The following is a 72089-nucleotide window of genomic DNA, read 5'->3' as shown; positions in this document are numbered from 1 at the left end:
GCTGGCCCATTTTGTTCCAGGTTCTTCCTAGTTAGGATGGGATAGCTCTGTGTCCCCAAATTTCTGAATCCGTTATCCCATGCTTTTCCATGTCTCTCATCTCTTCTTTGGCCCCACCTTTTCTTCCATCCTTCAGTGTGGTAACTAAGGCAATGGGAACTGCGGCATCAAACCCAGAATTTTCAGTGGCTTAGCACAATATAAGTTTTTTTCCTGCTCATGTAAGAATCTTCCCAGGTGAGCCAGTGGCTTTCCTCCACATACAGATTCAGAAAGCAGGCCCCGTTCTGTTGTACAACTTGGCCATTCCCTAGGGCCCTGTGTTCTCAGCATCCTGTTTAGTAGAAGGAGAAAGCGTGAAGAACGTAACCTTGCTGCATAGAACCTCATCTGCACATCCATTAGTGAGAGCTCCTTGCGTGGCCATACCTGGTTGCGTAGTTTATACCTACACACCTACATGAGGAAGGGAGGGAGCATGGAGGTTTGCTAGACAACCACCTCTGTCATACCCAGCAGGCCCGGGTATTAACTCATTTTTTTCCTTATTTTTATTTAGCTGCTTCTCCTACTAGGTGTCCGTTGCTGATCACAGGAATGACACATTTCATTCCTCTGGTTTAGATATTGAAGGAGGATGACACTCTTCTAATGTGCATGCGCGCACACACACACACGCACACGCAGAGAAAGGACAGTTCACGAGCTGTGCATCACAGGCAAACCACGACTGTTGTGCTGCCACTGAGCGAAGCTCACCTGGGAAATGGGAGATGTGGGTTCAAGTTCTGGCTCCACCGATAACTCACTGTGTGACAAGTCACTTTGCCTCTCTGGGCCCCAACTTGCTCATCAGTAAAAGGAATGGGCTGGGCTACACCGGTGTTTCCCTAAGTGTGTCTTACAGAACATTAGTTCCATGAGATAGTCTGTGAAAATCTCTTTTCTAGCCAAATAAGTTTGGGAAATACTGTGAATTTTATTTTTTTATTTTTATTTTTTTTAATTTTTTTAAGCTCTTTATTGGAATATAATTACTTTACACTCTTGTACCAGTTTATGAGGTACACCAAAGTGAATCAGCTGTATTTATACACATATCCTCATATCCCCTCCCTCCCGCGACTCCCCCCCCCCCCCATCACAGCCACTATGGAAAACAGTTTGGAGGTTCCTTAAAAAACTGAAAATAGAACTACCATATGATCCAGTAATCCCACTACTGGGCATATACCCAGAGAAAACCATAATCCAAAAAGAAACATGCACCATAATGTTCATAGCAGCACTATTTACAATAGCCAGGACATGGAAGCAACCTAAATGCCCATCAACAAATGAATAGATAAAGAAGATGTGGCATATATATACAATGGAGTATTACTCAGCCATAAAAAAGAATGAAATGGAGCTATATGTAATGAGGTGGATAGACCTAGAGTCTGTCATACAGAGTGAAGTAAGCCAGAAAGAGAAAAACAAATATTGTATGCTAACTCATATATACGGAATCTTAAAAAAAAAAAATGGTACTGATGAACCCAGTGACAGGACAAGAATAAGGATGAAGATGCAGAGAATGGACTGGAGGACACAGGGTTGGGGGGGCGAGGGGCGAAGGGGAAGCTGAGATGAAGTGAGAGAGTAGCATAGACATATATACACTACCAACTATAAAATAGATAGCTAGTGGAAGTTGCTGTATAACAAAGGAAGATCAACCCGATGATGGGTCATGCCTCACTGTGAATTTTAAACCTCTCCTTGAGGATACTCAGGGCTCACACTCGTATGGAAGGTTCTGAGAAACCCTATGCCCAGGAATCTTGTTTTGCTTTCTCGAAGTTGGCATTTCCCAATCTTGAGAGGTGGAATTTACATATCCAAGTATTACCAATCTGTGTGATTAATGTTTTACCACGAGCAGTGTGTTGATGATACAGAGAGATTTGGATTCAAGTTAGCAGAATGAGTTCTCGCAGTAACTACGATTCAACAAGGTGCAAAGGAGAAGCTGAGAGCTGTGGGAGGGAAGCAGTGAGGAAGTAGAATGGGAACTCTGCACCGCGCCACACTGTCCCTCCTTCATCATTAGGGCTGTCCCACAGGCTACCAGGGACCGACCCATGGACAGCTGAACATCTGGATGGACGTGAGGTTTGTTTTTATCCCTGAGACTCCGCCGAGACCCCTCCTGTGTTCCACATGGATCCATCTCCTGTAGACAAGCCACGAGTGAAAATGTTAGATGTTCATAAGCCCCACAGATCAAAAAACAACTTTGTCATTTTGCAGGGTAACGATGAAGGGAAAGTTGCCTCCCGATCAGAGTGGGGCAGAAAGAGCCATTTGGAAATTCCTTTCCGTGCGAGGGCAGTGGTGGAGATCCCATCCCTATCACGTTTCTTTAATCACAGGAGACTTGGTTGATATTGTTTCCCTACCCTGTAACCCCACAACCCACCAAAAGCTTGCTTGCAGGGGTAGGACCAGTCCGCGAACGCTGACAGCTTCCCCCTCAAGCATCTGCATCTCTTTTTCTAACCCTGAAGGATGTCTTCAGCGGAAGCTTGCTCCGTAGCAGGCAGACAAGGCCTCCAGACCGGTCTCCAACTGCGGGGAGACGTGAGCTGGTAGATGTGTGCCTCAGTCTCCCTGCACTCCTGAGGGGCAATTTGGAGACATGTTCTACTTGTCTTTTCAGAGTATTGCCAGTGGGATTGAGCCCTAATTGTCCACATGGACGACCCATGCTTTATGACACGTTTTATTGGCTTGTCTTCCTTCTGTGTCTTACTTTCTGCACTTACTTGTTCCTCCTGGGACGACCACCTAAGTAAGCCACCTGAACCCAAGTCCTTATTTCAGAGTTTGCTTTGGGAGAAACAAACCAAGACAAATGCTTTTTCATGTGATACATGTTAGGTGATCTCTGGAGTCCCCTCTTGCTCTAAACTTCGGTGCTCACTTATTTGGCCACTTGCAGAAGCCAAGCGCTGAGCCTGTCCCCGTTTCACCAGAAACAGAGAGAATGGAAAGGGGTTTTACCACATTCTGACTTTAGTTCTTCCTCTAATTACTTAAGTCTAAAAATAGTCTGTACTGCCCTGAACAATGTTTCCAGAGAAGCCCAGAGCAATAGGGAATTGTGAACTGGTTTCTGGGACATTGAAATATGTTCATTCCTATTTTGAGGTTATTACATACAAATTAAACATGTTATAATTATCTTTTATTTTTATATTTTATATATACAGCTTTATTGAAACATAATTCATATGCCAGGTGGTTCACCTAAAATATAAAATTAAATCATTTTTAGTATATTATTACTTCCAAAAGAAACCTGATACCCATTAGTGATCTCCCCATTTCTCCCCAAACCCTCAGCCCTAGTCAATCACAAAACTACTTTCTGTCTCTATAGATTTACCTAAATTGGACATTTCGTATGAATGGAATCATACAATATGTGGTCCTTTGTGATTGGCTTCCTTTACTTAGCATGATGTTTTCAAAGTCCATCCATGCTGAGGTATGTAGGGTACTTCATTCTTGTTTATGGTTGAATAGTGTTCCATTGTATAAATACACCACATTTTATTCATCAGTTGATGGACATTTGGGTTGCATCCAATTTTTGGCTATTACGAATAATGTCACTAGGAATATTCACGTACAAGTTATCGTGTGGAAGTTTGATTTCATTTTTCCTGAATATATACCTAGAAGGTGAATTGCTGGGCAATAGGATAACCCTATGTTTAACCTTTTCAGAAACTGCCTGACTGCTTTTCAAAATGACTGCACCATGTTACATTCCTATGAGCAGTATATGAGGGCTCCAATTTCACCAACATTTGTTTTTATCTGTCTTTTTTATTATAGCCATCCTAGTGGGTGTAAAGTGGTATCTCACTGTAGTTTTGATTTCCATTTACCTAATAAGTCATGATGTCAAGAATCTTTTCATTTGTAGATCTTCTTAGGAAAAAATGTCTATTCAGATCCTTCACCCATTTTTTAAAATTGGGTCGTTTTTCTCTTGTTATTGCATTGTAAGAGCTCTTTATCCTTTATCAGATATATGATTTGCAAATATTTTCTCCTCTTCTGTGGACTGTATTTTAACTTTCTTAATGGTAATCTTTGTAGTGCAACAGCTTTTGATTTTGATGATGTCCAATTTATTTTTCCTTTCGATACTTGGGCTTTTAGTGTTATATCTAAGAAACCATTCTCATCCAAGGTCATGAAAATTTATGCTTATGATTTTTTTAAAGTATTTTCTAACTTTAGCTTTTACGTTTAGGTGGTTATATTCAGTATGTGGGGGTCCAACTTCATTCTTTGACTTGTGGAAATCCAGTTGCCCTAGTACCATTTGTTGAAAAGACTGTTCTTTCCTCTGTTGGATTTTCTTGTAATTCTTGTTGAAAATCAGTGGATCACAAATGTCAGAATAAAATATGGACTCTTGATTCTGTTTACTTGATCTGTATGTCTAGACTTAGGCTGGTGTCACTCAGTCTTTTTTTCTTAAATAAATTTATTTTATTTATTTATTTATTTATTTTATTGGCTGTGTAGGGTCTTTTTTTTTTTTTTTCTTTTTTTTGCTGCGCGTGGGCTTTCTTTAGTTGCAGTGAGTGGGCGGCTACTCTTCATTGTGGTGTGCGGGCTCCTCATTGCCATGGCTTTTCTTGTTGTGGAGCATGGGCTCTAGGCGCGTGGGCTTCAGTAGTTGCAGTACATGGGCTCAATAGCTGTGGCTCAGGGGCTCTAGAGCTCAGGCTTAGTAGTTGTGACACACTGGCCTAGTTGCTCTGCGGCACGTGGGATCCTCCTGGAGCAGGGATCGAACTGTGTCCCCTGCATTGGCAGGCGGATTCTCAACCATTGCACCAGCTAGGAAGCCCCAGTGTCACTCAGTCTTGATTGTTGTAACTTTGTAGTAAATTTTAAAGTTGGAAACTAAGTCCTCCAATTTTGTTCTTTTTTTTTTTTTTCAAGATTGTTTTGGCTACTCTGGGTCCTTTAAATTTCCATATAAATTTTAAGGTCAACTTGTCAATTTCTACAAAGAAGTCTGTTTGGATTTAATAGGGGTTGTGTTGAATCTATAGATCAGTTCGAGGCATTTTGCCATCTCAACAATATTGTCTTGCAATGCATGAATACAGGATGCTTTCCATTTAATTAGGTCTTTAATTTCTTGCAGCAGTATTTTGTAGTTTTCAGAATGTAAGTTTTGCACTTCTTTTGTGAAACTTATGTCTAAGTATTATATTCTTTTTGAAGTTATTATAAATTGTTATTTTCTTAATTGCATTTTTGGATTATCCACTGCTCTTGTGTAGACATACAATTGATTTTTGTATATTGCTCTTACAGCCTGCAACCTAGCTGGATTCACTTACTAGTTCTAACAGTTTTTGGTGGACTCCTTGGTATTTTCTATATACATCATCCGATGCTTTTTTTTTTTTTTTGTCTAACTTGCCCTGGTTAGAACCTCCTGTATAATGTTGAACAGAAGTGGTAAGGGCAGTCATCCCTGATTTTAGAGGGAAACATTGAGATTTTCCCCCTTAAGGATGTTGAAACATGGACCAAAAGGTGGCTCACAGTGAGCAAATTGGAAATGCCAGACACACCTTGATTTAACATAGAGGAGAAAGGATTCAAAGACTTAGGGAGATTGGAGTGCTAACGTGGATTTTTCATTTAAGACTTGCTTACCCACAACGGGAGAGTCCAAAAGATATACCTTTCACCAATACTTTGAGAAATAAATTTGTGAGAGGAGCCCTGTGAGCTCTCTTCTCTGTAGCTTAGACCTCACAGTGGGAACTGCGGTCACTGAATTGGGAAATCTAAATGCAGTGGAAGCAACTGGATCCCAAGGTGGCAGGGGCCAAGTGGAGACACTCAGCCACCAAAGACAATGACATGGTTACCAAAGTGAACAGCAGTCAAAGCAGCAATCAGAATAATCTGACTTGCACAAAACTTTGGTGCTGGCTAACTAATCACATTGTTCCTAGAAGTCAAAGAGATAGAAAGGCTACTTATTTTTGATTTTTTTTTTAATTTTTTTTATTTTTTTGGGGGTACACCAGGTTCAATCATCTGTTTTTATACACATATCCCCGTATTCCCTCCCTTCCTTGACTCCCCCCCCTCGAGTCCCCCCCACCCTCCCTGCCCCAGTCCTCTAAGGCATCTTCCATCCTCGAGTTATTTTTGATTTATATAAGCAGAGAATTTCGAAGTCAAGTGAACAAAAAGTCTAACCTGAATCATAAACCAGAGTCATGGTGCTTCACTCAGTTCCCAGACTTGAGCCAGTTTATAGATCCAGAACTCCTTGAATGAAGGGGAAGCCAAGTCCCTTTGAAGAAAAATCTCAGTACTGTAAAGCAGCGGTCCCCAACCTTTTTTGGCACCAGGGACCGGTTTTGTGGAAGACAATTTTTCCACGAACTGGGGTGGGGAAAGATGGTTTCAAGATGATTCAAGTGCATTACAGTTATTGTGCACTTTATTTCTATTATTATAATTATTTATTATTTATTAATGGTAATATATAATGAAATAATTATACAACTCACTGTAACGCTGACAGGAGGCAGACCTCAGGCAATAATGTGAGCGATGGAGAGTGGTTGTAAGTACAGATGAAGCTTTGCTCGCTCCCCACAGCTCACCGCCTGCTAGTGACCGTGGACCGCTACTGGTCCAGGGGTTGGGGACCCCTGCTATAAAGTACTTGTATCTTGTAGCTACCAAAAACTTATAGAGCTAACCCTTAAACAATGTGGAGGTTAGGGGTGCTGACCCTCCATGCAGTCAAAGATCCAAGTCTAAGTTTACAGTTAACCCTCCATATCTACAGTTCCACATCCAGGGATTCAGTGGACCTCAGATCGTGTAGTACCACAGTATGTACTTATTGAAAGAAATCCATGTATAAGTGGAAGCCATGCAGTTCAATCTCATGTCATTCAAGGGTCAACTGTATTGTTAATCTTTCTCCCAGACTTCCCCTAAAGGAACCTATGGTCTTTCACGAGGGTAAATACATATTGGGGAAAAGTAAATAATCAGACTTTTCGGGTCAGAACACTGGCTCTGAGCTGACACTAATTCCAAGTGACCCAACCAACATCAGCTGTAGTGTGCTAGAGCAGGGGGTTTATGGCTGTCTGGTGATCAATGGAGTTTTGGCTTAGGTCTCTCTCACAGTAGTTCCAGGGGGTTCCTGAACCCATCTGTGGTTATTTCCCCAGTCTGAGGATGCGTAATTGAAATAGACATAAATAGCAGCTGGCAGAATGTTCACACTAGTTCCTGTTAGCTCTGGGTTTTTCATAGGTGTCCTTTTTCAGATCGAGATTGTTCCTTTCTATTCCTAGTTAGTTGTGTTTGTATTACGAAGGGGTGTTCTATTGTGTTAAATGCTTTTTCAACAACCACTGAGATGATTATGTGCTTTGTTATTTTTTTTATTGGTATAACATTGATCGATTTTTTAATGTTGAACCAATGTTGCATTCCTGTGATAAATTCCACTTGGTCATGATGTACAGTCTTTTTATTGCTTGATCATGATTGATAATCTTTTAAAATGTAGCTCAGTTTGATTTGCTAGTATTTTGTTGGTTTTTGTGTCTATATTCATGAGAGATAATGGTCTATAGTTTCTTTTCTCTTGTGATGTCTTCATATGGTTTTGGTATCCAGGTAATACTGACCTCATAAAATGAGTTGTTTCTTTCTCCTCTATTTTTTGAAAGAGTTTATGAAGTATTGGTACTAATTCTTTAAATACTTGGTAGAACTGACCAGTGAAGCTATCTGGTTCTGGGCTTTTCTTTGCGTGTAATCTCTTTTTAAATTTTTACTGATTAATCTACTATATATCTATTCAGATTGCCTTTTCTTCTTGAATTACTTTCAGTTGTTTATACCTTTCTAGAAATTTGTCTCATCTAGATTATTTAATTTATTGGCATACAATTGTTCATAGTGTAGCCTTATAATTTTTTCATTTCCATAAGTTTGGTAGTTCTGTTCTCTCTTTCATTCTGATTTTAGAAATGTGACACTTCTCTCTTTTTTTGTTAGTTTAACTAAAGGTTTGTTGATTATTTTTTCAAAGAACGTTTTGGATTTGTTTTTTTCTCTATTGTTTTTCTCTTACCATTTCATTAATTTCTACTGTAATCTTTATCATGTGTTTGCTTTTGCTTGCTTTAGAGTTAGTGTGCTCCTCTGTTTTCTAGTGTCTTCACGTGGAATAGTAGGTTACTGATGTAAGATTTTTCTTTTTTAATACAAGCTATAAATTTCCCTTTAAGCTTTATTTGCAAACCATAAGTTTTGCTACATTTTAATTTTAGTTTCATTTCAAGATATTTTCTAATTCCTTTGTGGTTCCTTCTCTAACCTATTGGGTGTTTAGAAGTGTGTTTTTCAATATGAACATGTTTATTAATTCTACAAATTTCTTTCTGTTATTGACTTCTAAGTTCCTTCTATTGTGGAGATCATCATTTGTACGATTTAAACCCTTTTAAATTTCTTGAGGCTTGTTTTATTGCCTAACATATGGTAGATCGTGGAGAATCTATATGCATGTGTAAAGAATGCATATTCTACAGTTGTTAGGTAGAGGCTCTATTAGGTCTAATTGGTTTATTGTTCAACTCTTCTATTTGTTCATCTTCTGCCTTGTTGTTCTATCCATTATTGAAATTGGAGTATGAAAGTCTTCAACTCTTGTTGAATTGTGTATTTCTTCCTTTATTTCTGTGAGTTTTTGTTTCATATATTTTAGGCTGTTTTTGGGGAATATATGTTTATAAATGTTATATCTTCCAGATGGATTGACCCTTTTGTCATAAGAAAATGTCTCTCTTTATCTTTTCAACATTTTTTTCTAAAATCTATTTTGCCTGGTATAAGTATAGTCAATACAGCTTTCTTACGTTTACTGTTTGCAAGATATGTCTTATTCTATTCTTTTACTCAAAATTATTTGTATTTTTGAATCTAAACTGGGTTTCCTGTAGACAGCATATAGTTGGATATTGTCTTTTTATTCTGTCTGACAATCTCTGCCTTTCAGTTGAAATGTATAGTCCATTCACACTCCATGTTATTTTTGAAGTAGATTTACATATGACATGTTCCTTTGTTTTCTATAGGCATATTAGTTTTATAGGGCTGCCATAACAAAGTACAACAAAGTGGGTGGCTTAAACAACAGAAATTTGTTGTTACGCAGTTCTAGAGGTTAGACGTCTAAGACCAAGTTGTCAGCAGGGTTGGTTCCTTCTGAGGACTGGGAGAAGGATCTGTGGCAGGCCCCTCTTCTCTGCTTGAGGATAGCTGTCTTCTCCCTGTGTCTCTATTCACATTATCTCGCCTCTGTGTTTGTGTCCAAATTTTCCATTCTTAAAAGGACACTAGTCATATTGGATTAGGGCTCACCCTGATCTCGTTTTTAATTGATTACCTGTGTAAAGACCCTGTCTCCAAATAAAGTCACATTCTGAAGTACTGGGGGTTATGACTTCAACATGTAAGTTTTAGAGAGAAACAACTCAACCCATAATAATATTTTGTTCCTCTAGTCTTCTTTTACTATTTGCTTTTGTCTTCATGAGTATTTTCTAGTGTAACATTTCACTATACAGTTGACCTTTGAACAACATGGGTTTGAACTGCAGAGGTCCAGTTAAACAGATTTTTTTTTCCACTATCGAATACTACAGTACTACACAATCCACAGTTGGATGAATTTGCAGACTCAGACTTGCAGATACAGAGAAACTACAGATACGCAGGGACAGCTGTAAATTATATGCAGATTTTCAACTTGTAGCGGGTTGGAGTCACAAACACTTGTGTTGTTAAAGAGTCAACTGTATATTCTTTGAATTATTCTCTTAGTGTTTACTCTATGAATTACCATACACATCTTAATTTTCAGATTCTACTCAGATTTACCAACTTTATTCCAGTGAAATATAGAAAAGTTGCTCCTTTTAGTTCTATAATCTCTTCCCCCATTTTGTACTATTATTGTGTGCGTGTGTATCTCACAAACCCAATGACACATTATTGTAATTATTACTTTATATAATTTTATGTGTTTTAAGGAGGTAAGAGAAAAGAGCAAACATATACTTACAGAGTTTGTTATATTAACTGTCTTATTTGCCATTTCTTGTTCTCTTCATTTGTTCCTGTGTTTTTTAGTTAGCATATGATATTACTTCCTTCCTACAATATAGCCTTGCTCCTACCCACCTCCTTTTTGCTGTTATGATAAAGTATAATACATTTCCATTATATTGTCCCCCAAATACATTTTAATACATATTGCTTTACGCAACTGCTTTTTAAATAAGAGAATGGAGATGAAATATGCATTTATACTGTCTTCTATAACTGCATAATTACCTGTATCAGTGCTCTTTGGTTTTTTTTACATAGCTTTAAATTACTGTTTACAACCTCTTGATTTTATCTTGCAGAACTTTCTTTAGTATTTCTTGTAACATACTCTGAGAGCAATAAACTCAATTTTATTTATCTGGGCATGCCTTGATTTTTGTCTTGATTTTTGAAAGATTGTTTTGCTGGATATAAATTTCTTGTCCATTTTTAAAAACTTTCAGCACTTTGAATATGTCATCCCACTGCCTTCCTGTCTCATTGTTTCTAGGTAGAAGTCAGTTGTTAATATTCTTGGGGTTTCCTTGTACATGGTGAATCCATTTTCTTACTGCTTTCAAGATTTTCTGTCTTTGTTTTTCAACACTTCAATTATGAAGTGTCTGGCTGTGGATCTTATTGCCTGTATTCTCCTTGGATATGTTGAGCTTCTTCAATGTATAGATTAGTGTTTTTCGTCAAATTTGGAGAATTTTCAGCTATTATTTATTGAACATTTTTTTCTACTTCCTTCTCTTTTCTCTCATTCTTGCAGCCACATTCTGTGTCTTCTGGTGCTTTTAATGGTGTCTCACATTTCTCTGAGCCACTGTTAATTTTTCATCATTCTTTCATCTCTCTGTTATTTGGATTGTGCAACCTGAATCAACCTATCTGTAAGATCATTGATTCTTTCTTCTGCCAGTTCAAAACCACTGTCGAGTCCCTTTAGTGGATTTTTCATTTCAGTTATTGTATTTTCAACTCTAGAATTTCCATTTCATTCATTTTTTTATAGTTTCTGTCTCTTTGTTGTTATTCTTTATTTGATGAGACATTGTCATCATACCTTCCTTTACTTTTTAACGCATGGTTTCCTTTAGTTCTTTGAACATATTATGATGGATATTATGAAATCTATCAAGTCAGACATCGGGGCCACCTCAGAGGTGGTTTCTGCCTCTTCTTCTCCCCCAGCTACCAAATATTGGCCATGCTATCCTGCTTCTTTATATTTCTCCTTTTTTTTTCCCCTGAAAACAGAACATTTTTTATAATATGTTGTAGGAACTCTGCATCTGATTTCTCTTCCCCCAGGCTTCTTTTTGCTATTTGTTTGATTTGTTTGCTTATTTGTTTAGTCACTTGCCTGGAGTATTTTAGTGATATCTATTTTCCATGCATTGTGAAGCCTCTGATGTCATTTTTAAGATGGTGCAGGCTTAGCCATGGGCACAGTTGCCCTAGGATGACTGGTCTTAGTAGGGCTCTCTCTATTTTTCTGATCTCTCTGTTAAGCTGTTTGTCTCTGTTGGTATCACACCCAGCTGTTAGGCTCCACTAATTGCTGATTAATTATTGTCATTGATAATGCCCTAGTACATATATTGCTCCACAATCTGATACAATTAAATTTGGACCTTTTCATAGGGCCAGTATTTCAGGTGTTTTTTGACTCCAGGAGGACTCATCTTAGCAGCTCTCTCTTTACCTGGTTTTCTCTGGTAATCTAGCTGGCCTATAGTTTTTCTTCTTGCTTTCATGGAGCTACCAACCTCCTCTGTATTGCTTGCCACCAAAATCTCCATCGTTCTTTGAGAATGCCCTTAGGATTGAACTTCTGCACTTTCTGTTCCAAATAAATTCAGTTTCTTTGGGAAAAAGCTTCTACATCATATTCTCTTGGCCTGCCTCTCCTTCTAAGTAAAATATCAGAGCCACTGCTTTGGATCTGAGAGCAGAGACCATGGCCCACTTCTCTTAGAGCACTATTCCTGCTCTGAGGAGGGCAATGGACAGGGGCAGTAGCCTCTGGTCCTCTCGGCTTTCCTGTCCCAGTGTGAAATATTCTCTCTGTGAGCAAACCGTGGTGAGGGTTATTGGCCGCAGTATTATCGGCCCTCTTTGCCTGGGATACAACCAGTGGGGCTGCAAAAGGAGCTGGATGGAGGAAGGGAGCCCCTGACCTTGTGACCACACTTGTCTAAAAATTAGCCTTTGCAGCAGGTGGCTAGGGAAGGATGAGAAATGTTGGCAGCCGGTCAGTCCCAGAGATATGCTAATGCTTGACTGGTAGCTTGGTAAAGAGGGAGCCCCCTCTGAAGTGGAGTTTCCATTGTGCTGAGCTGTGGGGGAGGGGCAAGGAAGGGAATAGATCCTGACTCAAGTGACATAGGTTCTGACTGTGCTTTCCAAGATTTATTAGATTTTCTTAAATAAATGTTTCCTCAATTTCTGTGTTCCCTTGGGCAATTTACAGAGATTTTAAAATTGTTATTGTATTTTAAAATAATTTTGACCAGTTAAGGTTGTTTTGTTGGGGAGTGAGTTTGCAGTGCTCCTCATACTGCCATTCCAGAAGTCATCTCTTTCCAGTTATCTTTAGATGGAACTTAACTGATTAGGGTAAAGGAAACAAACTGGTGTAAATACAAAGAATTAGAACAAACCTGAAGTCTACTAATTTGGCTATTAGCGGTAACTATTATTTACAGATAGACTGTTTGTAGCTCATTAACTACAAACTTGCTTCATTTGTGTTGTAGCTCATTAATCAAAAAAATATGTTGAGTGATGAGATTCTAATGTGGTTTGACTTTTTAAATAAATTCCAAGATTTGAATATCAAATTCCAGTGGAGCATTAAATAAGCGCTTTAGAGGATTGAAGAATTGGTGATTATATGCATTTTCTATAATGCAAATACTTTAGTATCTTAAAAGTCAGTGTGCTTATCTACCCAGTTTCTGGGTAGGTTTTAATATGTCTGCCCTACATCATATCTCATGTTTGCAGAACTGGCACAGTAAGAAATTATTTTATCTTATAGAACACATAGTCTCTGATTTAATTAACCAAGAAATATTTATAGAGTATCCACTGGCTCAAAAGTCACTGTGCTAGAAGATACAGAAAACTCCACAAATGTAGTATAAGATACCTGTCTCCAAGAAGCTAATTGCTGAGCTGGTAATATCTCTAAACACAAGAAAAAATAACGTCTAACTCAAGATAGCAGAATTCGATCAGATGAGTGGTACTGAGGGATTCAGAGGACTTACAGGCCCTTTAGGGTTAAAATTATATAGTTAAAACAGTGGGTTAAAACAATAGCATTTTCCCCTCTTTCTCATAAATCTTCAGTTTGGGCAAGACTCCTGGGAAAGGCTTGTCTCTACTCCGTGCAGTGTTAGCTGGGGAGTAGCTGGTGGGTAATGATGATTAGCTGAGGGCTGGAGGATTTGCCTGCAAGATGACTCCTTCGTGTGAGTAGTAAGATGGTGCTGGCTTTTCAAGGAGCTCACCTGCAGATGAGCCAGACATCTTGGTTTCTCTCATGGAAAATTCTAGAGAGGGAGCAATGAAAATGAGGACTTAAAGAAATTGTTGGAATTACCTACATTAGAATCCAAGAATATTAGAGTTTGGGGGAAAGAAATCAAATTGCAAAAAGATGAGGAAATAGGAGAATTGAAGCAGGTTCATCTCTAGTCTGGAATGTAAACACTAAAAGGCAAGAGAGAGATTGATTGGTAGCCAGAGAGACAGTTCAATCAAATAAAGGCTTTCTTTTAAGCTAAGAGAGATCAATTATCATAGAAAGCTGAACAGAAAGAAAAATGTTCAGTTTGTGGCCTGCATTAGATTGGGTTTCTAATAGTATTGCATTTGACTACTACCTGGAATTACTAAGGAATTTCTTGGACTCTTTGGAGGTCTTGATTTGTTTAGATACTTCTGTGCCTCTAAGAAGAGACAGTCTGAGCTTTTTACAGCATCCCATCTTTATATAACCTGAATCAGAAGAGAGTAAGTGGTTCTCTGTTCCTTTCTTCTTGGGGAATAGTTCCCTTTGGAGATTAAGAGAAGGCTGAGTACTTCTTGGCCTCAAGCAAAATAGAACAGGGCTGAAGGGGCAACCAAAAGTATAGCACTGAGTGGAAATTTGCATGAAATTGCAATAATTTTCTCCAAAGAGCTGTGTGACCTTATTCATAATTGCTTATTGCGTAGCCAGAGCTACCTGCGACCAGAAAGCCCGTGGAGGACCCTGCTGTTAATTCGCCTATTTACTGCCAAGAGGTCTCATTGCTAGGAGAGATGGCTAGGAGGCAGCTTAGGTGAGCTACAGTGGGGAGCCACCACTTACTTCTAAGAGCAACTGCTGCTGCTGAGCGTTCCCGCTACAGAAAGCTCCAGGGCATACTCTTCATTGGGAACCAGCTTCAGCTCCTGACCGTCAGCACGGATGGGAATAGGCTCAGCTGGGCTTTTCCTAAAGATGCCACCATTTGGCTGGTGCTGTCGATAGATGCTGCTGTGAGCCACTGAGAGGAAACTCTCCAGGGAGCTGAATTTAGGTTAAAAAATAGGGAGCATTCTTTGGAGGCCAGTGGCAAGCATTGCGCTTAACATTGGTGGGAAGAACAGATAGTGTAGTTGAAAGAGCATGAGCTTGGAGCCTATTAGAGATGGGTTTGTATCCAAGCTCTCGTACTTACTGTTTGTGCCCATTGATGACTTGTCTCAGTTTCCTTGTCACCAACGTTTAGAAAAATCACGTCAGGATGTTATGGAGAGGGCTGACTGAGATGAGATAATGCACGCCATAGCACTGGTGTACGATAGGTACTCAGACTGTGACAGCCAGCAGTGTTCTTTTCCATCCGAAATCCCATGTGAAGTGGAAAGCATGAAACTCTAAGGCACCCAACCAGTTTTTGAACCCTTGAATAATTATAACTTGCTTCTTATATTCCTATGGAAATAATCTAGGAGAGTGTTGTTTGGGAAGTTTGTTAAATAAAGTATGAGAAGCAGGCCCTTTGCCTGTGAAAGCTATCATTCTGTTATAAGGAGATGGACTTGGGATTGATTCTAGAAAGTTCATGTGCTTTAGAAGCCAGCATACCCATTCTGTGTATTTCTAATGATGACTCTAGGACACATTATCATCAAACCGTTGAAAGAATTATAGTCACAAAGGATTTTGTTTCTGGAAAATGTTTTCAACATAAGTCTCCTTCACCTCATGTATAAAAGATGCAAGCCAAATTTCTCTTTTAAAAATCTACTGCTTGATTAATTTCCCCTTGCCCCAGCTGTTTAATAGCTAGACGATTTGGGTATCACTTTGCAATTCAAAATCTGAGGCTTCCATAGATGCTTCTTGATTTGATGTTCCAGGTGGCTGAGAAGAAATGGACATTAAGTGATTACTCGTGGCTTTGAAAGGTCACGCTCTTCTTCCTTCAGCAGGCTGGAGTATGTCAATGTGCACCTGAACTTTAAGACTCATATTTTTCTGATTATAGATACAAATCATGTGACAGTGGCAAGTAACTCATTCTCACACATATCCAATGCTCGATTAAGTCAGGGCTCAAAGCTGATGGGCACTTCTGGGACTGGCATTTCAGAGGTGTATTAATTTTAGTCCTATATTGCCTTTCTCTCAACTCCAGCCTCAAAGGAATTTAAATAACTTTGCTGGTGGGTAAAGGGGAAAGTAATTCCTCACTTTATGTATAATCATTTACACATTCAGAACCCCTCAAATGTGCTATTTTTTCACAACTCGAATTTCGCACATAATTCATTTACTAAAGATAAAATGACACATTTCAAAAAATATTGCAAAAATTATGGATGTGAGCATTTGAAACACTGTTACATAATAAAAATCCATAAAGTTCATACAAGTACCGCTATTTTTGGTATAGCATCAAATTGATCCACCAAGGCACAGTTTTGAACACTATGAAATATTTTCATCTAGTGTTTGGCACAGATAAAATACTTTACAATTAAAATGTTTTTCACATATATTGCACTGTTAATACACTCAAGCTCAGTGAAGTAGATTCAGATATTTGTTTTGCAAATATTTATTGAGTCCATTTTGTGCCAAGCCTTGAAGTAGCACTGCATTTTAAAAAGTCTCATTATATCTGGATGTACAAACGATAAATTTTATACACATACATAAATAAAATAATTACAGTGTTATACATGTTATAAAAGAAATAGTGTGTAGGGATGGTGAATTTTATGAGGTTTTAGATTGAACAGTCAAGGAAGGACTCCCTAGGATTTAAGTGAAGTGACATTTAAGGTAAGTACGCTGTGTAACATCACAGTTACTAAGCATCTCACCTGAGGCCAGGTGGGATGGAATACTGGCATTTGCAAACTTGCTAATACTTGAAAGATAAGGTCCAATGGTAACTATAAGGGCTGTGGCGTTGGCAGGCTCAGCCAAACCAACCACTTATTCAGGGCATAATGTGCAACTCAAAAGGCCTCTCTCAAAAGATCTCTTAAAGAGATCCTCCACCACCACAGGCAGAAGGCAGAATGGGCTAAAAACCAGGCCCAGGACCTGATTGTGAAAAACAAATTACAGAGAATGCCTAATATACAGCCCCACCAAGTCTCAGATGCTAAGGTCAAGGTTTGAGAGGGAAAGAATGGGATACTGGGGCGTAGGATGGGGACATCTAGATGGAAGAATTGAGAACTCCGAGTCCTCAGAATCCCTTGAACCCTCTGGGCCTTCAGAAGTGGCCCATTATTCCTTGCCTAAAAATATTGGGTTTTTCTGTAACATCTTATGGAAAAACCCAGACGAACTTTTTGGCCAACCCAACACTACCAAGGCTTCCCTTGAGGCAGATGCCTTGCAAGATGGAAACATTTCTTCTTCAAGATTTGTCCCCACCTCCCCCATGACATCCAGGTCAATAACCAGGATCAACTCCCAACATTGCCCAACTGTAAAATAATGTTGTGACAGTTTAAAGAAAACATATATGTTTTAGTTTTATATTGCTGCAGTAACCAATTACCGCACACTGTAAACATTAAATAATACAAATTTACTATTTTACATTTCTACAGATCAGAAGTCTGGCAGAGTCTCAAGGGGCTAAAATCAAGTTGTCAGCAGGGCTGCATTCCTTTCTAGCGGCTTTAGGGTAGGATCCATTTCCTTGCCTTTTCTAGCTTCTAAAGGCCACCCACATTCCTTGACTCAGGGCCCCTTCCTCCTTCTTCAAAGCTGGCAATGGCAGGTTGAGTCCTTCTCACTTCCCATCACTCTGATCTTCTCTTGCACTTCCTTCTTCTACTTATAGGACCCTTATCACATTGCGCCCACATAACCTATATAATCCAGGATGATCTCCTTATTTCACAGTTGGCTGATCAGCAACTTTAATTCCCCTTTGCCATATAAAGTAGCAAATTCACAGATTCCAGAGGTTAGGATGTGAACACTATTAGAAGGTCATCATTCTCCCTACCACAATATGTAGAGATGCTAAGATCAGTTTCTGGTACATAGTAAATACTCAATAAGTGTTTGCTATTACTTTCTTCTTCTATTTCTGGGCTTCTGCTTGCAGGTAGAAAAAAATCACAACCATGTGAACCAGAGGCACCTGAAACCCAATGCTCTCCCCTGCCATCAGTGATACTCCTCCTTCCACTAACTTCTCTGATGTCCCCAAGCTACCATTTCCGCCAGCCCTTTCTCCAGTCTCTATGTCCTTACTAACAGCCGATGACTTTGTAGCCTACTTCAACAAAAAACTGAAGCTATCTTGCTTGAACTATACCATCCTGTGATATAGTTCAAGCCACTTACCAACTATACCTCCAAGTTTACCTACTACTGCTCCCATACTTGAATCTTTCCCTATCGTCTTGGAGGATTAGAGGTACTCATGGTCAACTCTTCCAACCCATACACTTGGTCTCCCATCAGCTTGAGGACATTGTTGATATACAATGTTGTGTTAATTTCTGCTGTACAGCAAAGTGACTCAATTGTACATATATATTCTTTCTCATGTTCTTTTCCAGTATGGCTTATTATAGTATATTGAATATAGTTCCCTGTGCCATACAGTAGGACCTTGTTGTTTATCCATCCTATGTATAATAGTTTGCATCTGCTAATCCCAATCCTTCCCTCCTCCATCCCCCTCCCTTGACAACCACAACTCTGTTCTCTATATCTGTGAGTCTGTTTCTGTTTCATAGAGATGTTGATTTGTGTCATATTTTAGATTCCACATATATCATATGGTATTTGTCTTTTTCTTTCTGACTTACTTCACTTAGTATGATAATCTGTAGGTCCATCCATGTTGCTGCAAATGGCATTATTTCATTATTTTCTTTTTAATTTCACTCTTTTTAATGGCTGAGTAATATTCCATCATATATATATATATATATATATGATGGAATGTGTGTGTGTGTACACACACACACACACCACATCTTTATCCATTCATCTGTCAATAGACATTTAGGCTGTTTCCATGTCTTGGCTATTGTAGTAGTGCTGCTATGAACATAGAGTACATGTATCTATTTGAATTATAGTTTGTGTATATCCCCAGGAGCGAGAATGCTGGATCATATGACAACTCTATTTTTAGTTTTTTGAGTTTTCCATAGTGGCTGCAACAGTTTACGTTCCCACCAATAGTGCAGGAGGGTTCCCTTTTCTCCACACCCTCTCCAGCATTTATTGTAGACTCTTTTAATGATGGCCATTCTGACTGGTGTGAGGTGGTACCTAATTGTAGTTTTGATTTGCATTTCTCTAATAATTAGTAATGTTGTCTTCTCTCTACTTTTTTTCTTTACTTTACTGTTGAATACTAGCTTCTCCTTGCATTGCTGTCTATAATTTCTTGCTTCACAACAGGCTTCTCTGGCACTATTTTCTCCTGGTTCTATTGCTTCCTCTCTCACCACTTCTTGATCCTCTTCAAAGTCTCCTCTTCCTCCACCTACCCCTTAATCTATGGGATATCCCAGATCTTGTCTTTGGTCCCTACTGCTCTTATTTCACTGTCATTTTTTTCTCCATCTGAAAATGGTCCTCACTTTGTTCATTCTTCTAAGACTCAGCATCTTCAGGAAGCCTTTCTTTGACCTTTCCTCAGTGCCTTTCCTCTGAGTTTCCATCGTGCTCATGAGTATCTGTATCTTAGAATTTATATAATATAATGTTGAAATTGTATCTTTCCTGGTCTGTCTTCCCAATTGTACTATAAGCTCCAACGGGAAAGAATATTTTAGTCATCTTTCTTTCTCTGGTACCAGCTACAGGGGCTGACACACAATTAACTCTCAATATAAATTTGGTGAGGTTTTGAATCTAAAAATAATCTGCCCTCTAAGCGCAGTAGGCAGCGGGTCAGCCTCATAATCTGAATCTAAAAATAGAAAAATAATGGTGAATTTATAATGTCCTGGACGTAATCCTTTTTGTCCACTAGATCTACTTTCTACTGAAAGATGTATGTTCTGTTATGTTGAACATCCTCTATAAAGTAAAATATCATTTTCTAACAAATATTAGTGTCATTCTACGTTGCATATATACTTAAAGCAAAAGAAACTTTGTTAGGCTAGTTAGTGTATAAATATAAACAATTTGATGTAAAGTAACTTCCAATACCCATTCTAATTTCTGTATCTAAAACTGCTTCCATTGCTTACTCAGCACATTTTGGACCCCTGTTTATGGAAACATGCTCATATTTGCAGTGTTTATGTGGCTCTGAATGGCCACAATATGGCTTTTTGTAATGGATGGCTGATTAAAAACTCTATAAGTCCAGAAATAAGGTTAGATTTGCACAATACTACAGTCGCCATTCAATAGGTTGTTTCATTGACAATGAAATTTGGTAACTTAGTTCTTAAATTTCCTATTCATGTCAGGAGATCATGGAGGGGTAGACAGCTTTTTAAAATTCCCGACCCTCCTCTTAGCTCTGCTGTAAAATTATTAAGGTCTCCTGGGATGGTTGGTCTGTTTTACTTGTAAGGGGCATATGTTTTATAGGTGGGTGAAGTGCTGCATTCGTATGCCAAATGTGATACAAACAAAGGAAGGCACTTGGAATAAACAGCAACGTACAAGTGCAGCTTCCTTTGGAGATTTTCAAATCTGGCAAATACTGAGTCAGGAAAAAAGAGTTCAGTAGAATCAGTTTGTGGTTCAACCTATTTACTGGGTCATCCTTTTCTAAATCAAGCCATGTTGAGCAATCCATCTACACAATACTGGATGGCTTCAGAGAATAGTGGAAATATATTTGGGTCACCGTGGAGTAACTCATGTTTTTTTATTTAGCATCGCAGGATGGACATTGTCCCAGCTTGCTTTGTCAGTACAGGAAGCACTCAATACGTATTGGGCGAAATAAATCCAGGTCAGACTATGTCCCTAGTGCTGGGATTAAAAAGATAAGCAAGACACATTCCACCCTGGAGGAGTTCATAGTTTGGCAGAAAAATCAAAGAAGCTAACAAAAGGGGATAATAAAATGTGATATAAGCAAAGTGCTACCGGAGACCAGTGAAGAGTAAGACTAATTGTTAGGGGGAATCAGAAAAGGTGACATCCTCAAGACCCAGTAGGCAGAGAAGCCAGGGGCTGAGGGAGAGAAGAGAGGCTGTTTTAGGAAGCATCTATGAGGTCTCAATGGGTGAGAGCATGGAGTATATTCGTGGAACTCCATATAGCTTGAGCGAAATATAAAAATGCCGAAAGGTGAGAGGTGGCAATAAATTAGATCTGGAACAGCAGGGTGAAGTTGGGTTGTGAAAAGCATCATAAATCACGCAAAGGAGTTTGAATTTCCCTTTCCCCACCGAAACCTCAATTTTTAAAGCACCATGCTGCCTGTAAGGCTGGGTTTTCCAAAAGTTGTTCCTGGGCATGCTAGTTTTAGCGTTACTAGGTGTTAGAGCAAAACCCCTATTCAGCTTTTAGTGGAAAGTGGAAAGGTAAGTGTCTGGAGCAGGTAGTACGGAGCCCAGTTGAGAGAGAATTTCCTGAAATATGTACAGTCTATGAACGTCTTAAACCAAACTAGACCCTATAGTTCTGTCTCTTCCTCGAATGGCTTTTACCATTCTGTCCTTCAGCAAAATGAGACTGGCCCGCACTGAGTACTGTAACCGGAAATTACTTGATATGACATTTATGTGTCCTTCATCTGAATACCTGGTTTGTCTTCATCTTAAAGGTAGTGAATGCTGTAATTGATTGTGTGTCCTTTTTTGTCATAAACACTAAGAAGCCTGGAGCCAAATTTGTGGCTCACCTCCAAAGCAGGGTCCTCAGGGCATGCATTCTTGGGTAATAACTGAACCCAGGATTCTGTTTGATTTCCTACATTCGTATTCCTTTTGCTAAAACGGCTTCATCTACTTACTTGATCATTTTGCAATCATTCTGCAACCTCTCTCTGATCTTTGGGGGGAAAAGCAGAGATTAAGAAAGAGAGGGAACATATATCACTTACCACAGTGCCTGGCATACAGTACATATGAAATGAGGTCTTTTGTCTTTTATTAAGATTTTTTTTTTATCAATTCTACCTACTCCACTGTACCATTTCCCATGTTGACAGAAACGGAAAGGTAGCATATATGACTGACAGAAACGATTTTCAAATGCGATTTTCATGATCTCATGTCCCTTAAGCACAGAATTAAATGGACAAGTATGAGGTGAACAATTACCAATTGCCAAGTCCCTGAGCCTTGTGCTGAGAAAGAGACGTCAGTAAGTCAAAGAGATGGTAACTGGAGCTCCCTCCTAATCTGATAAGGGAGTTATGACACCACTAGGGTCCCTAGGATCTCATCTGTAAAATGGGAATAATAATGCAGCCTCTCTTATGGAGTCATTGTAGGGATTCTGACTTCATCTCAGTAAAGTGCCAAGAATGGTGCCTGGCACGTAGGTACTCAGTTAATATTTATTATTGCTGTAAATTATCTTTTATGGGGGCATCCCCAGAATGTACAGTCATCAAGGGGCTCTAAAAATTCAGACAAGAGGGAAATGACCTCTAGCTGAAGTCATCTAGGAAGGCTTCCCAGAGGAGGTGAGATTTGAACAAGACCTTAAAGGATGGAGATGATTCAACTACACAGAGAGGAGCAAGGGGAGTTGATCCCTCTGGGTACCCAATTTTAAAAGGTAGAAAGGAAGGGTATATCCCCTCAGGAAGAGACCTCAGGAGAGCAGAGGACTTGTGAGGGTGGCAGGGCCGGCACAGGCTCCTGTCCTCGTATATCCTCGTTGTCCACGGGGTCAGCACTAACACCCTGCCTCAAGATGGGCTCCTCCCCAACTGCCCCGAAAGAAAATCCACGCTATTCTCCAAGACACTCAGAGGCACCCTTCTGAGTCCTTTATCTACCTGGTAGCCAGTAGAAAATTACCTTAGTGTGTGATAATGACAGGGAGCTCCAGAGACCCTTGTCCATTCTCCTAGTAAATTCCTACACATAGACTTAAAAAAGCTGGATTCTATTTTGGGCAGTAGAGTGCTTACGAAGAAAAGTGCAGGAAATGTGAAATGAGAAGGTGGCAGCAGAATTCCCATCTGTGCAGACACTGAAAGCCCTTTATTACAGAACGTGAGAGAGAAACTCGGTGAGATCCTGCAGTGATGGCTTGGATGGGCTCCAGCATGGAGGCTGCAGAAGGCCGCAGCCAACGTGGTGCAACAATTGCAGACACAAGGGTTCCCAGGCTCTTCTCCCACACTGATCTGTTTAAAGAGAAGAGAACGTATTTTTGAAGATGTCCCGTAGTCTGGGGTTTCTAGAGCCCTTAAATTTGGAAGGGAGGGAAAAAAAAGCCCTATTGGCTCAAAGATGTTAATTTCGATAATTAAGCATAATCCTTACACCAAGAGGAAGAAAACCAATTTTAAACTGCAGCAGTGAACTGTGACTCAATAAAGCACAAGGAAGGTTTGATAGATGTGTGCAGGCCAATAAGCTTATGCCTATGGGTGACAGAAGACTTAAAAGTAAAAGGATGAAGACAGAAGCAAAGAGTGAAATTTCAATTATAGCTGTTTATTTATATACCCTGACTCATTCTAAAATTATTTGAGCTTGCCGAAATTCAAGTGGCGAAGTCAAACTATCCAAATTAACACCTGCTGACACCACTGAGTATCACATTTCTTCAAGCAAATGCTAAACTCTGTATGGGGGAGTTTTTCCCTCTTTTTTTTTTTTTTTTTTTTTTTTTTAATTTTCCTTTCTGCCATGAAACACTGTTCTGAGTGGGAAAAGAGCATCCGTCAAGCTGGCAATTCATTTGAGTCAAACCTACAATCCCCGTTTCTGTTACTTTCCTCCATGCCACAGAGAAACATGTTTCACAAAGGGAACTTTTCTAAATTAACATTTTTATTAAAATGTGAGAGAGAGAGACATGCACAAATCATAAATATTCAGCCGGATGAACATTCCACAGCCAGCACCCAGATCAAGAAGTAGAACGTGACTAGGGTCCCAGATGCCCCCTCTATCAGCTACCCTGTGCATTTGAGAGTAACTAGTCTCATGATTTCAATACCATATATAACTTTTGCCTGCTTTTTGAGCTTATATAAATGGAATTATACATCATTTCTTTCTGGCTTCTTTCACTCAATATTGCATTTGTGAAATTCATTCACAATATTCAGTCATTTAATCTCACCATTGTATAGGATTTATTTATTTAACATGCCATGATTTACTCACCCATTCTATGGTTGAGACATTTGGGTTATTTACAGTTTGGGACTCATCCAGAAAATGCTGCATTGAACATTCTTGTACATGTCTTGCATATGTTGGGATTATACCCGAGTGAAATTTTTACTGGATATGTTTGAGTGCTTGCTATTGACTGGAAACTATGAAAGTAGGCTAGGCACTGGGACACAATCATGAGAAAAACCCAGCCGGACCTCAAGATCCAATGAAGGACGGAGATGGGCCAGCAAATACTCTTAGCTCTTTGTAGGGGTCATGCGTGGACCAAAGGGAGGTGAGAGGGAGGGAGAGAGAGGCAGGAAAGTCTTCTCAATAGAGATGACACTCAAATTGGGTTTTGAAAGAAGAGGAGGCATTGATGTGGAGACCAAGTGGAGAAGGTTAAGAAACATCTTGTGGAAAAGCAGAGGCAAGTGAGCATGCAGGTCAAGTCCAAATACAGCGTGTGAGAGCAGTAGAGGAAGGGGGGAAGTCTGTGGTGACAGTGAGGGCTGACTAGGTAAATCGGGGGCATATCATGAAGGACCCCGCTAGCCATTCAAGAAATACACATATTATCCTGAATGTGATGGCAAGCCACAAAAGATTCGAGGGCCACAAAGCGACAAGTTAGTTCATCCTGGTGGCTCTGCAGAGGCAGGACTGGAGAGGGAGAACAAGAAGTTGGAAAGGGACCAGAGAGCATGCTTTATCTGGAAAGGGGAGAAGAAACATGGTATCTTAGTATATGGAAACTAGGTGATTCTTTGAAGAAGTTCTGGTGTTGGCCCAATATTGTGGCCAAATGGAACCAGCTTCTAACGGAATACAGAGCATATGGAATATGGGGTGGGGGCGGGGGGGTGCCATGTTTCCATGTGCAGAAACCTCACACAGTAATTCATGCAGGAAGCTTTGCGGGCCAGCAGGCCACCTGCTGACATCCAGACTGGTGCAGGCAAGGAGCCCTCTGCTTCATCGCAGGAAGGCAAAGCATATGCGTGAGGAGTTCCAGCCAAAAAGCCAGTGCACTACAACTTGGGTCTGGAACAGTGGTGCCAAGATCTCTTCACGCCCCGTCTTCTCCGGAGACTGAGAAGGAAGGGTGAGTGGAAACCAGCCAGTTCTAATCCCACCCAGCTCCCTGCTAGACTCCTGAGAGGATTCTAGAAAAGTTTCCAAGATTCAAATCATAAATTCAGTAGCAATATTTGTATGTAAACTTACCTAACGTCGTGCCCTGGTTGGAGCCCAGAAACTTGGCGTTAGGACTCAGTATGGACATTTGGCACACCAGAGAGGTGTATAAAATATGATGAAAAGCTGTTGATTACTTTATTAAGTTCAGTTTCATACTTAACAAATAAATTTCCTTCTCTTCTAAGAATAAAATTGGTAAGATATTAGAAAGTATGAAAAAGTTATAAAAGTAGAAAACATTTGCCCCATGTTCCACTGGCCAAAGAAAACCTCTGTTAGGAGAGATTTTTCATTCCTTCCTCCTTTTTTCCTTTATTTATATCCTTTATTCTTTCAGTTTATACAGAGTTGTAATCTTTTTTCCATATTTGGAAAATTTTTTATGAACAAAGCATTCTCTTATTTTTATTGCAAAATAAAATTTCATAGCAAAATTTATGAGCAATACTATGCAAAAAAGAAAACTACCCATAAGTTCCAACCACCCAGAGATAATCATTACCAATTCTTAGTACATCTCTTTCTTGGCATTTTATATGTTCTGATCTATAATTTAACAAAATTATATTATTTCACCTATTTTTCATGTTTTATTATTACCTATATATTAATATCTTTCCTAACTGTATTCCATTGTATAGCACTATATTTTATTTAAACAGTTCCTATTTGGGGATATTAAAGATGTTCTCAGTTTTTTCATAATTTTGACAATGTTAAGCTTGTTCAATTTTTTAAAAAAGTATTCTTTATAAAGATTTGCTGAACAATAAAGAAAATTTTTAAGACTTTGATTACACATGATCAACTTTCTGTCTAGAAACTATGTACCAACTTATACTACCCACAGCAAAGTTATGCCCATTTCTCCACAACTTCACCAACACTGGGTATTATCAATCTTTTCTTGTAAAAAACTAATTTTTATCAGATGAGTGGAAAGGAAATTTTATTAGTTCCTTTAATACTAATAAGGTTAAATATTTATGTGCCTGTGGTACTTTTTTATTTCTTTTGTAAACCACCTGTTCAAACATAATTTTGAAATTAGCACAATTCTGTCATGTAGATATAGCATTATTTAAGTATTTTCTATCAAAAAGGGAAAAACAAGTATAGGTGTGAGGAACTCAAGCCAAACAGCAAATGCATTTCTACATGTGTCTGAAACAATATGCCAAGATCTTAGTGCCCTCTGTCCCTTCTGGAGACTTGCAGGTTTCCACATATGTGTATATAATGCTGATATGAGTATCTCTGAATATATAGGCTTTTTAAATTTAATTTTTATTTTATATTGGAATACAGTTGATTTACATTGTGTTAGTTTTGGGTGTACAGCAAAGTGATTGTTATACATATACATCTATCCATTCTTTTTCAGATTCTTTTCCCATATAGGTTATTACAGAATATTGAGTAGAGCCCCTGCGCTGTAAAGTAGGTCCTTGTTGATTATCCATTTTATAGATAATAGTGTGTATATGTTAACCCCAAAGTGCTAATTTATCCTTCCCACCCACATGTCCCCTTTGGTAATCATAAGCTTGTTTTCAAAGTCTGTGAATCTGTTTCTGTTTTGTAAATAATTTCATTTGTATCATTGCTTTTTGTAGATTTCACACTTAAGTGAGATCATATATTTGTCTTTCTGACTGACTTCACTTAGTACGATAATCTCTAGGTCCATCCATGTTGCTGCAAATGGCATTATTTCGTTCTCTTTTAAGGCTAAGTAATATTCCATTGTATATATGTACCACATCTTCTTTATCCATTCACCTGTTGATGGACATTTAGGTTGCTTCCATGTCTTGGCTATCGTAAGTAGTGCTGCAATGAACATTGGGGTGCATGTATCTTTTCAAGTTATAATTTTCTCTGGGTATGTGATCAGGAGTGGGATTGCTGGATCATATGGTAGTTTCATTTTTAGTATGTTAAGGAACCTCCATACTGTTCTCCATAGTGACTATACCAATTTACACTCCCACCAACAGTGTAGGAGGGTTCCCATTTCTCCACACCCTCTTCAACATTTATTGTTTGTAGATTTTTTGATGATGGTCATTCTGACCAGTGTGAGGTGATACCTCACTGCAGTTTTGATTCGCATTTCTCTAAGAATTAGTGATGTTGAGCATATTTTCATGTGCTTTTTGGCCATCTGTATGTCTTTGGAGAAGTGTCGATTTAGTTCATATGCCCATTTTTTGGATTTGGGTTGTTTGTTTTTTTGATATAAAGCTGCATGGGCTGTTTTTATATTTTGGAGATTAATCCCTTGTCGGTCACTTTGTGTGCAAATATTTTCTCCCATTCGGTGGCTTGTCTTTTCATTTTGTTTATGGCTTTTTAAAAAAGCTTTTAAGTTTAATTAGGTCCCATTTGTTTATTTTTATTTCCGTTACTCTAGGAGATGGATCCAAAAAGATATTGCTGTGATTTATATCAAAGAGTGTTCTTCCTGTGTTTTCCTCTAAGTGTTTTATAGTATCCTTAAATTTAGGTCTTTAATCCATTTCGAGTTTATTTTTGTGTATGGTGTTAGAGACGTTCTAATTTCATTTTTTTACATGTAGCTGTCTAGTTTTCCCAGCACCACTTATTGAAGAGACTGTCTTTTCTTCGTTATAGTCTTGCCTCCTTTGTTATAGATTAAATGGCCATAAGTTTGTGGGTTTATTTCTGGGCTTTCTATCCTGTTCCATTGATCTATATTTATATTTTTGTGCCGGTACTCTGTCTTGATTACTGTAGCTTTGTAGTGTTTCCTGAAATCAGGTAATCTGATTCCTCCAGATCTGTTTTTCTTTCTAAGGATTGCTTTGGCAATTTGAGGTCTTTTGTGTTTCCATACACATTTAAAATTTTTTTGTTCTAGTCATGTTAAAAATGCCATTGGTAATTTGATAGGGATTGCATTGAATCTGTAGATTGCCTTGGTTAGTATAGTCATTTTGACAGTATTGATTCTTCCAATTCAAGACTGTTGGTATGTCTTTCCATCTGTTTGTGTTATCTCTGATTTCTTTCATCAGCATCTTCTGGTTTTTGGAGTATGTCTTTTGCGTCCTTAGGTAGGTCTACTTTTAGGTATTTTATACTTTTTTGATGCCAAAGTAAATGGGATTGGTTCCTTAATTTCTTTTTCTGATCTTTAGTTGTTAGTGTATAGAAATGCAACAGATTTCTGTGTATTAGTTTTGTATCCTCTAACTTTACCGAATTCATTGATGACTTGTAGTTTTCTGGTAGCATCTTTAGGATTTCCTATGTATAGTATCATGTCATCTGCAAACAGTAACAATTTTACATCTTCTTTTCTAATTCAGATTCCTTTTATTTCTTTTTCTTCTCTGATTGTTGTGGCTAGGACTTCTGAAACTATGTTGAATAAAAGTGGCGAGAGGACATCCTTGTCTCGTTCCTGATCTTAGAGGAAATGCTTTCAGCTTTTCACTGTTGAGAATGATGTTAGCTGTGAGCTTGTCATATATGGCCTTTATTATGTTGAGGTAGGTTCCCTCTATGGCCACTTTCTGGAGAGTTGTTTTTTTTTTAATAAATTTATTTGTTTATTTATTGTCTGTGTTGGTTCTTCGTTGCTGCACGTAGGCTTTCTCTAGTTGTGGTGAGTGGGGGCTACTCTTTGTTGTGGTGCATGGGCTCCTCATTGCCATGGCTTCTCTTGTTGCGGAGCACAGGCTCTAGGTGCATGGGCTTCAGTATTTGCGGCACATGGGCTCAATTGTTGTGGCTCACGGGGTCTAAAGCACTGTCTCAGTAGTTGTGGTGCATGGGCTTAGTTGCTCCTCGACATGTGGGATCTTTCTGGTGCAAGGACTGAACCCATGTCCCCTGCATTGGCAGGTGGATTGTTAACCACTGCACCACCTAGGAAGCCCTCTGGAGAGTTTTAATCATAAATGGGTGTTGAATTTTGTCAAAAGCTTTTTCTGCATTGATTGATATCATATGTTTTTTATTAAGTTTGTTGATGTGGTGTATCACCCTGATTGATTTGCAGATATTGAAAACTCCTTGCATCCTGGGGATAACTCCCTCTTGATTATGGTGTATGATCCTTTTAACATATTGTTGGATTTGGTTTGGTAGTATTTTGTTGAAGATTTTTGCATCTATGTTCATCGGTGATATCGGCTTATAATTTTCCTTTTTTGTGTATGTAGGTTTTTTGTATTTGGGTATTTAGGATAAATTCCTAGAGGTGGTGCTATTAGTTCAAAAAGTATGGCTACTGTAAATATTCTAGTTACAGGCAGTATTACTTTACTGTAGAATTAGCCTTTATTATAAGAGTTAAACAACCACTAATCTGAAAACAGATGTCCATAAAGGTAAAGTAGACTAAATTTCTTGTATTTGTGGGTTAAGGTGTCTTTTGTATTTAATATGAAATACCAAGTAAGACAGAAAGCACGTCTTGCCAAACACTCTGAAAATCTGGAACATTCATTAGTCTCGTCAAACACACACCCAGGATTCTGAAGGTATGAGGCAGAATGACATGCCTGCTGATTCTGGTCATGTGTATACTGTAGAAGGCAGAAACGGGAAAAGATTTCGGAGGTCAGAGATACTTGTACTAACTCCTTTGTCTTGTTCCTTTGGGATCATCTTCTGGCACCATTTAACATGGATACCCTAGAGATTAACAAATAATAAAACTTTAGAAATTATCCTTGGTTATGGATCCAACCTCTCCATTTTTTTAGGGGTAATCTCACTAAAATATACCAGAGAATAATGTGTGTGAGTATATGAATGTATATATGTGTTTATCTACTTGGTGCTAAGGAAAGAGTGTTGTAAACATACTTGATGACCTGAGAAGCTTTTTTAAAATGCATATTCCTAAACACCATCCAAAGCACCTGGGGTAAAACTGTAGTTGAACGTGCTTCTCAGGTGATTCTGACGATAAGTAAGAGCTGTCTTCAGGTCCCTATTTCACTGATATCCTCTATTATTCTAAAGATTGTTCCTTTGCATGTTATCTGTCTTTCTTCTCTACTTGCTCTTCAACTAGAGTTTGCTTTCCTTCAGTGTTCCACTCTTCACAGGATTAGCAGTGGATTTCTTATTATATTGTGCAAGACTCAGTGTGGTTCTTCAATCTGAGGTTTCACAGCTTTTCTTAGTTCTGGAAAATACAGAGCCATTTCACTTAAAATATTGCCTCTTCCTCATTTTCTCCTTCTGAAATTCCCATTAGACCTAAATTGAAACTTCTAATTTAACCCTCCATTTCTCCTAACATCTTTTCTGGGTTTTAGACTTCGTTATCTCCGTCTGGGTAATTTTCTCAGATACATCTTTCATATCATCAATTCTCTTTAACTCTCCCAATCTGCCCTTAAATTGGCCATTGTGTTTAATTTCACAACTTTTCATTTTGAATTATTCTATTGGGTAATTTTTCATATCTGCCTGTTTTGGGTTTGTTTTTTTTTTTATAAATTTATTGGCTGCGTTGGGTCTTCGTTGCTGCATACAGGCTTTCTCTAGTTGCTGTGAGTGGGGGCTACTCTTCATTGTGCTGCATGGGTGCCTCATTGTGTGGCTTCTCTTGTTGCAGAGCATGGGCTCTAGGCATATGGGCTTCAATAGTTGTGGCTCACGGGCTTAGTTGCTCTATGGCATGTGGAACCTTCCTAGAGCAGGGCTTGAACCCATGTCCCCTGCATTAGCAGGTGGATACTTAACCACTGCGCCACCTAGGAAGTCCTGCCTGTTCTTTTTTAATGCCCTGGTTTTTCTCATGAGGGTTTTTATTTCTACCTTTATCTCTTCAATGATTGTAAATATCCTTAATTTATAGATAACTTTAGATCATTATGTCTTAGGTTCTTGTGGTGCTATTCCTCCCACATGTTTATCTGCTGACTCTCCCATGTTGGGGACCACTTCCTTGTTTAATCTGTACTTTTTAATTGTGAGCATATTTTCAGCTGTTATATTTCCCTGTAGAATCCCTGTGTGTACTATAAGATTTGGTAGTAACCATTCAGAGAAGTCATATATTTGATTCTTCTGAGAATTCCAGGAGTTTCACTGGTCTGAAATACTTCCAGTATCCACATACATATCTCCATTTGGGATTCCTATACTATGAAAATAGTCTAAAATTTGGATCTACACGTGTGCATAGTTTTTTTTTAAGTGCCACTTATCTGGATGGGAAAAAGTTCCCCACAATATCTAATCAGTGACAATTTTGCCAGTTGCTTTGGTAGTAAGTCAATGATGTTTCCTAGTCCCCTTATATGGTGGGAGCTGCTCTTCCTCGGTCCTAGCTTTATACGTGAATTTCAGTTCCAACTCCTCACCTTTCACAGGCCCAAAGGCAAGACAATTATTCTAGACATGTGTTAAAAACCACAGCCCCTGGCTGTTAGGTCCTATAGCTATGTCTGATAGCCTCTGTTTTGTTCTGGCATCAGCTCACATACTTACCATACTGATTATGAGATTCCTTTTTATTTTTGGCATGTAAGAATTTCCTTTCTCTCTTTTTTTCTCTCTCCCTCACTTTCTTCCTTGGCTAAGTATGTAAACTAGTTTTGTTATATTTTGTCCAGCATTTCTGTGTGCCTGTAGTACACAGAAGGATGTCAATATGCTAAGTAGCTGGAACTGAAAAAAACCAAAAAAACCCTATATTAGGTTTGGAGACCACCAGCAAGTGCAGTAAAGAATACAAGACCTTTGAATCTGGAACCAGAGTTTGAACTGTTTAACTTTACTACTTTCTGCTTGAGTAAGCTCTGCCAAGTCACATAATCTCTCTAAACTTTATTTTTCTCATCAAGAAAATAGGGATAATATCATTACTAATTTTCCTTACATGTTTTCTTCCTTATTGCTCTAAATTCCGTCCTTTATTCAAGCCCTTTTCTCCATCCTTCTTTCCCACAAAGGTTGGAGCAGATTGCAAGTTTCTTGGAGGCAAGTACCAAAGACTATTCAATATTTTCTCTTACAAAACCATTGATGAAATAGGAGTTGATTGAGGGACCTTGTTAATTTCCTTTTATTAATGAACCTTCCCACACTAATCTACTGAGAAAAACTGGTTAAAAAAGAGAGAACTGAGGTTGGAAGAAATGATGAATTTCGTTCCTCAAGAAGTTTGCGAGGGTGAAGTGCAGGGTGGACTTACATCTCTGCGGAGATTCACCCCTTAGAATTCTCCTCCCTTGCTCCCTAGAAGTCACATGAGTGAAAACGTACGTTGGTTTCGAGGTTCTGCTTGGATAAATGTTTCAGAGCCAATATATCTGTCACAGTAGCTCTCAGGCTGAGCCAAGGTGAACAGTCACACGGTAATTTCTCCAGAGCCGCAGGTACCAGGCAGCACAAGCAGGGAGGTCACCGGATGCCTGCTCACCTTATGCCCAGGAGCAGAGACGTCACCCCACAGAGGAGCTTTCCCCAAATGCTGTATTTACCACGTGGTAAAATTCCTTGTCAAACAGCAGAGCAATCAGATACAAAACACAATTAGGAAAAAAAAAGAGAAAGAACAGAAGCACATAAAAATAACCAGTTCTCTCAGTGATTCTGGCAGTTGGTAGACTCCAGGTGAAAATTCGTGTTCATTATGGAAGGCAACGTGGTGGTGTTGCTTAAAAAGTTGTGTACACGTCCTTTGTTTCAGCTGCTCACGCCTAGAAATGTGTGCCAGAGACACACACAAAAGTATGAGGCTGTCCAAGGCAGTTTAATGGTTAATTTTTGCAGTATATTTATAATAATGCAAAATGTGGAAGAGAATAAAAATTCTCATCAATTGGGAGCTGATAAGCGACATCATACAATGGAGTGTTCTGTAGGTACCTAAAATTATGCAGTAGACCTCTATATACTCAAGTGGAAAGGTGTCTGAGGGAGCACAAACTTTGGAACCAGTCTGCCTGAGCTCAAACGCCTGTGTGATGTTGGGCAAATAGCTTCCCAACTCTGTGCCTCAGTTTGCTCACATATCACATGAGTAACAGTAATATTTATGCTGTAAGGTTATCGTGAACATCAAAATGAATTCATATATAAAGTGCTTATAACAACATTGGACTCCCAGTCAAGTACCAAATTATTATGTTAGCTATTATGTTAGCTATGTTGAGTAGTAGTAACTAAAAATAACAAGCTAATGCTAACTGCTTATGTCTGAGGCTTATACATGTGGGGTTTGAACTGAAAAAGTAGAACTTTCCATTCTCATATTATACCATTTGGATTAGTTACAGTGAACATGTTACAGTGAACATACTTTTATTAAAAAGAATAATTAAAATCATTATTCAAAAGCATACTGGATAAGAAGACAGCTGTTTTGAAAGTTTGACATGTAACAGGGACTTAACCAAAATCACAATTACTGAAGGCTGTATATTTCATACATTAGAAACTGATTAATGTAAGCAATCCCTGACATTTAATCCCTTGTATCTGTAATGTATTTTACACTTAGCAAAATGTTTTCACATTCATGAGTTGATTTAATCCCACTAACTGGATTATTAATGAGTTCACTTAATCCCTGTGAAGTGAATTTTCATATTTATTATTGCAAATAAAGAAGGGAAGAGAGGGACTTCCCTGGAGATCCAGTGGTTAAGACGTCGTGCTTCCACAGCAGGCACAGCAGGGAGCGCAGGTTCTATCCTTGGTTGGGGAACTAAGATACCACATGTCCTGTGGTGCGGCCAGAAAATAGAAAAAAGTAAAAAAGAGAGACAGGAAGTGAGAGGAGGTGAGAGAGAGTGGTTATTGGTTTTTTGGGTTTTGTTGTTTTTTTCCCTGCTCATGGCAAAGCTGGACAGCCTACAGAATTGAAGCCTAGAGTATTAAGGGCTTGCTTAAGCTCAGACAGCTTCTGAGTAATAGAATGGATGAAAAACCAGGTTTCCCAAGGCAAAGCTCTTTCTACCAGACCATGATTACCCTGTAACCTGGGCCCCTAATATGATGACAAAATAGCTTTATAATTCTACCTTATACATAAACACTAAAACTATCTAGTTTGGTAAAAAGGTGGGGTTTTAGTGTGTCAGCAGGATAGAACAACCAAAAAGTCAGTTCTCCAAGTTTATAAACAAAGCTTACCACTGCCCCAGGAAAAATATGACCTGTGTGAATGACAACTGACACAATAGAACGTATAGTTGGCTCCTGTCCAAAACACCCTCTGGCGGGATCATGCTAATAACATACGACCCTGAGGTAAGGTGATGAGCTAATGGAACTGGTGGAAGCAAGAGTATAATTAAAGATAGTTGCTTTGGGACGTAGTTGAGGTCAGTGTAACAGTGAACAAATTTAAAACAGTAAGCCAAATAGCCTGATAACTACATCATCTTTGGCAAGTCACTTTTCTCACCTCTAAAAGTGAAGAAGTTAGGCTAGATGACTTCTAAAGTGTCTTTCATCCATCTATTAATCCATTCATTCAACAAATAGGCACTGAGTGAATTTTTTTTTTTTTAGTGCCAGGCACTGATGATACTAGTTGAAGAGGTCAGTTCTCTCATAGGGTGGTAGGGGATAGACAGACAATAAACAAGTAATTCAGAAAAATATCAGATAGTAATAAGTGTAACTCATAGAATTAAAATAGGCTGATGGTAGAGAGAATGACTGACTAAGTACCCTAGGCGGGTACCCTGGGAAGGATTCTCTGAGGAGGTGACTTTTTAGATACGATGAATAATGCCTGTGCCCTGTGAGAGAGAAGCTCATTCTAGGTGGAGGAAGAGCTGGTTCAAAGACTCTAGGGGCAAAGAATGAGGTTGGTGTTGTGAGGAACCAAAGGAAGGCCGGGTAGACAAGAGCTAGAACATGTATGGTTCTGTAAATCATAAAGACGTTTGGAGGATTGTAAGCAGCGGCGTGATCTGATTTATGCTTCTAAAAGTTTACTCTGGTTGCTACGTGCACGCTTGGAAGCAGGGATCCCAGGTAAGCAGTTACTAGAAGCTACTAGCCTAGAAGAAATATTATGATGTCTTTGTCCAAAGTAAGAGTCAAGGAAATGCAGAGAATTGGACAGATTCAAGGTATTTATGGGAGTGGAGCCCATGGTATTTGTAGATAAATGGCTTTTGTGGGTAAAGTGAGAAAGAAGAGGCGTAATTAGATTTGGAGCTTGAGCAAGTCACTGGATGTTGGTGCCATTTTCCAAAATGGGAAGTATGTAAGAGGTAGTTAGGACGTGGACAGACAGCAGTGACTCAAGAGTTCTCTAGTGGCCATGCTAAGCACTAGATGTCTACTGAACATCTGTATAAAGATGTCAAGTAGGCAACTAGGGTCAGGAGTCCTGGAAATAAAACACAGTTGAAGATAAATGTCTGAGAGAGAAAAAATACCGTATGCTAACACATATATATGGAATCTAAAAAAAATGGTATCGATGAACTCAATGGTAGAGGAAGAATAAAGCCGCAGAGGTAGAGAACAGACTTGAGGACATGGGGAGGTGGGGAAGGAGAAGCTGGAACAAAGTTAAAGAGTATTATTGACATTTATACACTACCAAATGTAAAATAGATAGCTAGTGGGAAGCAAATGCCTAACACAGGGAGATCAACCCGATGATTACTGATGACCTAGAGGGGTGGGACAGGGAGAGTGGGAGGGAGGATCTAGAGGGAGGGGATATGGGGATATATGTATAAATACAGCGGATTCACTTTGTTGTATAGCGGAAACTGGCACAACAGTGTAAAGCTATTACACTCCAATAAAGAGCAAAAAAAAAAAAAAATGGGAATCAGCGTAAAAATATGGACTAGATGGAATCACCTAAAGAGACCTGGTAGACAGAAGAGACGAGGTGAGTACAGGATCCTGAAATACTCTTACATTAGAGGTCAGGCTGAGGAGGTGGACCTAACAAAGGAGGAGAGAAAAGAGTGGCCAAAGTGATAGAAACAAAATTGGGAGAATGTGGTATCCAGGGAAACTTTAAGAAGCAGAAAGCAATCCAGTGTGTTAAATGCTACTGGGAGGTCTAGTTAAATTACAATAATACCAGAAAAATCAAGTATTTGACTCCACATTAAGGAAATCATGTTTAAGGATCCAGCTATGGCTACAGCTACCATGTTTCCATAGCCTTAAGGGCTTGGGGAGGAACTCTCAACAATATGTTTGATGAGAGGTCTAGAGCATTAAACTGAAAGTCCTGTCCAGGACATTCTAGTGTGATGGTCCCAACATGTAGAAAATCTCAAGCATTAAGAGGATAAATAAACATGTGGTTTCAGCAGAGTCACTGAAGCAAGAAGATGGATGTACATCAGGATAAATGTAATTATCTTAAGGAGTAGAATGGGTCTACATGCAGTAATTATGTGTTATACAGAAATAAGGATTATATGTAAATTGGCACCAGTCCAGAAGTCAAGTTTATCAATGGCTATCACGTAACTGTTAAGAGTTTTTACCTCAACAATTGATATTTGGGTATGTGGCACAAACTTAAGGATGATTCTTCTTTTGGCTAGAACAGTCTTCATGCAGGAAAAGAATCAGTAAAGCTGATTAGGCATAGAAAGAGAATTCTGAGGACACAAAATGAGTAAGATGTTAGTAGTAGGGAGAGGAGACCATGATAAGTAATATGGTGGAGAGACAGAGTCCAAGTTGCAGAAAGAGCAGGAAGAGTTTTAGGAACCTGCATGTCTCAAAGTGAATTTTTTGTTGTTTGCGCTGCGTAAGAGGAATTATCTCAGTCTTCAATACAATTTTACACAAATAAATACCTCATGTGCTTACAGAAAACTCTGTAGGTCCTGACATGTAGGAATCTCCCAATTGAAAAGCCAACTCATCACCCAGTTATTCTACAGTGTGCTTTACAGTTGACAAGCCAAGTCCAAGCACACAGAGCTTCCAGCATTCTTTTAACCTAATTTTCAAAATATGAAGAGAAAAACAATGATTGCTTGACAGTTGAAGAAAGCCTCTAACATAAAAGAGAGAGAGAGAACAACTAAAAAGAAGAAAATTTTAATAAAATTAAACGACCTCAGAGAGAGAAAATAAGCTACTGTTAAAACAAGGTCAGGATGCTCTTAAGAAAAAGGAATAAGCCAACACTATTATTAGGATAAGAAAGCATTCTTAGAAATTTAAATATGATAGCTAAAATTACATGGATAAATATAAATATATTTTTATGGAAAATATTTGGAAAATAAGAAAATATCTCAAAACCTTAAAAAAAAATGGGAGAGAAAAAAAGATGAAACTAGAAGGCCAATCCAAGAGGCCCAACATCCTACCATAAGGACCCAGAAGAGAAGAATGTCAAGACAAATATTACAAGGATATGTTCTGATCTGCAGTAAAGTCCTACTGAGCACCCAGCACAATAAATGAGAAAATACCCACCACTGTTGTAAAATTTCAGAATACCAGGAAGATAGTAAAAGTTTCAAGAAAGGGGAAAAGGTCACATATAAACAATCAAGGATAAGGGGGCATGATGACCTAGAGGGGTGGGATAGGGAGGGTGGGAAGGTGGCCCAAGAGGGATGGGATATGGGGATATATGTATAAATACAGCTGATTCACGGTTGTATAATGGAAACTAACACAACAGTGTAAAGCTAGCATACTCTAATAAAGATCAAAAGAAAAAAAAAAGGATAAGAGGGCAGTGAACACTATACCCAGGGCTATCAAACTTGAATACAAACATTTTCTGACATTTTAGACCTAAAAAGTATTTGTCTCCCATGTACCTTTTCTCAAGAAGTCTTCTAAAGGATTGGCTTCCCCCTAAAGAAATAAGGTACACCAAGAAAGAAGAAATTTTATCCAGAAAATGAGGAATCAATACAGAAAAGAGATGTAGGAAGTTCCCTGGACAAGAGTGAAAAGAAGTCCAACTATGACAGCAGGTACACGTGTAGCAAGCAAGCAATCCAGATGAAAATGAGAGGACAGGGACATACAGGAGAAAGAGCTCTATTAAAAAAAAAAAATAACTGATTGCTTTGCTTGTGTAGAATGTTTTCTCAAAGGCTGTATTGCTTGAGGTTGGGAATGCGGGTCCAGAAGCTAGACTGGCCAGGTTCTAACCGTGCCTCTGCCACTATGATCTTACACCAGGCAGGCAGCCTCCTTGTGCTTCATGTTTGCCATCTATAAAATGTGGATCATAATGTACCTACCACATAGAGTTACTTAAAAAATTAAATGAGACTCTACTTGATGTGTTAAAAATAGTGCCTTGAATATTATGAGCGCTCAGAGGAAGTGAGAAAACGTAATGACATGTACAGAGAAAACGAAGTATATTTTGAAAACGTAAGTAATTTATCAGCTCTAGGAAAAAATAACAATTGAATAAGAAAGGAAATGTAATGATAATAGGCTCCTTGGCTCCACAGTGACTATTCCATTGTCAGATAATGCAAATAGTGAAAACTAGTGTGACAAATTGGAAGGATGGAGGAAGGATAAAGGGATGTGAGATAACTCTTCACAACAATAGGAAGTGAAGAAAGGTAGCATTCTATTTGGAATGAGAAATTAAATACTCAAATGAATGACAAAATATGTTTAAAATAGTCCTAAAAGAACAAGACACAGGTAACGATGGCTGTTGGGTACCATGATAAATGACTGAGTGAGTGAGACAGATACAGGGGGCCTGGGGGCTGCTGTTAGGGTTCCAGAGCACAGCTTCCATGAGGGGCCTGAGGGCTGGCACCGCTGGGAACAATGCTAGGAAGGGAAGAGCTGCCCCCTTGAGCGTTCCATCCCACAGACCCCGAACATGGGTCTCCCCTCTCCTGGGAAGGTTTTTTTGCTGCAGGGCAACCTAATCTAGAAAATTCACAGGGGAGAGCTTACCTTTTTGACCTCCACCACCCAGGACATGGGGTAAGTTTGGCTCGACACTGCAACCATTAAAAAAAAAGAGAGAGAGATTACATTTTGGTTTGAAATCATATTTTCTAAAACAGTCATGACAACTGATATTTGAAGGCACCTGACTGACATATAAATGAAGTGATAATATCCCTGTTGTGCTCTGAAGTTAAACAGATTAAAAGGATTGCGCCCATGAACAAGTAGGATGAGAGAGAAGGCGTACAGGTGGTCCATGCAAGGATGGAGATTAAGGGAGACCTGATTTTGTCTGAGCTGCAGCTGATGTTCCGAAGCCGAGCCCAGCAGCGAGTACCCTGATGGCCGCTCCCAGGTATCATTGCTGACTGGCATGCTTCCACCCCAGTGACCCTTCATCCCTGGATGGGCTCCCTTGTGGTACACAGCGCCCACCCTGTCTTTAAGGGCTGAACAAAACCGCAAGGCTAGCCAGCATGGAGGAAGTCACTTAATAAGCACTTTCCTGTCCAGGGGACAGATGTGTTTGGATTTCAGGGAAGGAACTGAAGTTTCAACAGCTGAGCTCGAGAAAGCTGCTCCAGAAACCCAGAGGGAGGTGTAGAGGTCTTGTGTTTTGTACTGTATCTTGGCAACCCTCCTGGCTGCTGCTGACCTTCTGCAGAGGCCCAGCTCCTTTGCAATGGGCCTTGAGGCAATCATATTTCCATCTGTGTCAAGAAGAAACAGTGTGGTAAAGTCACAGGGACTTCTTGCTTGGGTCACGGAAACACCAAGACATCACCTGAGAATGAAATCCCACACAAAATAGAAACTAAAAGACGTTTCACGGCGGCCATGGGAAGTGAGGATTTTTTAAGAAATAAAATAAGTGCAGATAAATTTTTTTAGAACATCGGAAATCCTGAGTAAATGGCCTTGGATTTATAATGCCGTGGATTTTTGGTGTTTTCAACAGTAAGTAGGACTACTGAGCTTTGGGTTTTAATTCCTTTAAGCATTTTCCTATAAAATGCATTCACCCTAGCCATTTTTTCTAGAAAGTATTTCACGTTCTCACTTTTGTCCCTCTAGGTTAGAGCTATGATAAAAAGGGAGATAGAGGAAGGAAATAAATATTTATAAAGTGCCCATTCTGTGCTGGCATTGGCCTAGAAACTGCCTGTATACCATGTTCCTTCTCACAAATCCAAACACAGGCCTTTGTTTCCTCTCATGCACGGCCACTAACAAAGAGATTACATTCCATCTATTCACAGAATTCATCTAGGACAATACCATCAATTCAAACTGTGAGAGTGAATGCGCTTGTCTCTAGGTTATCAATTAAGATTCTTGCTGCGACTCATTTCTCTATTTAGCCAAGTATTTAAAAATCTTCATTATTTGTTGCTTCTCACTTTGCCCAGTGAAAGCTGGCAAGCGCTGTCATCCTCACGTAATAACCCACCTTACCCAGGGAATAGCCTGGATTAGAAGCTATGATACCCAAAGCTCCTGGATAAGCACTCTGAGTCTCTGGTCTAGACTCGCTGAGTAATTCACAGGTCCAGGTGGCGGAAGTCCAGTTAGGAGTCTGGCAGAGTTGATTGCTTCAGAGCCATGACATCTGGGGCCCTACTCTTGCCTCACTTTCCTCCCTTCTCTGCTGCTTCTTAAGGGAAATCTTCTTATTTCCCTATTGTTTTAAGAGTTGGTATAGCACAAGATTCTGGTCCCAGCCCTCTCCTTGGTTATTCTCTTCACTCATTCAGCCAAAAAATATTTGAGCTCCTAGCACACGGGCACGTCAACGGCCTGTTGGCTTTCAGGTCTATGTCTGGCTCTTCCCCTGTTCTGCTGGGTGTCACAGGCTCCCTTGCTCTCTAGCTTCTGGAGGTTACTTATGGGAGGTAAGATGTAAAACTTGAGGGAGGGAAAAAGAAAGACTAGATATTTTTCTTTCTCTCCTTCTGGCCCCTCCTTCCTGGGAGCTTCAGGTCCTGGATGCCCCTGGTCACTTCTCCAGGCAGCCCCTGTGTGGTTCTAGCTCCTGTCAGATGATGGGCTCCCTTCCTCCTCTGCCCCTCCAGCCCTAGCGGTGATAGCAGCTTCCAGCTAATACTGACCTGTGGTTGCTTCATTTGTCCGTTTGGCTTGCCAGCTTTTCCATCACCCCTTTAACCAATTATCTGTATTAAATGCTATCTTCTTGAAAGATGTAGAGGACTGTGTTCCTGGCTCTATCCTGACTGACACAGACAGCATTCTTAGTTACAAGCTACAGAAACCAACCTTGACATGTTGGCAGGAAAGGATTTTATCGCGAAAGATTTTGGAGAGATCCAAGAATCTCCGAGAAGACCAGAGAACCAGGCTCGGAGACTACAAGGGAAGGAGACGTGCTTGAAAATCTCTAAGTGACACAGTGCGGGTGCAGCCACGCGCCATGTCGGGGATTGTGCCACGTGTGCCACCACACTGGCTGCGGGTAGGTATCATTCAAATTGTTGTCTCTGCTACCATCTGTCAACAGAATCACATCTGGGCATCTCCTACTTCTTCATGACATTAGCTTCCGATTTAAAGAGTGTGGAGATGGGTACATCTGATGATCAATGCCCAGGTCATGTGCCCACCCTTGGCTGCAAGTGTATCTGACATTTTCCATGCCTGTCATGGGAGATGAGCTCTTTATAGGCAGAATTTTTAAATATAGGATAGAGATTTGGATGCCTGAGTAGACCCTGAGACAAGGATTCAAGTGTGAGTAGGTTCTTTGGGAGCTGTGGAAATCCCAGGAATCATTGGTAAGGAAGTGAGGACACTAAGAGAAGGAAGGGAGGGTAACTTATCAATAGAGCTATTGCTATGAGGTAACTAGATCTAAATCCTCTAGGGGGGGACTTGGAGCCAGTGTAGAACACATGTCTCAGAGTCACCCCCGGGGCTAGGCGCTGGGGTATTTAGTATTTAGACACCAACTATACCCCACACTGCTGAGAGCAGCTGGGGGTGGGGGTTAATTCGCCTGCATTCCCAGCCTCTCTTCCCCATGTGGGAGCCGAGTGGACCTCATCAGCCAGAGAAAATCTTCAGGCAAATAAAAGCAGCAGGGAGAGGAGTTGAAAGTTGGGCAGGAGTAAGCTGAAAAGGTAAGGGAGAGATGGCATGACAGGTAACCGACCGCATCTGCCGTGGGGGATAAGATGGATAGCAAAGGTCCACTAGGAACAGCTCAGCATTGAAGATACAACAGTGTATATGAGAAAAGCATTCCCGGCTTCACGATGCTGGTGGCCTCAAGACTCAGACATGAGAACAGGCAAGTATAATACAGTGGGACAAAAGCAGCAATAGAGGCAGCCTCTGCAGCTAGAGGTAGACTTCGGGCACAGACAGCATCCTATTCATTTTCTCATCCCCATTATCGAGGATGGTACCTATTCTGTATATGCTTTCTGGCCCAGTACTGACCTGTTAGGCACAGTCCTGGTGTGTTATATTCACTGTTTTTCCCTATAACCCAACAACATGGGGTGTGTCAAGGCGCTCGTGATTATTCCAAACCACCTGACTACCCCTAGCCATTCTTCACAGCTCAGGTTTGATGTAATTTCGCTGAAAGTTTTGCCTGCACAGTATGCCCCAGTTCCAAGCCTGGGCTGTCCCTATCAGAGAACTTATCCTCTGATGGTCATTGGCAACTCATTCTCATGTATCTTCATAAGCTAAGCTCTTGGAGAGCAGGAACTATATCTGTTTTGTTTAGCACTCAGCATCCAGGCTGTGCTGGCACATTCTAGATCTGCAGGCCTCATTTACACCGATGATTTTTTGAATGACTTGAATAAATGAATAAGGCTCAGAGAAGCTGAGTAACTTGACCAGTCATACATCAAAGACATGGCAGAACTGAGGCTTGAACTGCAGTCTCTCTGACCCCCAAATATCTCCTTTACTTTGTTGAGCATTAAGCAATTTATCTGTCCATGGCAACTAGAGAATTTAACTTGGCTTTAAAGGTTGCTATGCTAAGGTCAAAAGTAATGGGGCAGGAAGTATCTAAGAATTTCTCGCAATCATCAGGCTGAGGAATTATCAAGTAGAACCCTGGATCTAAAGCTGGAAGAAGGTTCTTAGAGGATTTGGCAGGACCGGACAACCTTTAAAGAACATTCTTTAACACCATACACACAAATAAACTCAAAATGGATTAAAGACCTAAATGTAAGACCTGATACTATAAAACTCTCAGAGGAAAACATAGGCAGAACATTTCGATCAGTCTCCTAAAGTAATGGAAATAAAAACAAAAATAAATAGGACCTAATTAAACTTATAAGCTTTCTGCACAGCAAAAGAACCCATAAACAAAACAGAAAGACAACCTACAGAGTGGGAGAAAATATTCTCAAACAATGCAACCAACAAGGGATTAATCTCCAAAATTTACAAACAGCTCATGCAGCTCAATTAAAAAAAAAAAAAAAACCAAAACCAACCCAATCCACAAATGGGCAGAATATCTAAATAGACATTTCTCCAAAGAAGACATGCAGATGGTCAAGAGGCAAATGAAAAGATGTTCAACATCACTAATTATTAGAGAAATGCAAGTCAAAACAACAATGAGGTATCACCTCATACCAGCTGAAACAGCCATTATCAAAAAGGGAACCCTCCTGTACTGTTGGTGGGAATATAAATTGGTACAGCCAGTATGGAGAACAGTATGGAGGTTCCTTACAAAATTAAAACTAGAGCTACCCTATGATCCTGCAATCCCACTCCTAGGCATATATCTGGAGAAAATCATAATTCAAAAAGATCCATGCACCCCAATGTTCACTGCAGCACTATTTACAACAGCCAAGACCTGGAAGCAACCTAAATGTCTGTCGACAGAAGAATGGATAAGGAAGATGTAGTACATGTATTCAGTGGAATGTTAGCCATAAAAAAGAATGAGATAATGCCACTTGCAGCAACATGGATGGACCTGGAGATTCTCATACTAAGTGAAGTCAGACAAAGGCAAATATCATATGATATCGTTTATGCAGAATCTACAAAAAAATGATATAAAAGAACTCATTTACAAAAGAGAAACAGACTCACAGACTTAAAAAATAAACTTATGGTTACCAAAGAGGAAAAGTGGGGGGAACAGATGAATTGGGAGTTTGGGATCAAAATATACACGCTACTATACAGGAGACAGAAAAACAACAAGGACCTACTATATAGTACAGGGAACTATATGCAATATTTTGTAATAACCTATAACGGAAAAGAATCTAAAAAAAGAATATATATATGCACACACATATATATAACTGAATCACTTTTCTGTACACCTGAAACACAACATTGTAAATCAATTAAATAAAAAATTTTTTTAAAGATCATACCTGTTTTTATAAAATTGGTGATCTCGCCTGAATGGAGAATGTTGGAGGAAGAAGAGGAAGAATATTGTCTGCAGGATAGTATATGAACACAGGAGTTACTGCAGGACGCCTGGACAGTGGCAGTGGGTGTGGAGGAGACATAGCAGCAGAGCATGTACACACTACTATATATGAAAGAGAAAACCAACAAGAACCTACTGTACAGCACAGGGAACTCTGCTCAATATTCTGTAGTAACCTAAATGGGAAAAGAATGTGAAAAAGAATGAATATATGTATAACTGAATCACTTTGCTGTACACCTGAAACTAACACAACATTGTAAATCAACTATACTCCAATATAAGATACAATTTTTTTTAAAGATTTAACTTTCTAAGGTTTTTAACTTAATCTCTAGGTAAAAAATATTCCCTCTAGCACCAATAACAATTGACATCACTAGCTTACTAAACCAATTTTTAAATATGGGAAATAAAGTGATTGTAAGTCACCTGATCCATCTTTTTTTGCTCCTTTACGTCACTGCAGAAAAAGTCATCACCAACTTCCAGGTTTCAGATGTGCACGCAGCCACGTTCAGAATGCAGGCGAAGAGGGAGATGTGGTTTTGAAATCTTCAGTCAAAGCAATTCTCATTCTGCCCTATTTTTCATGTTCTCATTCTTTCCTTTTGGCAAAATCGAAGAAAGTCATCCATCCTCCACGCATGCACTTTCCACACTTCCCCGATTCTAAAACAGCCAAGAAGCAGCATAGATGTAATACCAGCTTTTGGGGGGAGGTGGGAGAAGGAAATGACAGGTAAAATGCGTCATGAAGTGTCCACAGGGATTACAATGCACACTGCCCGATTTCAGAGTACTGAAATGTGGCCCCAAGAAAGTCTTAGAAGTGAAAACACATGCTAATTAAATACAAAATCTTCAAGTAGTATTAATGAAGCACCTATGTATTTTGTCCAAACGAGACTGCTGGATGTAACTAAAAACTAGTGGGATCAACAAAAAGAGCTTTTATAGAAATTACAGTTTTGAAGAAGTAAATATGCATTTTAAAATTTCCTTGAAGCACGTAAAGTATTTGGATTTGTTTCTGAAAACTGGTAAATTGAAAAATTATTAGACCGATCAATATTTACATGTATAATAACACAGGTGCTTTGACAATCAGTGTAAACCTTCTCGGTAGAAACCGAAGTAGGATCTAATTTCTATGTTAGCTCTTTTCTCTTCTGGAGAAAAATGTATCTGTGCCCCATCAGCTTTTAAACGGAAATCCATAAATGCAGCGAATCAGATTAACAGTTCATCAGTCACCCTTTGACTCGATCGCTGATTCAGAAATTCAGAAGTGAACACTGGGCTATAGTCATCTAGTTCTTACCACTTCAGTACGTTCCAGCAAACTCCACCCTCAGTGCCCACCAATAGGGCTAGAAGGGCAGCCAAAGGCAAAACACCTTTCTCAAAGGATCAGTAAGTATTTCATGAATCCCTCAAAGATCAATATATAACATAAGATGCCACAGGGAGAATTAAAAGCAGGACAAAGACATTGAATGTATACACCAAATTAAGAGACAGTATGGAAGAAAACACTAAGATCAAGAATACGTGCCCAAAATTTACATCATGCAGACTAGGAACAGAAAATACCCTGTTATTCTGTTGCCCCCTCTTCTGGCCATAGCTGAGCCCTAATCAGCCTCAGAGCCAGATGTCTCCTTAGAATCTATCTTAACATACGTTCTCAAAAAGCCAGTCCAGACAATTGGAAATAGAACCAAGATAGAATTCTTTGCCCCCATCACTGAAGATTGACTATTTTAAGCCATGGATATCTCCCATTATCTTGTACCCTGGCTACACTTAGCTACTCACCCATCCTTGAACGTGCAGGCAACTTCAAGCATCTGTGCCTTTGTTTATTGTTTCCTCTATTTGTAGAAATATTAGGTATTCTTTGTGCCTCTATACAAAACTTTCCACTTTCATGAGTCCTGCCCCATTCATATCCTCTAACCATAATTAATTGCTTGTACTTGTTCCTTTATTGCACAAGTTCCAGCTAGAGAGGCCCAAAGGATCTAAAAGAAAAATTTTACCAAATACTGAAAGTAATCATTATTATTATATATAACATTATTTGTGTATAAAATATATTTCAGCCCAAATACAAAGCTAAAGAGGGAAATGATGATGAGATTTATGAACTAAATCTCCCCACCCCACCCCCCTTTTTTTTTTTATAAAGCTGTAGCTTCTACTATAAAGTAAGTCAATATATAAAATTTAGGGCAAGCCTGGATTCCTATCATAAAATGTAACAAGGATAGAAATTCAAACATAATATCGCTTGGTTTTGAGCTATAAAAACTCTATCAAGGGAAAACGTCTTACCTCACAAACTTTACTTTAAAAGTTAGCAAATATTCTCATTCAGTCATTCCCAGCCTGGGCTGACACCCAGAATCAAAATAGGAACTTTTGAAGAGTATGGATTCCTTGGTCTCATACTTGGCCTGTGAGCCAGCATCTTTGGGGAGCAGCACCAAGAGCCAATAGTTCATAAAAGCTCCCCTAGGTGAGCTGAATAACAACCAGGTTTACTGTCTTAACTGATGGTTTTAATAACTGTCTGAGACGGGCACATCAGAAATGTTCTTTACAAGGGTACATCAACGAACACAAGAATTTGGGCTCACAATATTTGAATTCCATTTATGCTGTCAGTTTCAGGGAAGATACAGGCACCAGGCTTGCTCCTTTTGCTACTTTGGCATTGTAGTGATGGGAGGAAGGCAGCTGGAAAAAGTTTCAAGTCTTTAACAAATTTCTGAAGAATGAAATGTTGACTGAACTTAAATGTCTCATGGCTGTCTTCAGTCTAAACAAAAAAATATTTGGGGATAAAACTTTACTAAAATTCAATTTGATTGATTTATCCAACTGTGAATAGAAGCTGGTTTTTCACATTTTAAAAGGCAGTGTGAAAGTCTGTTTTTTTCTTTTTCTTTCTTTCTTTCTTTTTTTTTTTTTTTGGTTTTTGCTTGTTTGTTTCACAGTCAATCATCAAAAGAGCTAGTTTTTAAGCCTTTAGTTTCATGATAACCACATCTTCTTAAATGAGGAAAGAACTTGGTTATGTTCAAAGAAATAAAAATTAACAGCTTAGAGTTTTTAAAAACTAGAATCCCTGCAGATCTAATTTACAGCTGATTTGGGGCTAAGAAGTCGTACCATAAAATAAAAGGAGACTTGAACCTAGTAGACTCCATTAATTTGATGTTTTCTGACAATTCTCCAAGTGCTGCTCTATGGGTAATCCATACATACCTGGTGACCAGTCTACTGTGAACATGTCCTCTGTGCATGCATGCCCCAGTGGGAACCAAGGACACTAGGGATACAAATGAATACGCTGACTCCAACTTTAATAAAAAATGAGAAATGCACCTGACTCTCAACACATTAAACTTAACATAGCCTTGAATCAAGTGTGGCTGGTAGGTAATAAGAACACCAATGTGCATTTAAGAAGAATATTTGAAATTCCATTGCAAACCATTCATTCTCACGAATCTCCTTTCTGTGCACTATCTTTCATTGTATTTGAGAAGTAAGCTCAGAAACCAAAACAATACAAACCCGCCAGTTTCCTGAGTCCAACCAATAAAGGCAGACTTTCACCATCCCTGTAATGTGTCAATCTCCCTTGTAGGTTAAGATAAATTTGCCAGTACACAGGGAAATTGTTTTAAAAACTATGGCGGTACTAAGCAAGGGAAATATAATAATACTAACATTCTTTTGGTTTCTCACATAAGAATTTACAGCTTTCACAATGCATGAATATGGTTTTTGGAGTAAAGGTAAATTTGCAATACTCACATTCATTCAGCTGGGCAGACAAGAGGATCTGGGCAATTTTCCATATTGGCTCTGCAGATATATAGTTCAGACCAAATCAGAAAGGAAAGGACCTATTGGGGCAGGTTGTATTTTTCAAAAATGGCCACATTAATGTTTCCAGTGCCACATGTTCTTATAGAACTTGCTACTTACATCAAGGGATAGAGTCCATTTTTCCTTTCTTGGCACTTGGGCAATGCTTTGTGACTACCTTGAGTAAGAGAATGTGAAGAAAGTGAAGTTGTTAGGTTAGGTCATACAAGCTGATACAGCTTCCACCCAACTCTCTCTTGGGACACTCACCTTTGGAACCCAGCCACCATACTGTGGGGAAGACAAGCAGGTGTATGGAAGGGCCACATGTGTTCCAGCCACAGCCCCATGTTGGTCCCAGCCAACAGTCAGCATCAACCACCAGACACGTGAGTGAGTACCTTCAGATGATTCCACCTTCAGCCTTCCAGTAATCCCACCTGATGCCAAGCAGAGAAGAGACAAAACGTCCCCACCCCACCCCACCCTAATTGCAAATCTATGAGCAAAATAAACACTGTCATTATTTTAAGTTGCTGTTCTGGGGTGGTTTGTTTTATAGCAACTGGAATACTTATCAAGTGCCTTGATTCTAGTTCATTTTCTGTCAACAGCTGAAGTCACTTTTTACCAGGAAAACAATTTGACGACCATTTAACAATGATTCCATCCACAGTGATTCATATGTTATGATGGTATCTGACTCTCCCATAATAACTGCCCTTTATCTACTATGCATTTGGTCACTGTTGGACTGGTATCATGTGAGAGAGTTATGCTGTTCAATTTGGACAGCGCAAATTTTCTTTAAAAATTATAAAATTAATTCATACTCATGAAAATTCAAACTGTACAGAATTCTAGTAAGAGAAAAGAAAAAAGTCCTACTTTGTTAGTTGCCTTTCACTCAACCCCACACCTTTTTGAGGTAACCATACCAAATGCAGTGTGTATCCTTTCAGACACTTCCCTGCTTTTCTTTACCTTTATACACACACACACTCCTAAACACATATCTTGGACCCTTCCCCCGTAGATCATGAGTTTCTTCTCAGTATGTTGTTAAAGCATAATTGTCATACATAACACTGATGGTGATTTTGATCAAGACATAAAGATGATGATGATGGTTGCCACGTTTGAGTTCTGACTATGTGCCAGGTGATGTAGAGCACAGAGAGCTTGAAACTGGCAAATACTGAAAATCAGGGCTTTTGTTTCCAGAAAACCAGTTGCTAAACTTACCAGCAAGGACCATGTTTGTCTTTGCTTATTAATATACCTCCAGCCCCTAGGACCGTGTCTAGCACATGGAAGCCTCTCAATACATATTTGTTGAATGAACAAATGAATGCATGTTTTAATCACAGATTCCTTCAATATTCTAATTGATGCACTTCTGAAATGAATGCGACCTACCAGTTTTATGAATGAGCGTGCTTCCAAAACACAGCTTCTATTTGTTCTTTGTTTTCAGACATTTCTTTACATGGATAATTGGATTACCCTCTCTGTGGGTCACCAGAGCCAATGGCATGGCTGGAGCATGCAATTCCCAGGAAGGCACAGTTCCCCAGTGGTTCATGCAGAATAAATTCATATCTCATTACCAGAAAGTACCAACCTTTCCTCCTTCATCTCTAGTGGTAGCTTTTGTCATATTCAGATGGTTTCTCAGGAGTGACCTGATCAAGAGAGAAAAAAAAAAAAAAACCTACTGGAGTATACATGTTCTGTGGGTATATGTGTATGTGAACAAGCACATGAGGGCATATGTAGATCTTTATGGAGGAATCTACACGCATACTAATATTGTCTTTAAACAGAACTGATAGGAGGGCTGGTAGGAGATGGGGAAGAAAGTATGAATAATGAAACAGAAAGGATAGGAATCCAGACTTCGTTCTGTCGGTGGAAGAAAATCATACCTGCAAGGTGGTTGTCTCCAAAATTAACCAACTACCCAGAAAAATATACACAACTTACGCACTTTAGGCCTGAAAGACTCAAGGCAGCGTGGTAGTGATCAGGTGGGGGACAAAAGCATTCCCAGAGAACAAACTATGGACATTATTTAACCATCATAACATGCTCCAGGTTTCAGGTCACTGACAATAGTTATGATTTGTAGAATGATAGATGTCTACATGGCACTTCCCCAACTCCATCTCTCCTTAAAATACAAATGCTTCCCAAAGCAGATTTATCTTTTCAATTAACCTTCTTGTGGGCTCCAAGAAATTCTTTAGGGTCAGGCTGATCTGAAGGATTTGAAGGATAGTCAAATTGGTATTGGTGATGATTTGCTCACCAATTATTCTTTAAGGCTGGTCCCTTCCAATGCTAGGCTAACAAATGGGCATTTAGTTGAATTCTATTTTTCTTTCCATTGTTATTTTTGGCAGTAGGGAGAGATTCCAGGAAATGTTAGGAATCCCTATTCTATTTCTATGGGCAAAAAAACTCATTAGGCTATTATAAATAATGGCATGGCTTTTGTGAGAGTCCTACATCACCACTGGAAAGTAGATATCCTGTGATTCCTTGCTTCTGAGACACATCAATAATTTCCACCACTGAAAATGCAGCCATCATTCTGAAAGCACTCCCAAAATCAAAGGCACTGGGAAAAAAACGCAAAGAAGTGAGCAGAAAGCCATGTATTCCCCTGTATAAATCAAAGAGAATGAAATTAAGGGAATGTCTAAGAAAATTTCTAGCATGTCAAGGCTTTTTCAGATGAGAAAAATAACTTATCAAGAAACCTTGACTCACTTCACTTAGTATGATAATCTCTATCACCATTCATGTTGCAGTAAGTCAGAGAATGACAAATATCATATGATATCATTCATATGTGGAATCTAATTTTTAAAAAAAGATACAAATGAACTTATTTAAAAACAGACACAGATTTACAGATACTGAAAACTTACAGTCACCAAAAGAGAAACGGGGGGGAGGGATTAAATCAGGAGTTTGGGATGAACACATACACACTACATATATAAGATAGATAACCAACAAGGACCTACTGTATAGCACAGGGAACTCTACTCAATATTCTGTGATAACCTATATGAGAAAAGAATCTGAAAAAGAATGGATATATGTATATGCATAACTAATTCACTTTGCTGTACACCTGAAACTAACATGACATGATAAATCAATACTCCAATAAAATTGAAGTATTTTTAAAAACTTATCAATAAATTTTAGAGTAGAAAAATCAAAGTAGCACATTGCAAAAGTCCAAGGATGAGTCAATATTAAAAAAACCTATTAGTATAATTCACTAAATTATAAGTCAAAAGAGGAAAACAGCTTTCTCTTCCTCCTCATCTTGTTCCCTTTCCATTCCTGACCAATTAAATCTAAAAGCCAGTAGCTAGGGCCAAGAAGAAATGGGTGTGTGTTAGAACTTGAGTGCTGTGAGGAGGGCAAACACAGGGGAGAGAGCAGTGGTGGTAAATGGAAGATTGGTTTTACACAGGGTCTCATTACATAGGTAACGCTCTCATGGATAATAGCAGTCAGATTTCTTACTCTCAGAGGAGAGAGCTACAAATGTGGAAATGCTGAAAACTCGAATAAATTTATGGAGTTGCATTGGGGTAAAAGTATCTCTATAAAGTCATGATTTTTCACATATGGATGGATGGATGAACACAGATAATATAGAAAATCACAGATATAAGCATGTGTGTATGTACACAGAAACCTACATATATTCTCTAGCTCAGTCCACTGAGAGGGGTTTGGAGCAGTGAAACCCCAAAAGCAGCAAGCATACCTTAGAGATCAACTCTTGGTTTCTAAATAACATTTTCTTCTAAGAGGAAACAGGCTTCTTGGGAAAATGGCTGATTCTAGGGCTGGGGAAGGCAAAGTACAAAATGAACTGGAGCATCTTCTTATACCAGAGAGTAAGGGATCATTCACAGAATGAAGGTGATACACTAAAAGGACACAGATGCCAGTTTCAGGGGCTCCCATGGGTCAAATCTGGGATAATTTGACATCAAAAAAGTAATTTGAGTAATGGATCATAACATGACAAATTAAATATGAAAGCATGGGTTCGTACTAATACAATACATGAATATACCTTTGATAAAGAAGGGATTTTTATACCCTTTCAAAGTAACTTTTCACAAAATAAAATTATTTAAAAGGGAAAGGAATAACTTTACAGGAGAGAAACCTGACACATAACACCTTAATCAACGGATCAAATTGAACGTCATCAGTAACAGGACAAATCAAAATCAAGTAGCACTTGATAAGGTATAGTATGAAGAACACAGTATCCCTTCTCTGATATATCCTCCTAGATGCATAACCTGAATGTAATCATGAGGAAATATCGGACAACCTAAAATTGAGGAACAACCTACAAAAGAACTGGCCCATAAGTTTCAAAAGTGTCAAGGTCAATAAAGCCCAGAAAAGACTGCAGAATTGTTCCATATGGAAGGAGACCAAAGGGACATGAGAAGTAAAGGCAACATACAAGTCTTTTCTTTAACAACAGCTTTATGAAGGTAAAATTCACAACATATAAATTTCACCCTTTCAGAGTCTACATTTCAATGTTTTGTTTTTTTTTTACTATATTCACAGAGATGTACAACCATCACCACCATTTAAGAACACTTTTATCACCCCAAAAGAAACCCTGCACCCAGTAGCTGTCACCCCCATTCCCTCTCCCAACACCCCCCAATCCCTAGGGAACACTAATCTACTTTCAGTCTGTGGATTTGCTTATTCTGGGCCTTTCATATAAATGAAATCATATCATATGTGATCTTTTCTAACTGGTTTATTTTGTTTAGCATAATATTTTCACCCATGTCTCACATGTAACAAGACTTTCATCCTTTTTCCTGGCTGAATAATATTCCATTGCATGGAGATACCATATTTTGTTTACCTATTCATCAACTGCTAAACATTTCAGTTGCTTCCATTTTTGGACTATTATGAACAATGCTGCTATAAACATTTGTGTGTAAGTTTTTGTATGGACAGCATGTGATTCTGCATTGGGTGTTATTGGGCTGTGGCTGGGACATTTGGCAGAACTTGAATGGGATCTACAGATTAAATGATACGAATGTTTCAGTGTTTGGTTTTGGTGGTTGTATTTTGGAAATGCAAGAGAATATTTCTTGTTTGTAGAAAATATACACAAAAGTACTTAGAGTTGATGGGTATAATGTCAGCAGCAAACTCTCAAGTGGTTTCAGAGAAATAGTTATTTGCATTGTACTCACAACTTTTCTCTAGATTTGCAATTGTTTCAAGAGAGAGAGCTCATGAGAGTGAGACCACAGTCATATAAACAGATGCTAAAAAATATTTGATAAAATTCAGGTATTACTGTTAATTTTTTTTAATTGTAAAAATATCTGAATCAATGGATATTTACTTAGCAAATGTATATTTGTCTTGATACATATCTCAAACCAAAAGCTAGTATCATGCTTAATAATGAAACATTAAGGTATTCCTAAAGTCAGGAACACAACAAGGATGCCCATCACCACCACTGTTATATAGCATTGTTCTTGAATTTTCTAGCTAATATAATAAGACAAGAAAAAGATATGAAATTCAAAATTAACTTAAATGTTTCAAATGAATATGAATGTTTAGCAAGCTTACCAGTTAAGTAACACATACATACACACACAAAAACATAACTCTTCTATAAATTAAGAATAATCTGATAGAAGACATAATCCAGAACGCATCCAGTTATAATGAAATACAAAACTAAAAAGCAAATAAACTTGGGATAAATATTCTTTGCACTAAAATAACTACTCCAAGCCATCAAGCCATTAAGAAAAATAAAAACACCCTAATAGAAAAACGAGCAACAGATATGAAAAGTTAATTCTCCAAAAGAAGTTAAAATGGCAATAGACACGTGAAAAAATGTTCACTCTCACTAGTTATTAAAATGCAAATAAAACAATGAAATATCATATTTTTATTCTTCAAACTATCAAAGGCTGTTTTATGATTATGAGTGCAAGTGTGTAGAAAAATCGCTGTTCTTATTGATGGTGGTAACACATCCACATTAGCACAATGTCTCTAGAAGACAACATGACGTACAAACTAAACAACTTTAAATATCCTATCTTTTAGCTCGGTAATTTCCCTTCTAGGAATTGACCTTAATAAAACATGTATATATGTTTAGGTTCATAGAAAACAAACTTATGATTACCAAAGGGGAAAGGGCGAGGAGGAGGGATATATTAGGAGCTTGAGGTGAACAGATACACACTACCATATATAATATAGATGAGCAACAAGGATTTACTGTATAGCACAAGGAATTACATTCAATATCTTATAATAACCTACAATGGAAAAAGAATCTGAAGAAGAATATCTATATATAACTGAATCACTTTGCTGTACACGTGAAACTAACACAATATTGTAAATCAGCTGTAATTCGATAAAAAAATAAAAATCAGAAAATTTCGGTTCATGGATGTTTATTAAAGTGTTGATCATAACAACAACAACAAAATCACAACCTAAATGTCCAACAGCAGGGGACTAATTGAATAACCTACAGAATTTTGATATGATTAAATATGTAGCTGAGGAAAATGTTGTATGAAACATGTTCACAGAGGGTAGTTCGGTGCTACTGCAAAATGCCATTGACAAGACATATGCATCCCTGTGCATAAAAACAACTGGCTATATATATCATGTTAATAATGATCATGTTGCTATATTATTCACATTTCCACATTTCCAAATATTTATTTCATAACCAGAAAAGAAGTCATCACAGCTTCTTTTTTCAAAATATAAATAAACTCCGTAAGTGCTAGAGGAGTCAATAGCAGCCAGTGAGGAAAAACGGGGCTTTTTCTTATCAACCAAGTTCATTCTGAATCTAAAGTCTCACGTGGCTGCCAACCAATCAAGATTGAGGACTCTTCGGCAGAAGGAGAACATCAACATCCAGGTAGCTAGCTAATAAGCCCATTTTACATTTTGATGTTTGGACAAAGCTTGGAACACTGGGTTCAGTTAGGAGAGGTATACTTAAAGAACACTGTTTCCTGGGAGAGTCCAGAGGGTTCTATGATTAACAGCTAAAGGAGAGAGGAGATTTAATCTATTGAAGAGAAGAGTTAAGGGGAAGATATAAATGCCCTTCAAATATCCAAGTGACTGTCATGAGAAAGAGAGATTAGATTCCTTATCGTAGCGGTTCCAAAAATAGAACAGGGACCAATGCACAGAAATTCCCCAGATAGCATCTAGGGACAAGCAAAAACTGTTCCAACAATCAGACTCACTCCACAAAGGAGCAGGAGGTGAGGTGCACCAGAGGTCTTCCTGCAGAGGCTTCCAGTGACTCATAAGGGCTGTTGCAATGGAGATTCCAGCCCTGGGTGAAGGACTGTACTAAACAGACTCTAAGCCCTTGCAGCTCAAAGTGAGGCCTGTGGACCAGTGGCATTAACATCACCTGGGAGCCTGAAGAAAAGTGTGGATTCTTGCTTCCACGCCTAGACCTAATGAATCAGAACCTGTATTTTCACAAGATCCCATGTAATTATTATGTGCATTAAAGAGTGAGAAGCAGACCTGGAAGGTACGTTCTAACTCTTCAGGTTCTCCACCCACTTAGGTTTTCCCAGTCTTCTCTTGCTACTCCTCTTGCATGTGCTCTTTCATGATCTACTAAATATCCATGTAATAATTAGTTATTAATGGCAAAAGACCTGAGGGTGACTTGTGATAGAATGGTATAACATGCTTCCAAATTAATATCATCTGTGGAATAATTATATTCCTTATTGGTGGGAACTTCTCAGGGGAGGAGTCCTACTGAAATCCATTGACAGGTAAATGAGTGTGAATACAGCCATGTATACTCTCCTTGAACCCAATGAATGAAAATAAATCAAAAGCGCTGACCTTCGTATGTGATCCTCATTCACTAGTCCTACACTCTAGGCAGCAATTTTAGGCTGCCTGTCCACCTTTAGGGCGATCTGCAGAGGGGAAGATGGCATCCTGCCTTGCAAGTGACACATGCGCACTCATGAGTCCTGTCCTCTGGGACAGCCCTATTCTTATACAGACATAACCTTCCAACTCTCCACGGCTGATAGTCCAAAACTTCAAACAATAGTGGAAACATAACCAGACCTCATGTATAAGACAAGAACCCAAGCATTTAATGACAACTGGGTGTTAAATGATGGGAAAATTAGATCTCACTTCTCTGGTAGCTTTTTCTTCTAGTCCCCAGCTCACCATGTTTTATGCTGGGGAAAAGCCAACTGCTTCCAGTGCCCCATAAATACCATCCTTTCCACGCCTTCCTATTACCTCCCTCTGGAATGCCCTTTAGATCTGTGGTTGCCTGGATAACCTCTGCGCATCCTTTAACTCAGCCAGGATGCATCTGCTCCTCCAGGCAGCCTGCCTTCAACCCCAGGCTGCATGGCATGCCTCCCCCCTACCCACTGTTTGAACCTCTACTGTATCATCTTAGACCAAGTGCTATGCAACAGAAACCTCGCGGGAGCCACATAAAGTTAAATGTGCTAGTAGCACAGATTTTAAATATTAAAAAGAAACAGCTGAAATTAACTTCATGTGTTTCATTTAGCCCAGCATGTCCAGAATGTTATCATTTCAACAGGTAATCAATATCATACTAAAAATGATTAGATATTTTACATTCTTTTGCCATTTCAAGTCTTCAAAATCCACTGTGTATTCTACACGTAGAGCACATCTCAATTCAGACCAGCCACATTTCAAGAGCTTAATAGCCACTCATGGCTAGTAGCGACTGCACTGGACAGCCAAGCCTTAAGCTGAAATAATCTGCTTGTGGGTTTGTCTTCCCTACTGGAAGGCAAGCTACTCAGGGGCAAGGTCAATTTCTTGCTTGTAGTTTCGTCAGTGTTGCATCGGTGCGTGACATATATTGAGCACTCAGCAAACATTTGCTCAACTCAACTGACCTGAAGGTATTTTGAGAGAAGGTGGAATTTTAGCAGCTGCTTAAATGAAGAGCAGCTTATACGTACTTACAATGATAATGGTGATAGGAATAACGGGTAATATTTTTGTCTTGGACCCCATTCTATGCTCTTTAAACGTATTATTTAGTCCTCACAACAACCCCATATACTATGTAGCATTATAACTTCCACTTTAAGGATAAAGAAACTTGCCCCAAATCACACAGCTCCTTAGTGGAAGAGCCAGGACTTACCGAAATAGTTATAGAAAAACAAAGTAAATGACAAACACACACACCACATAAGAAATAAAAAGTCGAAAATAAACTATATTCACAGATGTTCTAGGCCTACTCCAATAGGTCAACCTGCTCTAGAATCTCCTTTACGAACCTCACCGGCATCTTTTCTGAGTCTTTGTGATCTGCTGAGTTTTGCCTTATCCAGGGTGGACCTCTTGCCAAGTTTTCGCATCAGCTCTTTCTGGCTTGAAACTTCATATTGGTCATACCTGCCTTCTAAGCTGCTTGCATTCTGCCTGTCCTGTCAAAATGGCAGAGCTTTTCACAAACCACTCCAGGGATCCGTCTTCCTTCTCAGTGCCTACGCTTCTCCCAGGATATGCAGAGAGTGGGGCACAAACTGTGTTCGTGCACACGCTGCCCCCAGAGGAGCCCCCGGTCTCGCTCACGTGGCCTGGGGGCGGGGAGTGGAGCCACCACTGCTGACGCATGCTTTGTGGGAGGGAACCAGGCTGGACTGTGCTTAAGAAAACTGACGCACATTCCAATTTTTTGTGTGTGAGTGGGTACAAAAACTCCATTATCTCTAAACCACAGGAACCAGAACCACATCTGGCAAAGGAAATAAAGCCGGAGACGCAAGGAAAGAATAGATTAGGAGAAGCCTTAAAAACAGGCCACCGCGTTTAGATTTGATGTGGTGGGAAATAAAGATCCCTGGAGGGTTTCTGAGCAAGGGAGTGATGTGATGAAAACAGTGATTAAGGAAGATGAAATGCAAGCGGGACAAATTAAAGGGAGGGACTAGGATGTGAGAGGAGGCAGTCATCTGGGCGCTGGGAGGCAGGGAGAACGAGAGAGACAGCAAGGGGATTAGCAGAGGGAACCACGATGCTCTACGAATTAATATATGCCACCCTGAAGTCACTTTACTACCAAGTTACCACCAGTTGTTTACACTCTTACCCTATTTGGGAGGACAAAAATAAACCCACAAGGAGCTGAATATTTTCATTAAAATGATAATAAAATTTCATCTGTGTGAATATAATAGTCTAATTGTATGTGTATCCTGCTGAGCAAATGAGCTCTACCGTGAGCCTGTGGAATGGCTGGCAAGGCAGAAATGGAGCTCAGAGAAATTTGTATGAGGGCCTCATTCACGGAATAAATAAGCAGAGAGAAGGAAAAGCAATTTTTTACAGAGAAAGACAAATATCATATAACATCACTTATATGTGGAATCTAAAAAAAATTATGCAAGTAAACTCATTTACAAATCAGAAACAGAGTGACAGACATAGAAAACAAACTTATGGTTACCAAGGGGTAGGGCACGGCATGAGCAGGAGGGATAAATGAGGAGATTGGGAATAACAGATACATGCTACTATCCATAAAATAGTTAAACAACAAAGACAGGGAGCTATATTCAATATCTTGTGAAAACCTACAATGGAAAATGAAAAAGAATATAGATAATATACAATATTTATATTATATATATACACACACACACATATATATATAACTGAATCACTTTGCTGTACACCTGAAACTAACACAACACTTTAAATCAACTCTACTGTAATAAAAAAAAATAAATTCTTTAAAGCAGCCCCATGTGGATGAAGACCATAGGACAGAGTAGAAATGGCTGTCCCCAAAGTGGCAGCCCCAGCCCAAGAATGCCCCAAAGTCACTGCCCTCCAGGACTCTGCAAGCAGCCTTTCCAAGTCAGATTCTACAGTGGCAGAAATTCACAAAGAGCTTGGGTTAACCAATGCTATTTGCCAATGCCCTATGCTTTAAGCCATCATGTTCTCTCATTCTGGTTGCAATTTTAAATGGTCCAGAGACTCAGAAGTTATTTTCATTCAAGTTTAGATTGGAAAGAGCCTTGAGGAATATCTAAACCCGTAGTTTAAGAATATTTGCAAGCTGCACACAATGGCAATACAGGCGACAAATATCAAAATGGACTCCTTGGGTAGGAACTGTGGTGAAAGGTCCAGCTTTCCACCTCCTCACCCTCTTCCTTTCGCTACCCTAACTCCCCTCTCCCCTCAACCTCCACACGGTATGGCAGACCCTGAATCCCTTTCCAGGACCCTAGGGCTGAAAAGAAAGCAGTCTGCAAAACACTGAAGAGTCTAGTATTTTTGTGTTGTGCTTCTTGTGACAGATGAAAACACTGAAGCCCAGAAAGCTAAAATGGGACTTCCATTCCCAGCCACTAAATGACTCAAAAAGCCGCATCCTAGACACCCTTAGAATGCTGGCTAAATGCAAATATCCACTTAAATGCATCAAATGGACTCATGAAGGCACAAACTCCTCAATTTGAAAACGGCTATAACCTATGACCCAGCAATTCCATGTCCAAGGATGTGCCCCAGAACAGTGGAGATACACCACTGGGTCATGGGATCACCTTAGTAAGTTGCAAGTAGGGTATTTTCCAGTGTGTGAAATAGGCCAGACCAAACTGGATTATAGCTGAAGAGCCAACAACGATGAGTATTATTCTGAGAAATTTTATTCCACATACAATGTGTACACACACAGACACACAGAAATGTGGCACATGTATGTGATGGGTTGCCATGTAAAGTGCATCTTTGTGAGTGTAGACAAAACGTTTTGAAAAAAATGCTATTTTTGAGCAGCTTCTGTATGTTAGGACAGGAAATGAACAAGAATACTCATTGAAGCATTGTTTATCATCGTGCAAAATTAGAAAAAAACTAATTATTCATCAACAGGAGAATGGAGATAGATAAATAAGTAGATAGACTGGCAAATCATTACAATATATAGTAGCTAAAATGAATGGATCAGAGCTTTGTTGCTGAAATCTAATGCTAAATTAAAAAAAAAAAGAAAGTTGAAGAATGATATGTACATCATACTTAAAGTTACTTAAAGTTTTAAAACATGCAAAACAAGAGTACCTATTGCTCAAAGGAATGTGTATACAGAAGTATGAAAGCATGCAAATTCAAGACAGTGTTAACCTCTGGGGTGGGAGGAAGGGAAACGGGATGAAGGAGGAATCCACAAAAAACTCAACTAGGTCTGAAGCCAACTCATCCAAATGTCAGGATCGCCTAGAATTTGATGGTGGCACACACAGTTCTGTTACTGTATTCTCCCTATTTTTTATTGTTGATTAAATAACTTTTTGCAAGTCGCAGATACTTACCTGAGACCAGATGGCGGACTGGTGGGATCATCTGGAAGAAACCCAGGCAGGACCCCGAATCTGATTCCCAATCCAGTCTTCTTTCCACATGGCTCCCAATTCAGGATCTGTTTGCAAATGAAGGATTTGCAACATTTTGGTGTTAATCTTAGTAACTTATTTTTACCTGACAGATATTGTTCCCCACAGTCCATCAAGGCCACATCTGCTCTGGCCAGAAATAGCTTAAAGCACACTCACTCTGTGAGGCTGAGCTGTTGCTTCACAGTTTGCCACTTGGCTCTGTTTTCCAACTTCGCTCATGCATTGCAACAAAATGCTGAGCCACTGAAAGGTAAGGGGAGAGATGATCTAAACATGCAAAAAGCATAAGCAGAGAGAGAAAGAGAGAGAGAGAAAGAAAGAGGAGAGGGAGAATCAGCTGTGTGTGAGGAAACGGACAAAGTCATACATAGGTCACCACTAAATTAAAGTCAGAATACTCCTAAGGAAGCATAAGACATACAGGGGGGTTATTTTAGATGATGGAAAGAACTTGAAATAACAGTATTTCATAGCCTTTAAGTGTAAATACACAGTATAATGGGAAGAGGTTTATTAACATTTTTTCTAGTCTATTTTAAGACAAAAACAAGAAGACAAATGATACCTTGGCAACAACCAGAGAGTCTTACACAGACAGATTTATTACACTTTGGAGGAGTTCAGGGCAGTGGTTTTTTATCACTGGATCCTTTATACTCTTCAAGTTACATAAGAGGCTCTTCCTCTTTTTCTTCTCTAAGCATAACTTCCAGGTCAGCTTTAGCTTTTTAGGTGTGTGAGCCAAAGCTTTCTGCTGTTGGAAAAGAAGACAACCCTTGCAGTAGAGCATCAGGAACAGATCCCTCTCTGGAGTCAAGCAGTAAACTGTAAGTGATTATGTTTTTAGATACTTCTCACCCTGGAATGCCTATTCGTTATCATGAGCTCTGAAAGTGTTCTTTTCATACTGCTGGAGAAAACTCAGATCTGTGACAGAATTCCTTCTGTTGTCGCTAGAGCAAATGTAGCAACAACTGCCGTTTACTCAACACTTACTCTTCTAAATACTTTACCTCAGTTAGTCATCACCACCTTCTCAGAAGGCACTACTGCTAGCCCATTTTATAGTTTAGAAAACTGAGATACTGGAAGGTTAAGTAATATCCCTCAGGTCACCCAGAAGAAGTGGTAGAGCCAGGATTTGAACCTAGTCAGTGGGTTCTAGCAACCTGGGCTTCTACATGCCACATTCTATCCAGGAGGTAGTATTTAGAATAAATGAAGGCAGCTATTGGAATGACAGCACCAGGTCATGTTAGGAGCCACGGGGCCTCTGCTTCAGATACAAGCGCTTTACAAGGGAAGTATTCACACACCAGCGAAGGTGACAGTGGTTTGATAAAAAACCAGAATACTTTCCTTAGAGCTTGTAGCAACCTAGAACATCGGCTTCAGGGCTCCTGTGTATTCTACCCGACCTCGGTTATGGCTAATTTTCTGTTATGTCCCAGAGAATGAAAGTGGGGATGGATCTGGAAATATTAGGTAAAAGTCAGAAGGCTTAAGCTTGAATTCAGTATTGCCACTTACTAACTAAGAGGATTCACTTTCCTTGTCTGTGAAATGAGAAAAAGAATGCCTGCTACACAGGGTAATGAGAGCTGAACCAGACAGAGGCACAGAGAACTGTGACTGTGCACATTTACAAGATTGACCCAGGGTTTTTTTTTTTTTCCCCTTTGTTCCATAGGTCAAAGCAAAACAACAAAATGCTGTGAACATCTCTGAAAGATCCACGTGGATCCCCCAAAGCCTTCTATTGTAGAATATTAACCTTGGTTACGTCATTTTCCCTTTTTCCATCTATAAGAGGAGGGATATTAATCACTGACGTCTCTTCCAACTTTGATATTTTGTGATTTGTTTCATCCCAGATCCAGGAGAAATGAACCAGGGTTTTGAAATGGTACTCTGGCTACTTGCAGGCCACCTTACCCTCCTGAGGTGAACACACGCCTAAGGTCCCACCAATCACACAGGATCCATGGGAAAAATCTAACAGCTCTGAGATATAATTAATTGCCCCCAAGTTCAAGTGTTAAGGAGAACTGGATTCTGCACCGGAACTAGGTGAATGTCTGGTTTAGCAGGCGACTCGCTAGCAGCGGGGGTGGTGGCATTCCAACACTTTTGTTCTGGGTGACGCCAGACACACGGGGAATGCAGGACGAGGCTGACACGGGAGGGACCTTCTAGCCCCGTGATCTCATGTGGCTGCTTCACTGATACGTATCACTTGAAAATGCTGTTGGGTATGAGCAGGCGGAGCAGGCTGAGAGCCAGAGCCAGGTCTTTCCACGGGGAGGAACGTCAAGTGTGGCAGATGTAAGTTGAGGCAGTGACTGGAGCGTGGTCCTGAAGCATCTGTGTGCCGGCTGGCTGCTCTGCCGGCTGCTCCGGAAGAGGGCTGACCCGCTCCAGGAGAAGCCAGCCCCCCGGGGAGCCTATGTGCCGCGGCTGAGAACCATGCTCCATTCTCCAAGGGAAAGGGCACGGTCAGGCGCTCTGACCGCAGTCTGATACACAGACCCTCCCCCAGCCGTGCCACCCCAGCCCGAAGCAGACGGAGGAGCAGTCACCTACTCAGCACGCGGCCCTGGCAGCAGCCGCGAGATCCTTCATGATGCCTGCGAGCTGAGTGGCCAGAACGGTCACAATGAGATGAGCATGGGTGGCCTCCCGAATCACCATGCGCTGGACACCCATTAACAATTCAGGCCATGCTCATCCCTGCCTGAGGGCCTCTGCATTGGCTGTTCCCTTCTGAAAAGCCTGGCCCCCGGGGTCTCACACAGCTGGCTCCTTTCTGCAATTCAAGTTTTACTTCCGGTATCACTTTCTTAAGCCTTCTATGCACAAACGCTCCCAAACGCTCTATCACAACACTCCATTTTCTATTTCCTATAGCACTTCTCATTATCTGGAATGATTCTGTTCATTTATTTTTCTGGTTTATTGTCTATTTCCCCTTTAAAATGTTACTGAGAATTGACATCTCCTCTGTCTTCTCCAATCTGCTCCCACACCTAGAAAAATATCTAGCAGATAATAAGGGATCAGTTAAAAATTAGGGAAATGAATGCAAGAGTTAACGAGTTAATTCTGTGTAGGACAGTGTGGACTGGTACAAAAAGCTGGTACACAGCTCCCCTCTCTGTGCTGTGCAGCAGTAGTAAGCTTTCAAGGCTCCAGGCTAGCTTTCATAGACACCTTTGAATATCTCCCCATTTCACAAGCCATCCTCTGTCCTCTCCCCCATTAAAGATCTGAGAACCACTCTCTGATCCATAGGGACTGGCTCCCGACATCTGTATTTTAGGAATGATTTTGGTTGCAAATAACAACAAAAACAACAGCCTGTTGTAGTGTGATGTAATTTCAACAAATGGGTTATTTTTCTCAAGAACAAATCAGGAGGTGTTGGGTCCGGTGCCAGTGTGGCAGGCCTACTATAGAGACATCTTGGCTCTCTGTCTCCTTTAAAATCCCTGCTTCTAGCACACAACTTTCATCTGGTGCTTGTCACATCCCAGTCACAAGATGACTGCGGCACCACCAGGCATCATGTCTGAACTCCAAGGAAGGGGAAAAGAGCTGTGCCGTGTGAATTTGTTGTTCCTTCCTATTGGGAACACAAAAGCTTTTCCAAATTCCATGTCCAGCCCCCTTCTACTTAACATCTCCTACCTTAGTGCTGGCCCACCAGGCCACCCCTAGACCAATTCCTGACACAGGGCAGTGATATCACTGTGACTGGTTTAGACTGTCACATCGCATCCCCTGGGGTGGGAGAAAAGACCCATGTTCTATCAGATCGAGGTGTTGCTCTACTCTGCTGGACAAACAGATGCATCATAACTAAACGGCCCAGAGTGGACACTTCACCCAAAATTAGAGCTGAGGCGCACATACACTGCGAGGGAAAAGCACATCCCTTGAGCCACCATGCTTCTGAACTTTCTGAAGATATGGCTGTTCCAAGTGTTTCAATTCCATCATATGCTCAAATATCTACCCAATATTTTTTTTTTTTCTTAAGCTGGCTCAAAGATAGTTTCTGTTATTCAAAACCAAAGAGTCTTCATTACAGGAGCATCTAACCACCAGCATCCTGCGCGGCCAGTCAGGCTGCACCGCGTGGCTGCTGTGGGCTGTCAGGCAATCCATTCCTATCTCCCGCAGGAATGACAGCACTTGGACCAAACACTCTGCTCTACCCGCACCCCCCCCCCCACCTCAAGGTGACCCAAACACTTAGACATTATGTCATCAGCCTGACAACCTCCTCTTCTTCACCTTCAGACAGTATTTGCTAAGGTCCCCAGGGTACAGGGAGGCCCACTGGGTACTAAAGGCCTGCCTTGTGACGAAAGGACAGGGTTGGTTCAATAACAGCCACACTAACCAGTGGAGGAGATGTCACATCTCACATCCATGACAAAGGCCGAAACACATCAGGCCTTCTGACTGGGAGCCCAGGACATTTTTCTTCTTTAAGCCATCTGATTCTCCAGGACACACACACACTCTCTCTAGCTCCCTCTCCCTTTCTCTCACATACATACACACAGAAAACAGTCATCCACACCCTCACAATTAAGAAAGGTCCTAATGAGTGAAAAGCCTGGCCAATCCAGCTTACTCTTCTAATCAGCCACAAGGAGTATTTGGCAGAGATTATAAGGACTGTCACTCAAGTATCTAGAGAGAGATCTCTACAGGTCTCTTGCTGTATTTCCTATAGGCATGTTCTAAATCCTTTTCCAATGTATATATCTCTACAACCTATGCAAGTTTTAGACAGGATTTTTCACAATGTGTTGCTCGCAACTTACAGGTTTACACAAACAAATGGCTCCGTAATCAGATGATTTTGGAAACACCCGATTAAAGGAAGTTCAGTGCTTCTTCTTGCAAGACCCTGCAAAGCCTTCAGTATTCTAATATGCACGATGAGTAGCTAAGAGGGATGCAGTGTGCAGCATCTTTCAAATTTCTTTAACCACTGAAATTTCTTCCTTGGTGTATATTGAAAGGCTGGTGACGCAAGAGATATGCTTTGGGAAACCACTATGGGGAGGGGCACAGAGGGCGAATCCTAAAAACTACCACCTCTTTTTTTTTTTTAAATTACTTTTTATTTGGGTCTTTTCCCCTTGAAATTCATCCTGACTATTACCTGATACAGCAACTATTTTTTTTTAATTTATTATTTTTGGGGGGTTACACCAAGTTCAATCATCTGTTTTTATACACATATCCCCGTATTCCCACCCTCCCTTGACTCCCCCCACCCTCCCCGTCCCAGTCCTCTAAGGCATCTTCCATCCTCGAGCTGAATGAACTCCCTTTGTTATACAACAACTTCCCACTGGCTATCTATTTTACAGTTGGTAGTATATATATGTCTGTGCTACTCTCTCGCTTCGTCTCAGCTTCCCCTTCACCCCCCGCCCCCCCCCAAACCTCGAGTTCTCCAGTCCATTCTCTGTATCTGCATCCTTGTTCTTGTCACTGAGTTCATCAGTACCATTTTTAGATTCCGTATATGTGAGTTAGCATACAATATTTGTCCTTCTCTTTCTGACTTACTTCACTCTGTATGACAGATTGTAGTTCTATCCACCTCATTACATATAGCTCCATCTCATCCCTTTTTATAGCTGAGTAATATTCCATTGTGTATATATGCCACATCTTCTTTATCCATTCATTTGTTGATGGGCATTTAGGTTGCTTCCATGTCCTGGCTATTGTAAATAGTGCTGCAAAGAACATTGTGGTACATGTTTCTTTTGGGATTATGGTTTTCTTTGGATATATGCCCACGAGTGGGATTCCTGGATCATGTGGAAGTTCTATTTGTAGTTTTTGAAGGAACCTCCAAATTGTTTTCCATAGTGGCTGTACCAGCTTACAGTCCCACCAACAGTGCAGGAGAGTTCCCTTTTCTCCACACCCTCTCCAACATTTGTTGTTTCCAGATTTTGTGATGATGGCCATTCTGACTGGTGTGAGGTGATACCTCATTGTGGATTTGACTTGCATTTCTCTGATGATGAGTGATGTTGAGCATCTTTTCATGTGTTTGTTGGCCATCTGTATGTCTTCTTTGGAGAAATGTCTATTTAGGTCCTCTGCCCATTTGTGGATTGGGTTATTTGCTTTTTTGGTATGAAGCTGCATGAGCTGCTTGTATATTTTGGAGGTTAATCCTTTGTCCATTGTTTCATAGGCAACTATTTTTTCCCATTCTGAGGGTTGCCTTTTAGTCTTGTTTATGGTTTCTTTCGCTGTGCAAAAGCTCTTAAGTTTCATGAGATCCCATTTGTTTATTCTTGATTTTATTTCCATGATTCTAGGAGGTGGGTCCAAAAGGATCTTGCTTTGATGGATGTCATAGAGTGTTCTGCCTATGTTTTCCTCTAGGAGTTTGATAGTGTCTGGCCTTACATGTAGGTCTTGAATCCATTTGGAGTTTATTTTTGTGTATGGTGTTAGGAAGTGTTCTAATTTCATTCTTTTACATGTTGCTGTCCAATTTTCCCAGCACCACTTATTGAAGAAGCTGTCTTTTTTCCATTGTATACTTGTGCCTCCTTTGTCAAAGATAAGGTGCCCATATGTGTTTGGGCTTACTTCTGAGTTCTCTATTCTATTCCATTGATCTTCCTTTCTATTTTTGTGCCAGTACCATACTGTCTTGATCACTATGGCCTTGTGGTATCCACCTCTTTTTAAGTACCAAGAGGCATAGTCTATGAGTTGGTTAAGTGGGCCACATGCCAGTTTATGTGTACCCCTAGTGGATATCAGGAGGCAGTTAGAAATACCACTTAGTCCGCTGTTCCCAAGTTCTACATCACAGCTGCTCTCCTGGGTGAAAAGCACATTGGTCTGGGAGAGAGTGCACTTGTATTCTTGGGCTGATGTTATTTCTCTTACCAGGTTTTCTGCCTTCAAAATGAGCATGTTAGACCACAGAAACGACACCTGCTCTAACACTGTTCACCACCATTTAGAAAACGAAACCAGAGGGGTAGGAACCAAAGCCCATTATTTTAGAATACTTATTAATAAATTAAAGACAGTGAATATGTTATCTGCTGTGATTTTAAAGATTATTGGTGGGTTTTTTTTTGGTTTGTTCTTTGTTTTTTGGTTGCACTGGGATCTTAGTTCCCCAATACCCTTGGCAGTGAAAGTGCGGAGTCCTAACTACTGGGCCACCTGAAGACTATTATTTTTCTTCAGAAATTACAGAAAGAGGAAGATAAGCTTTCCCTTTCAATGGTTTCTTTTTAAATTATTTTGTTTCTTTTCTACTTATAAGAGGGGAAATTTAAGTGCATTTGTAACTCCACCAGTCAGAGATACTAACAGATTATTTTCCTCCAGCTTTTTTACACACCTATGCACAGAGACATACATACAACTTTTAAAAAATAATAAAATCGAGATCATACCAAAAAATGAGCATGTTAGGCTGCCCGAGAACAGGGAGAATGTGGTTGTTACCAAAGAGTCAAACACCCCATGATTTTTCTGCAGTTCCAACATTTAATCAAAGCAATTTTCATTAATGCAAGGATAAGCAAGCCACATTGACCTTGGTGACATGATACAGGAACTAAAAACTTTTAGTTTAGTTTTTCTTTTTAATGTGTTTGTCTTATTTAGATCCACATTCTCTAAAAGATCACTTAGTATAACAAAAATTACCTGTCTACCAATGTGCAAACTTTTCCCTAAGCTATCTGGCCCCAGTTTGGCTGTCTCATAACCTTCATATGCTTTAAGCATCCCTACACTGACAAAATGATTTTAGGAGAATTAAACGCCAGGAATGGCACTGGTTCTGCCAAAGCTTCATCCACAGGACATCTAGAAGGACAACTTACTTCTCTGGAAGCCTTTTTCCCAGGGACAGAGAGGTCCAAAGAAAGAGGAAAATAACTGGACAAACTCATTTATCATCACAGTGCAATGATATAAACAGCAAGTTATAGAGTACGTCTAGGAGAACTTACTTTCTGCTTCTAAAGGTTCAACATTCTCAGCTATGTAATAAAAATTTCATTATTTATCTTTTATCCCCAAGATGAATATCTTCAGGCTTTATTAATAAGGATCCTTACTACCTGAAATTTACTTTGACCTTATCTTCACCTAAATTGAATCATTTGAAATGTCTGAGAAAATATGAGGTTCTAATCACATCCCTATAGCCTACCCCTGTGAAAAAGAAAATGGTCTTCTCTGTAGCCATGGGAACAAGAATATTAAAAGGCACGTGGTGCAGTAGGGGAGAAACCTAACAAGCACATCGGAAGACAAAGATTCTAGTCAGTCTTCAAACAGCTGTTGTTATGAGTTCAGTTCTGTCCCTCCACCAAATTCTCATGTTGGAGTCCTAACCCCCAGTACCTTAACATGTGACTTTCTTTTGGAGATAGGGTCTTTATGGAGGTAATCAAGTTAAAATGAGGTCACGAGGGTGGGCCCCAATCCAGTATGACTAGTGGACGTCTAAGAAGAGGAAATTTGGACACAGACACACATAAGTGGGAATATCATGAGATACACACCGGGAGAAGATGGCCACTGATGAGCTAAGGAGAGAGGGCGCATACAACAGGTCCTTCCCTTACAGGCCTCAGAAGGAACCAACCCTGCCAACACCTTGGTTTCGGACTTCAGACCTCCAGAACTGGGAGACGATACATCTCTGTTGTTTAAGCCACGTAGTTTGTGGTACTTTATTACAGAGCCCTGACAGACTAATGCACCTTTGTTCTTGGCTAAGTCTTCTAATACCTCTGGGTCTCAGCTTCCTCATCTCTAACATTAGGGTATAGATGACCCTTGAAATTGCTTTTATCTCTAATGGTTAATGCTCAAGGATGAACATAGCCTCTCACCAGTTCTCCTGAGATGTAAACACGCACCATCTTCTAAGAAAAGTTTTCCCTCTTGTCTACAGATCAATGGATTACAGACAACCTGACACCATCTTTGATAATCTTCTCTGGCCATCCTAATTTATATTTCAGTAATGACTTTGGGAAGCAAAATAAGGAAGAAAGGAGGGCCAAAGTAACTCTGATAAAAGGCTACAAACTTATAAGTGTATATCTTTCTACAAGAAATTCATCATTTGAAAAAAAAACTGACTTAGAATCAAAGGAGGTGCAGGGGTGGGTTCAGATGAAAAGATCAATAACAAACATAAATTTCATGACCTGGTTCCCCGCGGCACAACCTCCGTAGCATAAACAATAAAAGCACATATTTTGTGCTCTCTTCACGACTCATTTCTGGGTGTTGCCCCCCCCCCAGTGTTTATTATGAAAGAAGATATGTTTCAGTCACAATTATTGGAATTCTGGGTGCTACTGCGCTGTTTTATCTCACCAATAAACCAGTTAATAGCAATGACTTTGTGCAACCTTTATCAACCTCTCATCAGCATGTATCACCTTGGTATAAGTCCCAGGCTATTAATGCACCTTTAAAGCCTGGAATATAGTATGAAGGCCAGAATCATAACTGGAAAGAAGAACATTCTGGCAACTGAAATTGCAATTCTAAATGCTATAAAACAGAACTGATGTCCTCGTTCCCCTTCTCTTTACCTCCCAGAATGTGTACTCTCCTGCCAAAGGCGACATGAACGTAAGCATTCTATTCTATGATATGATTTTACCACTGCTAAGAAGCAATGATAGGGTGACCTTCTTAAGAAGCCACTGGCTATATTACATTAATATAGTAGCATCAACTATATTGAAACAAAAATCAACATACTTGGCAAGCATCAGTCCTACATTGAAATGGACAATGCTTGTATTAGTCAGGGTCCCCATAAGATGGAATACTCAAATTAGGACAATTCAAAGGCTTATTTACTAAGCAACTTTTTACAAAGGTGTACTCAGAGTGAAATAAAACTCTAGGGATTGTGGGCAGTAATTGGGGTTGGGAGCGGAACCACTGTTACCAACCCCAGGCACAAAGAGACGAGGAGGAGGAGGGATTGCAGAACCTGAAAATAGAAAGACACATAGACAAGACTGCCTTGATAAGAGTAGTGGAGTTCCATCTAGGGACATTGCCCAAGGCGTCTCCACAAAGAGGGAGTAAGAAGGATCAGCACCGTGCCCTCACTCACCTCCCTCCCTTCAGTGTTCTGCCAGGGCTCCCCACTGGTCAGATTCAACCAGAGACAGAACAGGGTGCCCACTGACATGGTCCATAAGAGTCAGCTTCTAAAGACCAGGGTGAGTAGATCTGGAGAGGCAACTGGATGATATACAGCAGGGTGCTACGTAACCCAACACACTCACAGAAATATTTGTAAAATTTTTCAGAGCAGAAAATATCTGTTCTTATTCATCATTTTATCCCCAGCTATGTCATCCCAACACCAATATTCTAATCCTCTGACACCGAGTGTCCAATAATTTAATTCAATGTGACATTAACGACCCAGAGCTACCACAGATCCCACAATTAAGGGCTCAGTCCCACTTTAGACACCAGCCAAAAATGGGATCCCCAGATGTTCACTTCTGCCCAGCCAACTACAAATCTGGAGGTTCCCACAACCCCACTCAGGTTCAGTAATTTGCTAGAGTAACTCACAGCTCAGGAAAGCTTTCTACTTTCTATTAGAGTTTTATTATAAAGAATACAACTCAGGAACAGCCAAATGCAAGAGATGCACAGGGCAAAGTATGGGGATAGGAGGGCACAAAGCTTCCATGCTCTTTTTGAGTGTACCACCCTCTGAGCACATCAATGTGTTCACCAATCTAGAAGCTTCATGATGTAAGCATGATTTACTAAATCTTTGGCCATTGGTGTTTGAACTCAATCTCCAGTCCCTCTCTCCTTACCAGAGGTTAGAGGTGGGACTGAAGCCCCTCTAATCACATAGTTGGTTCCTCTGGGGACCAGCCCCCATCCTGAAGCTTTCTAAGTACCCTATCTTTAGTAACCTCATTAGAATACAAAAGACACTTCTATCATTGGAAATGTCAAGGATTTTAGGGTGCCAGGAACCA

General features: G+C 39.7%; 1 long non-coding RNA gene across 1 annotated transcript; it reads right to left on the bottom strand.

The window, feature by feature from the left end:
* Positions 1–21238: 21238 nt before the first annotated feature.
* On the bottom strand, positions 21239–61267 carry LOC130846331 (uncharacterized). Its single transcript, XR_009051543.1, has 11 exons — positions 61180–61267; positions 60940–61046; positions 48731–50145; positions 48581–48638; positions 48407–48457; positions 47221–47915; positions 46397–46602; positions 45008–45247; positions 44514–44751; positions 39124–39170; positions 21239–23045 (listed from the first exon to the last, which is right to left on the bottom strand). It is a non-coding gene; the product is annotated as an uncharacterized LOC130846331 (long non-coding RNA).
* Positions 61268–72089: the final 10822 nt, after the last annotated feature.

This window comes from Hippopotamus amphibius, chromosome 2 (assembly GCF_030028045.1).
Source record: "Hippopotamus amphibius kiboko isolate mHipAmp2 chromosome 2, mHipAmp2.hap2, whole genome shotgun sequence".
NCBI lineage: Eukaryota > Metazoa > Chordata > Mammalia > Artiodactyla > Hippopotamidae > Hippopotamus > Hippopotamus amphibius.
Note: the sequence above shows the minus strand (reverse complement) of the source record. Positions and strands in the feature narration are given on the sequence as shown.